Here is a 72,089-nt window from a genome sequence, read left to right on the forward strand (position 1 = left end):
GTGGATAAGAAGGATGGCAAAGTGAACAAAGGTATATTGGATATACATGTTATTGATGTGTACTTTACTAGTGTTTATAGCAACCCCTCGGTATTTGATACTAGCTCAGTTGCTAAAGAGTAGTAACTCGAAACGGGAGTTGCAGAATAAACAGAGACTAGTAAAAGGCGAGGTGACGATGTGTTGGAAGTAGTTCCAAGATTGATATGATCATCATCGCACACTCCCTATACTTTCGGGATTAGTATTGAAACTAAATAAGTGTTATTTGGTGTTTGCGTTGAGCATGAATATGATTTGATCATGTTTGTTGCAATACGTTTATTCATTTAAATTAGAGAATAATTGTTGTTCTGTTTACATGAATAAAACCTTCTATGGTCATACAGCCAATAAAATGGTTTGTTGGATCTCGATCGTAGTGATACACATATTCATAATAATGAAGCCAAAAGATGCAAAGTTAATAATGATAGTGCAACTTATTTGTGGCACTGCCGTTTAAGTCATATTGGTGTAAAGCGCATGAAGAAACTCCATACTGATGGGATTTTGGAATCACTAGATTATGAATCACTTGATGCTTGCGAACCGTGCCTCATGGGCAAGATGACTAAAACGCCGTTCTCCGGAACTATGGAGAGAGCAACAGATTTGTTGGAAATCATACATACAGATGTATGTGGTCCGATGAATATTGAGGCTCGTAGCAGGTATCATTATTTTCTGACCTTCATAGATGATTTGAGCAGATATGGGTATATCTACTTAATGAAACAGAAGTCTGAAACATTTGAAAAAGGTTCATATAATTTCAGAGTGAAGTGGAAAATCATCATAACAAGAAAATAAAGTTTCTACGATCTGATCGTGGAGAAGAGTATTTGAGTTACGAGTTTGGCCTTCAGTTAAAACAATGTGAAATAGTTTCACTACTCACGCCACCTGAAACACCACAGCGTAATGGTGTGTCCGGACGTCATAACCGTACTTTATTAGATATGGTGCGATCTATGATGTTTCTTACCAATCTACCACTATCATTTTGGGGTTATGCATTAGAGACAGCTGCATTCACGTTTAAAAGGGCACCATCTAAATCCATTGAGATGACACCTTATGAACTGTGGTTTGGAAAGAAACCAAAGTTGTCGTTTCTTAAAGTTTGGGGTTGCGATGCTTATGTGAAAAAGTACCATCCTGATAAGCTCAAACCCAAATCGGAGAAATGTGTCTTCATAGGATACCCAAAGGAAACTGTTGGGTACACCTTCTATCACAGATCCGAAGGAAAAACTTTTGTTGCTAAATTCGGAATTTTTCTGGAGAATGAGTTTCTCTCGAAAGAAGTGAGTGGGAGGAAAGTAGAACTTGATGAGGTAACTGTACCTGCTCCCTTATTGGAAAGTAGTTCATCACAGAAACCGGTTTCTGCGACGCCTACACAAATTAGTGAGGAAGTTAATGATGATGATCATGAAACTTCAGATCAAGTTATTACTGAACCTCGTAGGTCAACCAGAGTAAGATCCGCACCAGAGTGGTACGGTAATCCTGTTCTGGAGGTTATGTTACTAGACCATGACGAACCTACGAACTGTGAAGAAGCGATGGTGAGCCAGATTCCGCAAAATGGCTTGAGGCCATGAAATCTGAGATGAGATCCATGTTTGAGAACAAAGTATGGACTTTGATTGACTTGCCCAATGATCGGCAAGCCATTGAGATTAAATGGATCTTCAAGAGGAAGACGGACGCTGATAGTAGTGTTACTATCTACAAAGCTAGAATTGCCGCAAAAGGTTTTTGACAAGTTTAAAGTGTTGACTACAATGAGAGTTTCTCACTCGTATCTATGCTTAAGTCTGTCCGAATCATGTTAGCAATTGCCGCATTTTATGAAATCTGGCAAATGGATAAACAAAACTGCATTCCTTCATGGATTTATTAAAGAAGAGTTGTATATGATGCAACCAGAAGGTTTTGTCAATCCTAAAGGTGCTAACAAAATATGCAAGCTCCAGCGATCCATCTATGGACTGGTGCAAGCATCTCGGAGTTGGAATATACGCTTTGATAGGTTGATCAAAGGATATAGTTTTATACAGACTTGTGGTGAAGCCTGTATTTACAAGAAAGTGAGTGGGAGCACTACATCATTTCCGATAAGTATATGTGAATGACATATTGTTGATCGGAAATAATGTAGAATTATTCTGCAAAGCATAAAGGAGTGTTTGAAAGGAGTTTTTCAAAGAAAGACCTCGGTGAAGCTGCTTACATATTGAGCATCAAGATCTATAGAGATAGATCAAGACGCTTGATAAGTTTTTTCAATGAGTACATACCTTAACAAGATTTTGAAGTAGTTCAAAATGGAACAGTCAAAGAAAGAGTTTCTTGCCTGTGTTACAAAGGTGTGAAATTGAGTAAGACTCAAAGCCCGACCACGGCAGAAGATAGAAAAAGAATGAAAGTCATTCCCTATGCCTCAGCCATAGGTTCTATAAAGTATGCCATGCTGTGTACCAGATCTATTGTATACCCTACACTGATTTTGGCAAGGGAGTACAATAGTGATCTAGGAGTAGATCACTGGACAGCGGTCAACATTATCCTTACTGGAATAAGGATATGTTTCTCGATTATGGAAGTGACAAAAGGTTCGTCGTAAAGGGTTACGTCGATGCAAGTTTTGACACTAATCTAGATGACTCTAAGTCTCGGTCTAGATACATATTGAAAGTGGGAGCAATTAGCTAGAGTAGCTCCGTGCAGAGCATTGTAGATATAGAGTAGCTAATGAGTTTGTTGCGAGATGATGTATTACGGAACGAGTAAAGAGACTTGCCGGTAACGAGATTGAACTAGGTATTAAGATACCGACGATCGAATCTCGGGCAAGTAACATACCGATGACAAAGGGAACAACGTATGTTGTTATGCGGTTTGACCGATAAAGATCTTCGTAGAATATGTGGGAGCCAATATGGGCATCCAGGTCCCGCTATTGGTTATTGACCGGAGACGTGTCTCGGTCATGTCTACATAGTTCTCGAACCCGTAGGGTCCGCACGCTTAACGTTACGATGACAGTTTTATTATGAGTTTATGAGTTTTGATCTACCGAAGGAGTTCGGAGTCCCGGATAAGATCGGGGACATGACGAGGAGTCTCGAAATGGTCGAGATGTAAAGATCAATATATTGGACGACTATATTCGGACATCGGAAAGGTTCCGAGTGATTCGGGTATTTTTCGGAGTACCGGAGAGTTACGGGAATTCGTATTGGGCCTTAATGGGCCATACGGGAAAGGAGAGAAAGGCCCCAAAGGGTGGCCGCACCCCTCCCCATGGACTAGTCCGAATTGGACTAGGGAGGGGGGCGCCCCCTTCCTTCCTTCTCCTTCTCCCTTCCCTTCTCCTACTCCAACAAGGAAAGGAGGAGTCCTACTCCCGGTGGGAGTAGGACTCCCCCCCTTGGCACGCCCTCCTCCTAGGCCGGCCGCCTCCCCCCTTGCTCCTTTATATACGGGGGCAGGGGGGCACCCCATAGACACAACAATTGATCTATTGATCTCTTAGCTGTGTGCGGTGCCCCCCTCCACCATATTACACCTCGATAATATCGTAGCGGTGCTTAGGCGAAGCCCTGCGTCGGTAGAACATCATCATCGTCACCACGTCGTCGTGCTGACGAAACTCTCCCTCAACACTCGGCTGGATCGGAGTTCGAGAGACGTCATCGAGCTGAACGTGTGCTGAACTCGGAGGTGCCGTGCGTTCGGTACTTGATCGGTCGGATCGTGAAGACGTACGACTACATCAACCGCGTTGTGTTAACGCTTCCGCTTTCGGTCTACGAGGGTACGTGGACAACACTCTCCCCTCTCGTTGCTATGCATCACCATGATCTTGCGTGTGCGTAGGAAATTTTGAAAGTACTACGTTCCCCAACAGCTTTACATATTTGATCTGAAAAAGATCCCTCGTGTGACACGGAGAATCGCTAAAGATTCCAATAAGTCGTCAAGTGGTTGATCAGCTCTCGCCGCATCATGACAGTCAGTTTTCGGCTTTCTCTACTGAGGTACTTGACTAGATGAACCGGAAGCACAATTACAGTAGTTCTCCCTTTACTACCCTAGCCGTTGGAGCGGAACGTAGGGTAGCAAGCACAGGAGCCGGGCAACCCAACTATTGACCCAAGACAATGATTCGGAGCTGATGCATATAAGGCCAAACTTGCGACGCCAAAGTACGCTATAGAGCTGTTCGGACTTTTGTTGGCAACTCATTTGTTCCCATACCGAGCCCCTGGCAGGTTATGCCACGGTATATCTGTGAAACACCCATAGGAGCCATATTCATTGGCGAAACAGCACAGATGATTAATTCGGATACTGTTTACTGGGACCTGAGCGATATGCCAATGATTACTTTATATATATATATAAAGACCACAACCCCGGCTATTTGACATGCTCGGGGTCGGAGGCGGAGGAAGAGGCATAGTACAGGCTTGAAATAAAGAGTGTGGTCTACAAAAAGTTATTTTGGACCTCCTGTCGCACGTCTGCGCCGCCTGTCCTCGGCGAGGGGAATCCTTGATGGAAGTAGCCCCTTAGGTGAGTGTACGGATCCGAACTCCGATAAAGTCAGTTTTAGATGTTTGTCCTGTTCGTCACCTGTTTTTAAGAGATAGTGAAGGAAGAAATAAAAAGAAAATAGATAAAAAATGTTACGGGAATGCTTGCAGGCTTGTCCGTAGTGTGCTTCCGCCAATGCCCATGGTATCTTGAGTGCGTAGTGATGTATGCGCGGTACAAATTTTGCAGGTATACAAGGTGGGCGGCGGAAGCCGGACTGCTATTTCCGCTCCGGGAGTAGTCGATCCTCGGGTGGAAATTGCTTCTGACCCCCGGTATTTCGTTGGTGAACCTCTCTGTCATCCCCGTCGCCTGGCAGCCTCCTCCCCTTGTGTTCGGTGTTGAGCTTGCCGGCCTACTTAAAGACCCAGCAGTTTCTGTTGGTGTGATTAGCTGGTTTATCGGGGTGGCCGTGAATCTGGCAGGGTCGGTCCAATATCCTGTCTAGGTTGGATGGTTCGTCTCGGTTCGCCTTGAATGGCTTATTCCATTGACTGGGCTTGGGATTGCTGAATCCGGCGTTGACCGTTGTGTCACGTGATCTTTCATTATCATTGCGACTGTTGTATTTGCTTCGCCGTGGCTTGTCGTTGCCGTCTCGGATTTCGGAAGTGCCCGGGTCGTGGCGCTGTTGCTTCTACGAGCAAGCCAGCTGTCTTCTCCCGCGCAAAAGCGGGTCATTAGAGCAGTAAGGGCTGTCATGGATTTAGGTCCTTCTTGACCGAGGTGGCGTGCAGGCCATTCGTCCCGGACGCTGTTTCTGAAGGCCGCAAGGGCTTCCGCATCCGGACAGTCGACGATTTGGTTCTTTTCACTAAGAACCGAGTCCAGAGCTTCCTGGCTGACTCTCCGGGCTGCTGGACAATGTGACTTAGGTCATCGCCATCCAGTGGCCGGACATATGTTCCTTGGAAGTTGTCAAGGAAGGCTTCTTCCAAGTCCTCCCAGCTGCCTATGAAATTTTTAGGCAGGTTGTTTAACCAGTGCCGAGCTGGCCCTTTTAGCTTTAGTGGGAGGTATTTAATGGCGTGGAGGTCGTCTCCACGGGCCATATGGATGTGGAGAATAAAATCTTCTATCCATACCGCGGGATCGGTTGTTCCGTCGTATGATTCAATATTGACGGGTTTGAATCCCTTGGGGAATTCATGATCCATTACTTCATCAGTGAAGCAAAGAGGGTGTGCGGCGCCTCTATGTTGGGCCACACTGCGACGTAACTCCGAAGGAGTCCATTTGCGGGTTTCGGCTCGAGCGTGGCTAGGTTTGTCACGTCCGAATAGGTAGCCATCGTCGCGTGTCGAGGCATGCCCTCGCGATCCATAGATCGATCTTGTGTGTCCTGCTCTACTGTCCAAGCCCCGTCAAAGGTCGTCTGTACAACCACGAGCTGTGTTATTTTTGCCTTTACAGCGAGGTGGGTGGTCTGGTGTTCGGCTTGAGTTGCCCCTTTATCCGGACCGAGTTGTCGACGACCTGCCGGATTGTGTGATGATGGTACGGGCTCCAACGCCTCGTCATCGAACTGAGGTAAAAATCTATGCTTCGGGTAGCTTTTGGCTGGGCCACTAAGGTCGTCTTCTTCGGCGGCTAGGACTTCGGTCCATCTATCATTGAGCAGGTCTTGGTCAGCTTGAAGCTGCTGCTGCTTCTTTTTCAGGCTCCTTGCAGTAGCTATTAGCCTGCGCTTGAAGCGCTCCTGCTCAAGGGGTTCTTCGGGTACGTTGAAGTCTTCGTCGCCGAGGCTTACCTCATCTTCGGAGAGCGGAAGGTAGTTGTCGTCCTGCGAATTGTCGCTGGGCAGGGCCTGTTCATCGGGGCTGGCTTGCCCATTTTCTTGTTCCTCCTGTTCGGATCTTGCTCCAACAGGGTCTTCATTGTTTTCGGCGTTGTCCGAGTATTATTTTCTTCGGTGCCAGTGTTGTTGTCTTTTGAGCAACGTGACTTAGAAAAGCGTTTAGGGCGCCGGCACTTGGACTGTGTCTCAGGAGGTTTATTCTCAACTGGATCTTCTTTGTCATCGTCGCTAGCTTTTTTAGGTGTGTCAACCATGTACACATAGTACGAAGAGGTGGCCGTCCATCGTCCAGTGAATGGAGGGTCTTGGCCTTGCTCCTTGTCGGCATCGTCGTCCATACCGTCGATGTCTTCGGAGCCATAATCAAGTATGTCGGTTAAGTCCTCGACAGTGGCTATGAAGTGGGTGGCGGGTGGGAAGCAAAATTCTCCATCATAAGCCTCTAGCTCGAACTGGACATAGTTTGGCTGTGAGTCCCCCGCCAAGGATAGGTTCTTTAATGAATTTAGCACATCGCCCAAGGGCGAGTGTTGGAAGATGTCTGCGGCCCTGAACTCGAAGATTGATAACCGATCCAGCTCGGTGTCCGCAGGCGTACGTGGTTCGGAACTTATAGCCGGAAACGAGTCCAGAATTCCGTTGACGCAGGTATTGCAAGGTGTTGAGTCTGTGTGCGGCTCCAACGCCGCGGACTCTGTGGCCTCGGATGGCGCAATCTGCTCCGGATCTAAGGCCGTAGCAGTTACAAGAACCATCTCCTGAATGTGGTCCGATGACAGATTTAAGTCATGTTCATCGGAGCGAGGGAGAGTGATCGCCGCGGTCTCAAATCTGTTGAAGATCAAGTCTCCACGGATATCCGCGATGTAGTTCAAGCTTCCAAATATGACCTGGTGGCCAGGGGCATAGCTATCGATCTGCTCCAGATGGCCAAGCGAGTTGGCCCGCAGTACGAAGCCGCCGAATACGAAGATCTGTCCGAGGAGGAAGGTTTCTCCTTGGACAGCGTCACTATCGACGATCGAAGGAGCCATCGAACCTTTCGTCGATGGCACAGTTGAACTCTCAATGAAAGCACCAATGTCGGTGTCAAAACCGGCGAATCTCGGGTAGGGGGTCCCGAACTGTGCGTCTAAGGTCGATGGTAACAAGAGACAGGGGACACGATGTTTACCCAGGTTCGGGCCCTCTCTATGGAGGTAATACCCTACTTCCTGCTTGATTGATCTTGATGAATATGAGTATTACAAGAGTTGATCTACCACGAGATCGTAATGGCTAAACCCTAGAAGTCTAGCCTGTATGACTATGGTAATGAGTATATCCTTTCCGGACTAATCCCTCTGGTTTATATAGACACCAGGGGGTCTAGGGTTACATAGAGTCGGTTACATAGAAAGGAATCTTCATAGTTGATCGCCAAGCTTGCCTTCCATGCCAAGGAGAGTCCTATCCGGACATGGGTACAGTCTTCGACCTTCATCTCTTCACAGCCCATCAGTCCGGACCATGGATAACAGGCCGGACGCCTGAGGACCCCTTAGTCCAGGACTCCCTCACTAGGCGAGGCGTTTGGCCATCGCCTAGCGCCTAGGCGTGCCTAAGCGCCTCCTAGGCACTGCCTTTTGCAACAGTGCCCACCAACTACATCTTCGCATGCAAGGAAGTGCCTTGTTACGCGAAAATAAAAATGATTCCTCCCCTGACAGCTGGAACCCAGCAGCTATATCTTCACATGCAAGGAAGTGTGTCCTTATCCTTCCTGACAGCTGGGACCCACCCGGTCGAAGCGTATGTAGCGTTGTCTGTCTTGTTGCAAACGTGTGCGTACATATTGGTCGATCGGTCTCTCTGCAAAGATGAACCGTGGCCGAGTAAGTAGCGGCACGTGTCCTAATAGAGCCCTCGACGTAGCAGTTCAGGCAGTCCCGTCTAAACCGTGTACACGTACCTACAGCCACGTGACAAAAAATACTACCACATACGTACATACGGGTGGGGTCTCGAATGCGTACTCGCGCATACGTACGGCCAGGGCTCATGTACATGGAGAGGCAACAGACGGCAGCAATAGCGTCCTGTTCATCGGCAGCCAACCGGCTGGGTTGAAATGGAGAAACAGCGTCGTGTTCATCGGGAGGCGACGGAATGCGGCATGTTCATTGGGAGCCAACCATCCTGGACAGAATAGCCAAAACGGGGTCTGGCATGCCGCAAAATGGAGGAAACAACCTTTTGTTCGACGCGTACGGACGAAACGGGGTTCTGTTTATCGAAAGGAGTCTGGCATACCGCAAAACGAAGGAAACAGAGTTCTGTTCGAGCGCCTACGGTTGAAACGGGGTCATGTTGATCGGGCGGGGTCTGGCGTACCGCAAAACCGAGGAAACAGACTTTTGTTCGAGCGCCTATAGTCGAAACGGAGTCATGTTCATTCGGAGGGGTGTGGCATACCGCAAAACGGGACTCCATGGGCTACTATTCATCCACCATCTACTGCCTCACTACGACCTCCACGGGCTACTGTTTCATCCACCATCGACTTCCTCCAGCCTCCACCGGCTACTGTTCATCCAGCCTCCATGGGGTCCTGTTCATCCACCCCCAACCGGCTGGGGTGTAGCGACTGATCAGGGTCTTGTTCATCCAGCGGCAACCGCCTACTACCGGGGGTCCTGTTCATCCAACCCCCACTTGCTGGGGTGGGGCGTACGTACAAGCTGGCCGCAGCAACGAAAACTGTTCATCTGCAACCAACCAACCGACTGGACTCCCCGCACGTCTCGACTCGTTCTACATATCGCGCGTGCGGCAGCAAGGGGCACTGTTCATCCAGAGGCAACCCAACACACCGGCTAGCTACGTCTCGCACGGGGGCTTGATAGGCTTCAGTGAGCAGCGAGAAGGATCGATCGGGTTCAGTGAGCAGTGAAGGAATCACTTGGGTTCAGTTAGCAGCGAAGGAATCGATCAGCTTCAGTACATAGTGGGATCGATCGCTCGTGTTCAATACGTAGCTAGCTAGTGCAATCACTTGGGTTCAGTAAGCGAACATCTCACTCCAGTTCAGTTAGTGAGCGCCTCGCACACACACGCGTATGAGATAAATGCGCAAACCACACTACATCGCTCGGCCCCGGCCACCCACCGTAGCCGGGAACTCCCCGAAATTTTCCTCGCTCTCACTTCTATACCATGATTTTTTACGTCATGGATGGCCCAAAGAACGCCATGCAGGTGCTTCTCTGAACGGCCCATGATGAAAAGCCCATTTTCTGTCATGATTTTTTGTCATAGAAGTAGGAGCCCACCACATCTATGATGATACTTGTTTTGTCACAGTTTTTGTCATAGAAGTGTCATAACCATGAGAGAAAAAGTTTTCGTTCGGGCCATTATCGGTGTCAAAACCGGCAGATCTCGGGTAGGGGGTCCCGAACTGTGCATCCAAGGATCAAGGGTAACAGGAGGCAGGGGACACGATGTTTACCCAGGTTCGGGCCCTCTCAATGGAGCTAATACCTTACTTCCTGCTTGATTGACTTTGATGAGTATAGGGCTTACAAGAGTTGGTCTACCTCAAGATCGTAATGGCTAAACCCTAGATGTCTAGCCTGTATGATTATGATTGCCTATACGGACTAAACCCTCCAGTTTATATAGACACCGGAGGGGGCTAGGGTTATACAGAGTCGGTTTAAAGAGAAAGGAATCTTCCTATCTGAGTGCCAAGCTTGCTTTCCATGCCAAGGAGAGTCCCATCCGGACATGGGGGGAAGTATTCTATCTTGTATCTTCACGGCCCATTAGTCCGACCTATGTTGCATAGCCCGGACGCCCGAGGACCCCCTAATCCAGGACTCCCTCAGTAGCCCCCGAACCAGTCTTCAATGACGACGTGTCTGGCATGCAAATTGGCTTCGGCATTGCAAGGAGGGTTCCTCCTCCGAATACTTCAAAGCATCTGAACCAAAGGACTGTATTCGGCTTTAATATCTTCGGTCTTGGTAAGGCGAATTCTTCGAACAGCTCGGTTTTACATTAAATGTTATACCCTTCGGCTTCTATGCCATCATCGCCCCGGCTTCCACGCATCAAACGAATACGAAGGGTCCAAACGTTTTCATAGATACCACCCCGACGGCATACGAAAAGCATCTATTTAAGGAGATTAGATCTCATATGCCATTCCACACCAGGCGAAAATCCTTCGAACTCACCACAAGAAACCACGCAAGCATGGCCAGCGCCCCCAGTTCTACCTCCCGCTCCCACGGTCCTCAAAAAGGCGATTGGGAGAGCTGATCTGTATCCCATGCCCAGCTGACCAAGCTACAGGTGCAGGGATATCTCCCCCCTGCAGATCTAGTCCCCGTTCGAGCGGGATTAACTTCTTTTACTGGCGAAGCCCTGGCAAAAAATTTCCCTAATCCGTTAGAAGGGGAGTGAGTGTGCTTCGTTTCATTTCTATTAAGAGGTGTTGGATTTCCAATCCATCCTTTCCTCCGAGGTCTCCTGGAGTACTACGGCCTCCAACTGCACAATCTCACACTGGGCTCCATTCTGCACGTCGCAGGCTTCGTCGCTCTTTGCGAGCTGTTCCTAGGCTGCGAGGCCCATTTTGAGTTATGGAGGAAGCTTTTCTGCCTCGCCCCTCGCTCCCAAAAGGGATCCATATTCGAGGTGGGTGGTGCCGAAGTATGGCGCATAGCCGGGACAGGATACCTATCCGGCACTCCGAAGAAGGCATCCGAAGAGTGGCCCTCAGAGTGTTTTTATATTGAAGACTTCGTTCTCTCGGACCCAATCCGATGAGGCCTACCCGAATTTTCCAATGCTCCATTAAAAAAGCACCACAGCCGGCGCCCCCGGAGCCTCGAGGAGGAAGATAGTGCGGAGGTTAAGAAGTTAATGGACAAGATAAAAATACTCGCCCAATTCGGACCGTCCATAATTGAGGTCATGGCGATTTCCATAACGCGAGGTGTTCAGCCACTCCAATTCAGAGGACTCCCCATGTGGAACTACAACGGGGAGGATGACACATCTCGCTACGGGCGCAAGGGTCCAGACAACTTCGCCGCCCTGGCCGCCATGTTGGCCGATCTTTATAAAGGGGAGAAAGAAGAGTTCACTCGCCTTAAATGCCGAGAAAGCTTTTCCATGTACAATCCTCCCAGCTGGGTAAGCCTTTGCTACGTAACTTTACTCGATCTCCTTCCTGAGTCATACTTATTTGAACTTTAGTCCGACTATCTTGAACAGGAATGGAGGAAGGCTGTCGTGGGGATTTATAGCCCTGCTCCACAGCCAGAGGATCATATTCGGGACCTGGATCCCAGATTTGAGGAGGATCCGGATATATCTGTAGAGCTCAAGGAGGGGGTCTTTTATCAAGAGAGCTACGACGGCACAGAAGTGGCCATTACAGCCGATTACCCCAGCCTTCTCCCCTCCTCTCACGTAAGTACCCCGAAGACGTCTCCTCCAAAAAAGTTTTCTCACTGCGCTTCACCCACTGTACTGTCTCGTGCTTTAAAGGGGCAGCACTCGTCTCGCCACTCCACACCAGAGGCATCCCTTAAAAGGGCGGAGCCTGTGCGAGGTGGGTCTTCGAAGAGAAAGGCATAGGGCGACACTGCCAAGCCTTCATCAAAGAGGTATGGTTTTTAATATGCCCCATGGCAATCATACCGAATTGTAACGTTCCTTACTGCACCATATTTCAAGAAGAGCGTTCGCCGGACTGTATCCGGAGACCTTGCCAGACATGCATCCACCAATCCGACCCCGGGCCCTACCTCTAGGGCTAGAGTTGATATGGGTGCAATGCTGGATTGTCCTCTCTCCGAAGATTCAGATAATGTATCCGTCACCAACTCCGAAGTGGAGAGCGCAATGAACCATCGGCGCCGGAGGGCCGCTATGCGTGACCCCTACTTTACTGAAGAGGCATTCAATGCCTTCAGCTCGGCGGATGCATATATCTGATTTCCTCGGGCTGGGCTTGCTGGAGCCACTTACCAGCTTTCAAAGGATATGCGGGTAAGATCGTACTATGTAGATTTAATAATCATATATCAGTAGCCCCCGAGACTTGAAACAGTTGAAGCAACTGATTTTAAGGATTGTTGTATAATCAGGTACTCACGGAGAAGAACAACATGCTGTCTCAGGAGCTGGAAAAGTGTCGGACCCAGCTAACTGCTGTTACCGCCGAACTGGAGAAGTCCAAGGAGGCACCGACTGGTAATGTCCCCTTCTGTCCGGAAAATATAATTATGTGCCAGTAATGTTTATTCAAATAAACACCGTTGTATTTATGATGGCAGGATCTTCGGATCAGCTGGAAGAGAAACTTAAGGCCGCACAGGCGGATAAACAACATGTCGAAAGGCAAGAGGCCGCTGGTCAACGTGTATTAACACGGACCAGGGATGAGAAGAATAAGTTGCAGGACGCCAACACCCAGCTGGGCGAAGAGCTGAAAGACGTGCAAGCTCAACTGGCGGACGCCTTGAAGGAGATCCGAAAGCTGAGAGGAGGCATATTCAATATGCCTTTTGACTTACTTTCGTACAGTTCCCTAACGCGAGTCTTAACAAGTATATTTCTGTAGGTGTGCTGACTGGGCGGCCCGAAAAAGAGGTGTCCGGGTTTCAAGGCGACCTGCTACAAGAGCTGTCCAAGGTGCATGAGCAAGCTCGGAAGGCAATGAGAAACATCACTAAGGCTTTATGGCTAGCCGATTCTCCTCCAGGAAGTATGGGGGAACTCGTGAATTTATTCAAGGGAGCTTGGCGCCGCCTTGGGCTATGGAAGATATCAGCCTGCCGAGAAAGTGCTCGGGAAGCCTGGGCCATGGTGAAAACACGGTACACCGGACTTGATCCGAATCATATGGCATGGGTCGGACCTCGAGGATCCGATGGACAAGAAATTCCGGTCAGTCTGGTGTACGACCAAGTGAAGATGGCCGTCAAGTATTCACAACAGGATTGTAAACTAGACAGCCTGTTAGATGGTCTAGAGGAAGAAGAAGTTTTTGAGTCCAAGTAGCAATGTACTTTTATCGACAAACTTGTCTCCATCCGAATTTGTAAAACCATTGTCATGGCAGACTTTCTGCTTCGACCTCCGAAAACCCAAGATTTGGAGTGTTTCCGAATACTATACCATAGGTAAACACCAAAGTATGTTCGGAAACCAGGCAGTCCGGTCATAGTTGCTTGAATAGACAAATTGTATTCGGGGAGTTATGTTATATTACATTTGATTGTAAACATCTTCCAGAGAGAATAGTTCCATTAAGGGTTCCTTTCCGTGGGCCAGCTTGCGGGGTTTTTTGTGCATGCCGAAGCTGTGATGCTAAAGATCATAGTCAAAGTTATAGTCTGGGGTTTTTGTATTGCAACGAGGGCAGTTCATCTCTTGCTCGCCGACCAATTATTCCCTTAAGAGCGCTAGCTTTTGGCTTCACCCATCTGAGGTACACGTTAGGATAACTCGGCTGTAACAATCGCAGAGGTGCTCCCTTTATGCCCTAGTCGAACAAGCGGGAACGTAGGGCATAAGCACAGGAGCCAGGCAACCCAGCTTGGCAAAAACTTAAGTCATAAAGGTGCATATAATGGTGAAGAAAATACATATATGAGTAGACGACACATATATACGGTGAGCTTGGTGCTCAAAAAATAATAATAATAAGCTTCTTGTGAAAAGAAGCCCACATGTATTGTGGGGTATATGTATTTAAGGATGTATACCCCTCAAGTGTGCGGTTTATCCGAACATGAGACAGAGGTCGTATAAAAATGATAAAAAAATAAAATAATGAAAGGGAGAAAAGAAGGAACGAGGAAAAAAGGTATATGTGCGGACTTAGGCATAGAATTTTCGGAGCCTTGCATTTTTCCATGGGTTTGGCTCCAAGCGATTATCCGAAGCATTGCGAAGGAGATAGGCTCCTCCAGTGAGAACTCATCTATAATGAAGGGACCCTCCCATTTGGGCTTGAGCTTGTCCTTTTCCTTCTCTGGTAGGCATAGAATGAGTTCACCGACATTGTAAGTCTTTGCCCGTACTTCTCTGCTTTGATATCGCCGAGCCTGCTGTTGGTAGAATGCAGAACGGGCCTTCGCGACATCGCGCTCCTCCTCCAGGCCGTCCAAGTCGTCCTGCTGATCGAGCTCGGCTTCTCTCTCTTCGTACATGCACACTCGAGGTGAGTCGTGAATAATGTCGCAAGGCAAGACCGCCTCCGAGCCGTATACCATGAAAAAAGTGTATTGTAACATCCCAAAATTCTAAATTTTGGAATGTTATAATAAATAGATAGTTATGATTGATTGCTTGATTGTGATGAGTGAAATTGAGTGAAATTTGAAACTTTTGAAAGTTAAATGAGACGGAATAAAAGGACTTTCCCAAACTTTCATTTTTGCATTTCTGATCTCCATGAATTCAAATTATTTCCATCAAAAACCCTTGAGTGAAGATGATATGACTTCTTCCATTTAAATAAATGAAAAGGGTTTTTGAAAATATTTGAATTCCATTTGGAACTATTTCAAATTCAGAAATTTTAAGCAACTCAATGATTTTCATGAGAGAAGATAAAATGACTTCTTCAAACATATGAAATATGAGTTGGAAGTTTAAAAGGAACAAATTTAAAGTCCTTTTGAAATTATTTTCAATTTGGAGTTATTTGGATTTTTATTCAAATTATTTTTCTCCAAAAATAAAATATACAGAAATTAGGGTAAAATGATTCCCTACAATAGAAAATTGGACAGAAATAATTTTGAATTCATTTTGGTATTTTAAAAATGATTTTTATGAGGTTTTATTGCAACAGTAGCACTCTTTGCTTTATTTAAATTTGTGTGGATTTTATTTGACTTTACAAAAATGTTCATGCTGTAGAAAATCTTTTTCTGAAAATTTTGATATATTATATGCCTATATTATGTTTTGCTTTTATTTCTTTTGTTTTATTTTCCTTGTCTATCTGTTAAAAAAAAGAACAAATCTTCCGGGCCGCCGAACAGGGCCGAGGCCGAGCCCAGCTGGCCCGTCCGCCTCGCCACCGAGCTCGGGACGGAGTCCCGAGCGCTGCCGCGACCGCCGCCACCTCGACGTCCGTGCACCGCCCGGAGTCCTCCGCCGCCTTACCCCCTCCTCCAAGGCCACCTCCTCCCTTCCCTACTATAAAGCCGCCGCCCCGGGCCCTGCCTCCCCTCCTCACATCGCGTCGCCGCCGCACTCGCCAACTGCCGTCACCGCCGCCGCTATTAGTCGTCGCCCCACGCCGCGGCAACCACCGCCGCCGAGCAGCGCCGCCGCCGCCCCGCCCGATCCGCTGCAGCCCGCCTCACCGCCCGGAGCCCCGCCGCCGCGGTAAACCCTAGCCCGATCTCGTCCGTCGGATCGAGATCCGACGGCCACTTCTTTATTTATTTTTTGTTTCGTCTATTTTACGAACGTTCGTTCGTTTAGACGCTCCAGCGAACAGTTTTCGTTCATTAGCTTTCCGTAGCGAGCGTTCGCTCGTTAGACTCTTCGTTTTTATTTTATTTTCTGCCAGGGACCCGTTTGTGAATAAATTATTTGCAGAATCGCCCCTGATCTTCAAAACCCCGTAACTTTTTACTCGTTTGTCTAAATCCAATGAAACCAATGCCCACTTTTTCGTTACGATCCCCTCTAGCCAGATAAACAACTTAAACAAGTTTTTTGAAAGTTTAAAATCTGAATTCAAGCAATTTAGTATTTGAACTTCGTTTGATCGTAACTTGAGTTTTATAACTCCGATTTAGTTGATTCTTTTTGCAAATTGAAGCACTTGACCTAAACTTTCCGATAAGGCCAAATTCACATAATTTTGGTACTGTTAGAATTTTTTTTATGTTGCAGGAGTTATTTGCTTGGTTTTGATGTTTTCCAAATTGTCTTCTTCATTCTTTCCGATCTTTTGAGTGATTGCTTATGTGTGGTTACTACTGCTTGCTTACGATAGATTGACCGGAGTGAGACGAGTGGAACTATCAAGAGTTATGAGTGTGAATCATCTTCATCAACAGTACGAGGCAAGTTCACACTTTGATCATATCCCTTTATTACCTAGTTTTTATGCATTAGTTTCAACCCTCAAACATTGCATGAGTAGATTGTTAACATGTGGGTTTTGGGAAGTAGTTGATGAGGTAGGAACCTATTGTCCTGCATTCAAAACTTGGGAATTACTACTACATTACGCTTATACTGATATGCTATGCTCGTAGACGTGGATTGGTTTGAGAGAATTCATGAAAGATGTGAGAGATTATTGTTAACTAAGGTTCAACTTAAGGTGGCTACTTTAATACACATCTGCGTGGATTGCTAGGGGCACCCTGGGGATATACCAGTGGACTTGCCCGGACACCTGGGGATATACCAGTGTTGTCCTAGGAGATCTCGGGGTTATACCGTGTGATCCTCCTATGGTCCGCCACCCAGGCTCAAAGGGATCATAAGATTATTCATGCTAGAAACTTCCGTGTGCAGCCACAAGCTATTATGGGCTCTAGCATAGTTGAGTATGTTGCATGACCTCTTCCAGTGGTAGGCTAGCAGATGTAGGGATTTAGGTTGGTACTGTCTACCCGGGGTTAGAGTTAATGCTTCTGAAAGACTGTGTCTCGGTCATCTGTTTCTCAAACACCATGAAGTGCGAGAAATCCAACAGAGGAGATCGAGTCTTGTGGGGAAAAGTGTGCAAACCTCTGCAGAGTGTACAAACTAATCATGATTAGCCGTGTCCCCGGTTATGGACATTTTGAGTATCTGGTTCTTGGATTATCATATTGATCTCATCACTCTATATAATTAATTTGTCGGGTTGTTAATTACTTTTAATTGGGATTGAGAGGGGAATTTACCTTCCCAATGTTTTCAACAAACTTTGTAGTTAAATAAAACATATTCCTTTGTAGTAGGGAAAAATTGGCTTTTCGCAAAAACATTATAACCATAGAGCTTTTCCACCAGCCAAATATGCATGTAGTGATAGTTATTATTCATCATTATCCTATGGTATGAATTTGCAAGTACATTCAATGTACTGACCCTTTGTGGTTGCAATGTCTCATGTTGCAGGAATCTTATGACGAGTAAGTGATACGTTAGGGTTACGATTTCTACACTCAACTTTGTCGTTGGTGTTGATGGGAATCCACAACCTTGTTGTTACTTCCGCTATTTGGATTGAGGTAATAGCATTTAAGTTACTTTATACATGTGATTTACCTCTGGTATAAATCCTTGAGTACTGTGTGTGTCAGCATACCGATTCAGGGATGACACTTAAGCACAGAGACTTGACCGTCTGAGGTCGGGTCGCTACAAGATGGTATCAGAGCACATGTTGACTGTAGGACGTACCCCTAGAAACTGGAAAGCCCATAGGAAAAGATTTTTTCTCTACAATTATTTTTCAAAAGGATATTTTACCTCTCTTCTCTTCTGAGCTTATTCAAATATTCCCTTTTAGTGAGACTATACCCCTTTCCCCTTTTGACCACGGAAAGATACGACTGATGAGACCACTCCAAGAAGGACAAGATATCGGACAACTAAGACCACTTCGGAATGAAGAGGATTTTACCGTGCATTATAATAATGGAAACTACAACGGTTGAAGACTCCGAAGACTAGGAGAATTTGAAGGCTCTGAAGAATTCCTAGATTTGTATGACCTAGGAAGGCTACCCTTATGGAACTTGGCAAACTATGGAAGCTGTCAATACCCGAGATCAAGGTGTATCGGAGAAAGACTGGAAGATGGAGCATTAGAACTCAAAGTTTTGTCAAGAAAGCCCTAAGGCAGGAGATATCAACTATGGAATGATAGCTCATGGAAATGACAAGAGCAGAAACATGGATATTCATGATGTTATCGCCCGCTTATGCTATTGTCACCGTGCTGAGTTAAGCATGCATTTCTTCGGAAGGATTGGATGGTAGAAGGCTGATGGAGCACCTATCAGCAAGAGATGAAGTTTTAACCTTAGCTGGTGTATCTCTAGGATCTGGAGTATTACATCAAGAATTTGATGGACCTTTAGGAAGCCGTATTTGACAAGGAAGTATTTCGTGAAGAACTTAGGACCCAGAAGTTGAAAATAGCCAAGCTGGAGGAGCAAAACCTCGAGATACCGGAGATTCGTCAGGAACTTAAGGACAGTAGGACCATGGTTCATGCCAAGGATGTTGAAACCCAGAAGTTTGGAGCGCAACTGCAAAATATTAAAGGACGTCACGAGAGACTTCGCGTCAACAGAGATGATCTGGCAAAAGAACTTGAGAAGGTCAACCACGATCGGAAGAAGCCACCAGAGATATGAACAAGTCTTGAAGAGTTTGGTGACCTTGAAGATTTATTGACCTTTAGAAGACCAAACCCCTGTTATATACCTACGTTAGATGCGACGATTGTGAGCTGTCATTTGATTGATGTTTTTCCGATAGCCACAAATAAAATCTGTCTTTTCAAAAACCATTGTTTGCATTGTGTGTATCCCTCTCTCTCTCTTATCTCACCCCAAAACCCATGGACCCAATAGAGGGTGAATGAAGGTGAGCTTGTATTTTCTGGATCGATGAGTCAATTGGAGACAGACCGATGGATTTAGAACATGGAGGATCACATGAAGAATAACACTATAGCCGGAAAGGATATGACCCAGTATGCTCTTCAGTGCTTTGAAAGAGGTGCTGCTACTAGGTGGAGGATGTACCAAACCATCAATGGATGGCAAGGAGTAACCACTTGGAAGGAATTTAAGTTGACTTTGCTAAAGTCTCGGTTTGTGTCCCAGAAATTGAAGCCTTATGGAAATGATATGAAGAAACCCTGTGCATGCAAGCTTTGTGGAGAAATAGGACACAACCATAAATAACACAAGGATGAATGCCCTAATTGTGAAGGAAGTCATCCAACTGAAGAATGCCCAACTAGGCAGACCACTTGTTTCTTGTGTGAAGGGACTACCCACTACCCTGCTCAGTGTCACATTTACCCCATGGTACAAAGAACCATCCAGCAAAAAAAGCAATGAAAGGAGCCCTCATGGAAATTTTAGAAGAACCTTTGATGAAGGAAGAGGTGGAGGACACACCCGAAGAAGAACCAATTAAACCTTGCACCAAGTCATGCTATTCATGTGGAGAAGAAGGACACATCTCCTAGAATTGTATGAATGGGGATCTAGTACAATTCCCGACAGAGGAAGTAGAGTATGACCCACAGGAAATAGAAGCCCTCATTGGCACGGAAAAGTACAGGAAGAGAAGTAGATTGGATTCCAGGAAGGACCTGAGTCATATCACCTGTTACAGGTGCAAGGAGTCAGGGCACTACCTCAACAGTTGCCCAAAAAAAAGAAGCCGAGGACCCAAGGAGGCTATATAATCACAAGGAAACCTCGAGACTTGTCAGAAGTAATATGTTTCCATTGTGATGAAGCAGGGCACTTTGCCAGAGATTGTCCCAAGGAGAAGGAGACTGATGATAAATAGTTGAGTCGCAACGAGAAGTATAGTAGTAGTAGTGAGAACATTTTCCTTTATATTGAGGCGATGAGTTGAGGCATATAATGGAAAAGCAAGAGATTGTAATCATTGGAGAATCAATAAAGCTAGCATCGTCGGTACTGATTTGGATTTTATGAAGAAAGATTTTGACCATTTTCGAGGATATGGGAAATATGGTCTATGGAAGAATTGGAGCATTTTAAGGGTGGTAGTACCCTGTGAGGACCCTTGACCTCTCGAAAGGATAATGATACTCCGCGGAGTGGATCACGGATAAAATAAGTACAAGTTTTGTCTCGATATGTGGGGTATCCCAAGGATATGAAGGGATGAAGTACTATTGGATGTAAAGGAGGTATACTGTTGGTAATATGGAGCAATGGTGACTCCATGATGAGTTTTAGTAATCACGTCTTAGTTTGGTGCCAATAGAAGGAAGAGAGATAGTACAATTGGATGGATTTAAGAATGCTAGGAAATAGGATGTTGGATTAGGGATCAGTTGCCCCGATGATGAGTTCAAGGTTTACAAGTGATGAGATGGGCCATAACCCGCAGGCTCCAGGACCTGCCAAGAAGCAAGCACACTCTTGCTGAAGGAAAAACCCTAGAAGAAGTTACGATTTTATCTACAGACGATCTTATAGGAGTTTACGTAAAACCTGAGAGTTGTGAAGAAACGATAGACTGTTTGTCTGGCTTGCAGAATCAATGGATTGTCCGAACTTGGTTCATTGAAAAGAGAAATTCTGCAATGCTTGTGAGGATGACCGAGTGTTAGAATGCGAGATCCGCTAAACCATATACAAGATAATGATTTGGGTGCGGGATGGATTGATCACCATTCCGACTTACACTTATTATTCGCCTTGCTATATGGGATGGTAAATCTGAGTGACTTACCTATAGTAGAGTGATGACGATCAAAACCTTGTTTAAGCCTTAGAATGGTATGACAATTTTCCCCCCTTGTACAAGGCAGCTCTTGCCAATCGTAGGTCATACGGTGAGGTTCAACCCAGACCCATTCCTGCAGGAGATACCATAAATTGATGACCACCATGAGATATCGATAGTTGAGTAGTATTGGCGCCAGACCCATCAGCTAAGAAGACCCAGTCTCGGAATAGCCCTACCAAGATGAAAGGACATAAGTATTGAGGAAAAGGTTATGCCACAACCGGAAGAGCCCAGGGAAGGAATTTTCCCGAGAATCTGAGAAGACCGACACTGTCAAGAATAAGGATGGATTATAAGAGTTTTGATGGAACCGTAACCATGCTTCTAAGGGTGGTAGCACCCAGACCCCCTGTGACGATCGATGGACTTTGAGAAGACCCCAAAACCTAACCTATTTCTTTCTAGCCTCTCCGAATCTCGAGGACGAGATTCATTTTAAGGGTGGTAGGTTTGTAACATCCCAAAATTCTAAATTTTGGAATGTTATAATAAATAGATAGTTATGATTGATTGCTTGATTGCGATGAGTGAAATTGAGTGAAATTTGAAACTTTTGAAAGTTAAATGAGAGGGAATAACAGGACTTTCCCAAACTTTCATTTTTGCATTTCTGATCTCCATGAATTCAAATTCTTTTCATCAGAAAACCCTTGAGTGAAGATGATATGACTTCTTCCATTTAAATAAATGAAAAAGGTTTTTGAAAATATTTGAATTCCATTTGGAACTATTTCAAATTCAGAAAGTTTAAGCAACTCAATGATTTTCATGAGAGAAGATAAAATGACTTCTTCAAACATATGAAATATGAGTTGGAAGTTTAAAAGGAACAAATTTAAAGTCCTTTTGAAATTATTTTCAATTTGGAGTTATTTGGATTTTTCTTCAAATTATTTTTCTCCAAAAATAAAATATACAGAAATTAGGGTAAAATGATTCCCTACAATAGAAAATTGGAGAGAAATAAATTTGAATTCATTTTGGTATTTTTAAAATGATTTTTATGAGGTTTTATTGCAACAGTAGCACTCTTTGCTTTATTTAAATTTGTGTGGATTTTATTTGACTTTACAAAAATGTTCATGTTGTAGAAAATCTTTTCTGAAAATTTTGATATATTATATGCCTATATTATGTTTTGCTTTTATTTCTTTTGTTTTATTTTCCTTGTCTATCTGTTTAAAAAAAATCTTCCGGGCCGCCGAACCGGGCCGAGGCCTAGCCCAGCCGGCCCGTTCGCCTCGCCACTGAGCTCGGGACGGAGTCCCGAGCACTGCCGCGACCGCCGCCGCCTCGACGTCCGTGCGCCGCCTGTAGTCCTCCGCCGCCTTACCCCTCCTCCAAGGCCACCTCCTCCCCTCCCCTACTATAAAGCCGCCGCCCGGGCCCCGCCTCCCCTCCTCCCATCACGCCGCCACCGCACTCGCCAACTGTCGTCGCCGCCGCCGTTGTTAGTCGCCGCCCCACGCCGCAGCAGCCACCGCCGCCGAGCCGCGCCACCGTTGCCGCCCCGCCCGATCTGATGCAGCCCAGAGCCCCGCCGCCGCCGGAGTCCGCCGCCGCCACCGCGGTAAACCCTAGCCCGATCCCGTCCGTCGGATCGAGATCCGACGGCCACTTCTTTATTTATTTTTTGTTTCGTCTATTTTACGAACGTTCGTTTGTTTAGACGCTCCAGCGAACAATTTTCGTTCATTAGATTTCCGTAGCGAGCGTTCGCTCGTTAGACTCTTCGTTTTTATTATATTTTCTGCCAGGGACCCGTTTGTGAATAAATTATTTGCAGAATAGCCCTTGATCTTCAAAACCCCGTAACTTTTTACTCGTTTGTCTAAATCCAACGAAACCAACGCCCACTTTTTCGTTACGATCCCCTCTATCCAGATAAACAACTTAAACATGTTTTTTGAAAGTTTAAAATCTGAATTCAAACAATTTAGTATTTGAACTTCGTTTGATCGTAACTTGAGTTTTATAACTCCGATTTAGTTGATTCTTTTTGCAAATTGAAGCTCTTGACCTAACTTTCTGATAAGGCTAAATTCACATAATTTTGGTACTATTAGAAAAAAAATTATGTTGCAAGAGTTATTTGCTTGGTTTTGATGTTTTCCGAATTGTCTTCTTCGTTCTTTCCTATCTTTTGAGTGATTGCTTATGTGTGGTTACTATTGCTTGCTTACGATAGATTGACCGGAGTGAGACGAGTAGAACTATCAGGAGTTATGAGTGCGAATCATCTTCATCAACAGTACAAGGCAAGTTCACACTTTGATCATATCCCTTTATTACCCAGTTTTTATGCATTAGTTTCAACCCTCAAACATTGCAATGAGTAGGATTGTTAACATGTGGGTTTTGGGAAGTAGTTGATGAGGTAGGAACCTATTATACTGCATTCAAACCTTGGGAGTTACTACTACATTACGCTTATACTGATATGCTATGCTCGTAGACGTGGATTGGTTTGAGAGAATTCATGAAAGATGTGAGAGATTATTGTTAACTAAGGTTCAACTTAAGGTGGCTACTTTAATACACATTTGCGTGGATTGCTAGGGGCACCCTGGGGATATACCAGTGGACTTGCCCGGACACCTGGGGATATAACAGTGTTGTCCTAGGAGATCCCGGGGTTATACCGTGTGATCCTCCTATGGTCCGCCACACAGGCTCAAAGGGATCATCAGATTATTCATGCTAGAAACTTCCGTGTGCAGCCACAAGCTATTATGGGCTCTAGCATAGTTGAGTATGTTGCATGACCTCTTCTAGTGGTAGGCTAGCAGATGTAGGGGATGTAGGTTGGTACTGTCTACCCGGGGTTAGAGTTAATGCTTCTGAAAGACTGTGTCTCAGTCATCCGTTTCTCAAACACCATGAAGTGCGAGAAATCCAACGGAGGAGATCGAGTCTTGTCGGGAAAAGTGCGCAAACCTCTGCAAAGTGCGCAAACCTCTGCAAAGTGTACAAACTAATCATGATTAGCCGTGTCCCCGGTTATGGACATCTTGAGTATCTGGTTCTTGGATTATCATATTGATCTCATCACTCTATATAATTAATTTGTCGGGTTGTTAATTACTTTTAATTGGGATTGAGAGGGGGATTTACCTTCCCAATGTTTTCAACAAACTTTGTAGTTAAATAAAATATATTCCTTTGGAGTAGGGAAAAATTGGCTTTTCGCAAAAACATTATAACGATAGAGCTTTTCCACCAGCCAAATATGCATGTAGTGATAGTTATTATTCATCATTATCCTATGGTGTGAATTTGCCAGTACATTCAATGTACTGACCCTTTGTGGCTGCAACGTCTCATGTTGCAGGAATCTTACGACGAGTAAGTGATACGTTAGGGTTACGATTTCTACACTCAACTTTGTCGTTGGTGTTGATGGGAATCCACAACCTTGTTGTTACTTCCGCTATTTGGATTGAGGTAATAGTATTTACGTTACTTTATACATGTGATTTACCTCATTTATAAATTCTCGTGTACTGTGTGTGTCAGCATACCGATCAAGGATGACACTTAAGCACAGAGACTTAACCGTCTGAGGTCGGGTCGCTACATGTATACCCGGTCGTGCGATTGGGCGTGGTCCGCAGCCCCCAAAGTACGGAATCGAGTTCCTCAACCCAGTGCTTGTCTGATTCTTGTAGAGATCGCACTAGTCTAGGTTTGATGCCGCTCGTTATCATGTCGTTAGCCTGTTCGACCTGACCATTTGTCTGACGGTGATATACGGAGGCGTAATCGAGCTTGATGCCCAAATTGGTGCACCAAGTTTTCACCTCATCGGCTGTAAAGTTAGAGCCGTTGTCAGTAATAATACTGTGCGGGACACTAAAACGGTGTACTACACCGGATATAAAGTCTATCACCGGTCCGGCAACAGCCGTTTTAACTGGTTTGGCTTCTATCCACTTAGTGAACTTGTCGACCATAACCAATAAGTATTTCTTTTTGTGGCTTCCCCCTTTAAGAGGTCCGACCATGTCGAGCCCCCAGACCGCAAAGGGCCAAGTAATGGGGATTGTTCGTAGGGCCGTGGGCGGCATATGGCTTTGATTAGCGAAAAGCTGGCATCCAACGCAGCACTATACGAGGTCCTGTGCATCTGCCCGGGCTGTGGGCCAAAACAAACCCGTATGGAAGGCCTTACTTACAAGGGCCCGAGCTGTGGCATGATGGCCACCAAGACCAACGTGTATTTGTGCCAAGAGCTGCCGTCCCTCTTCTTCGGAGATACATCTTTGAAGGACTCCAGTGGTACTTTTCTTGTACAGTTCTCCTTCATGAACTTTGTAGGCCTTCGAGCATCGAATGATGCGACGGGCCTCAGTCTGATCCTCGGGGAGCTCATTCCTGGTAAGGTAGGCAAGGAAAGGTTTGGTCCACGGGACAATTACAACCATGATTTCATGGGTCGATGGTGTTATTTCAATGCCCGAGCCCCCGATGATATCGGAACTGTGTTCGGAATCTGGGGGTATGATCGGCTCCGGACCAGTGTTGCCGCTCTCATCCTGCCACACCACGGATGGCTTGAAGAGCCTTTCCACAAAGGTGTTAGGTGGGACGGGGTCGCGTTTAGCGCCCATGCAAGCAAGGATGCCTGTGGCTTGATTACTCTCTCGAGCCACGTGATGAAACTCGAGCCCCTCAAACTGGGCTGATATTTTGAGTACGGCGTTGCGGTAAGCCGCCATCTTCGGATCTTTTGCATCGAATTCACCGTTTATTTGGGATATTGCGAGGTTTGAATCCCCGCGCACCTCAAGGCGTTGTATGCCCATGGATACAGCCATCCGGAGATCATGCAATAGGGCCTCGTATTCGGCTACATTGTTAGAGTCTGTGTACAGTATTTGGAGCACATAATGGATTGTGTCTCCTATGGGGGATGTCAAGACGACACCAGCCCCAAGTCCGTCTAGCATTTTAGAGCCATCGAAGTGCATCACCCAGTTGGAATACGTGTCGTACTCTTTAGGGAGTTCGGCCTCTGTCCATTCGGCGACGAAGTCGGCCAACACCTGAGATTTAATGGCTCGGCGTGGTTTGTACATTATTTCAAATGGTAAGAGCTCAATGGCCCATTTGGCAATCCGGCCGGTGGCGTCTCAGTTGTTTATAATATCATTGAGTGGTACTTTTGAAGCCACCGTGATCGAGCACTCTTGGAAGTAGTGCCGCAGCTTGCGGGATGCCATAAAGACCGCATATGATATCTTCTGATAATGCGGGTATTGGGATTTGCATGGTGTAAGAACCGTCGATACGTAGTATACTGGTTTTTGGAGTGGGAATTTATGCCCCTCTTCTTCTCGTTCGACGACGAGCACCGTACTCACCACCTGGTGGGTTGCAGATATGTAGAGCAACATCGGTTCGCTGATGTTTGGTGCGGCCAGGATTGGGTTGCTCGCTAGCAAAGTTTTTATTTCCTCCAGTCCGGCCGTTGCAGCGTCCGTCCACGCGAAGTGGCGGTGCGTGGGAGCAGGCGATACAATGGCAATACTTTTTCTCCTAATCTGGAGATAAAATGCCTCAAAGCTGCTATGCACCCGACTAGTTTTTGGACCTGTTTGAGGTCAGTTGGTGTTGATTGTGATAGGGCCTGGATTTTGGCTGGGTTTGCTTCAATTCCTCTATTGGATACAATGAACCCGAGCAGTTTGCCGGCAGGAACGCCGAAAATGCACTTTTCCAGATTGAGACGTATATCATATGTTCGGAGGTTGTCGAATGTAAGGCATAAGTCGTCCACCAGTGATTCAACGTGCTTGGTTTTGATGACTACATCATCTACATATGCCTCCACAGTCTTGCCGATTTGCTTTTCCAGGCACGTTTGAATCATGCGTTGGTAAGTGGCGCCGGCGTTCTTGAGCCCGAAAGGCATGGTGTTGAAGCAGAAAGGCCCATACTGGGTGATGAATGCCGTTGCGGCCTGGTCGGATTCCTTCATCTTAATTTGATGGTATCCGGAGTATGCGTCGAGGAAACACAGTGAATCATGTCCCGCGGTTGCATCAATAATCTGGTCGATGCGAGGTTGTGGGAAGGGGTCCTTAGGGCAGACCTTATTAAGGTCTTTGAAATCGACACACAGGCGCCATGATTTATCCTTCTTCGGTACCATGACCAAATTTGCTAGCCAGTCCGGATGTTTGATCTCTCTGATAAACCCGGCTTCGAGTAGCTTGGCTAGCTCCTCCCCCATAGCCTGTCGTTTGGGTTCAGAAAATCAACATTTGCTTGACTGGCTTGTATCCCTTCAGTATATTGAGACTATGTTCGGCCCCCGCGTGGGATTCCTGGCATATCGGAAGGGTGCCATGCAAAGATGTCCCAATTCTCGCGCAGGAATGCGAGTAATGCGGCATCGACCGTCGGATCCAGCTGTGCCCCAATGGAAGTTGTCTTCTTGGGGTCCGTCAGGTGGACTTGAAATTTGACTATTTCATCTGCTGGTTTGGAGGAAGTTGACTTAGGTCTCTTATCGAGTATTACGTCGTCCCTATCCACTTTGGAACGCAAGGTTGTTAATTCTTCGGCCGCGAGGGCCTCCGATAGTGCCTCGAGGGCCAGTGAAGTGGTTTTGTTTTCGGCGCGGAGTGCTATGTCCGGATCACTGGTGATAGTGATGACTCTGTTGGGCCCGGCATTTTGAGCTTCATATACCCGTAATGGGGTATAGCTTGAAAGTGTGTTAATGTGTCTCGCCCCAGCAAGGCGTGATACCCGCTGCTGAAAGGTGCCACATGGAAGAGTAACTCCTCGGACCTATAGTTTTCCGGCGTGCCAAATACCACATTGAGTTTGATTTTCCCCGAGCATCTTGCTTCCCAACTGGGTATAATGCCTCGAAAGGTTGTATTACTCTGCTCAATGCGACTCATGTCCATTTGCATTTTATTGAGCGTGTCCTCATAGATGAGGTTCAGTCCGCTGCCACCGTCCATTAACACTTTAGTGAGCCGAAAGCCGTCCACGATTGGGTTTAGGACCAAAGTTGCTGGTGCCCGGACTGAGCGGGTCCTTGGTTCATCATCAACATTGAAAGTAATCGCCATATCATTCCAAGGGTTTATTGTTGCTCTTTGGTAGACTTCGGCGAGGTCGCGGAGCGCCCTTTTGCGCCGATTATTTGATGAGAAGGTCTCAAAGACTGAATACTTTGAGATCATTGCCCTCCGAAGAGTGCTTCTTTGGGGTAGTGTTGGTGAGGATACCCTCGCCGCTCTTGGCCACTTGCCGAAGTATCCAGCATGCCCGCAGGTTGTGCGTTGGTTCGGCATTCGGCGTCATGTGTATTTGACAAGGCCTATCGAGTCATTCCTCGAAGATAGTTCTATGTCCCGTAAAGGGCTTAATTTTCTTGTCCATGGGCTGATGATCAGGTGCCCCGCGAGGGTGCATCCTTTTTGCCCGTCCTGGAGATGGCTTAAAGGCCTGCGGTTCCCAGCGGGCTGTCTGATTTTTCCAAGCGCTTTCCATTGCGCAGTACTTCTGCACTATGTGTGCCAACTCTGCAAAGTGCAGTATGTGACGGCGGTTGAGGTCATTAAGGATTCCCTCATCCGTACAGTTGTTGCGAAATACTGAGATCGTGTCGTCGCCGCAACAATCTTTAATCTTGTTTTTAACAAGTAGGAATCTAGCCCAAAAGTGATGGACTGTTTCCTGAGGTTGCTGTCGTATATATGTTAAATCGCATATGTCCGGGGGACCGGAATTGCTTGGAGAGTATTGCTTGTGGTTGGCGGCTGGGATTAAATCTAACCCGTGGCCCACTGTGGAATCCGGGTTTTGAAGAATTTCTGAGGTTAATGGCCCAGGATCCGGAGTGTCTTGAGAGTTTTTAGGCTCGAAGCCTGGTTCTATGTTCGGAGGACGGATAGTTTCTCGAAGATGGGCGTCCGGCTCGTAGAGCTCGGAGATCCGAACATAGTTTGTTTTTAGAGTATGAGGAGTGGTATCCTCAACTTGCTCTTCCACAACGGTCACCGGGTGGGTGACCGGTGGGGATATGATTTCTCTCTGGTCGGGTTTAAGCCCAATGAGATCATAATCTGCTGAGACCCCCAGGGCGGCGATGCGATCTAGCAGTTCGTTTAAAGACGAAACATCTGTTGGATCCATCTTATCGACGCTTTCGGGGTTGATGCGGAGATGATTTTTGGCAATCCGGGGGACCGCCTCAGGCTTTATGGTCGGGCGGGCGGGCGCCTATGGTGAAATTGTCGATCTAGAGGATCTGCCCAGGAACTAGGGCTTTTCCAGAGGTTATTTTGTCGTTGATGACAAGGCGAGCCATTGATCCTTCTATCGACAACACGGAGGAACTCTCAATGAAAGCACCAACGTCGGTGTCAAAACCAGCAGATCTCGGGTAGGGGGTCCCGAATTGTGCGTCTAAGGATCGAGGGTAACAGGAGGCAGGGGACACGATGTTTACCCAGGTTCGGACCCTCTCAATGGAGGTAATACCCTACTTCCTGCTTGATTGACTTTGATGAGTATAGGGGTTACAAGAGTTGATCTACCTCGAGATCGTAATGGCTAAACCCTAGATGTCTAGCCTGTATGATTATGATTGCCTCTACGGACTAAACCCTCCGGTTTATATAGACACCGGAGGGGGCTAGGGTTATACAGAGTCGGTTTAAAGAGAAAGGAATCTTCCTATCCGAGTGCCAAGCTTGCTTTTCCACGCCAAGGAGAGTCCCATCCGGACACGGGGGAAAGTCTTCTATCTTGTATCTTCGCGGCCCATTAGTCCGTCCTATGTTGCATAGCCCGGACGCCCGAGGACCCCCTAATCCAGGACTCCCTCAGCCAGAATGTCACAGATGTGTCTTTTTTGTAGTGTTGGTTACTCCGAGTGATTGATTGACAAGTATCAACTAGAGCAACCCATCCTCCGAAGAACCTAAGAGAATCCTAAGTGAGGAAACATCCAAGCCAAAGTGATTGAGCATCACTTAAGAGATTGTCCTGTGTGATCTGACTCATGTTACCTTTCAAGACTTTGATCTTCCAGAGGGTTAGGTGTAATGTTCTGAGCACCCAAGAGGAATTTGTTGAGTGCCATAGAACGAGTCTGTGAAGGTTTTGGAAGTCTACCTTGAAGACTTACACGTGTGATTGGGCGAGGTCTAAGTGATCTTAGCTCAAGGGGAATAAGGTGAAGACGAAGTGTTTCCTGAGTTAAATCTCAACCCTCCCTAACCAGACGTACAGTTGTCACAACAACTGGAACTGGTCAAACAAATCCATTGTCTTCATCGAGCAATCCAGTCTATTTCTGCAGCTCTTTAATTTCCACATCTGTGTTGGCGAACTTTTCTCCCTCCTCTTGAAGGCTTTGTCTGAAGAATTTCTCAATTTCATCAATTCATGACATGTTTTTTTGTCTTCGGTCTAGCTATGCTTAGCTTAAATATCTTCGTATTTGCATGCATTGTATGATTAGTTACTTCCTATGCATGTTCTATTTCGTCATGATGACTTAGTTGCTACTCTGATTTGCATGCATATTGTAGTTCCACTTCTCTTTAGATTCCTCATGCTGTTATCCTTCAAAGAACTCGTTATTTTGTAAATTTTGATAAAAAAAACTCCCTTTCACCCCCTCAGGTCGATATCACGCACTTTCAACTGGCTAATATATGTGGGCCACTGCTCCATAGAGCTATCTAGACCATTCGTGGTTGTTTGGGCCTGTATTCTGTACCTGGCCAGTGAATGATTGCCAAACCGTGAATGTACACCAAAAGTGTCACAAACAAGTTTGTGTGTCTCCCATCACTACTTATGTACCCCGGTGTCCCACGCATTATCAATTTTATCATTTGTTTATCTCTCACTTGGTCAGATTGGAATATTTATCTCATATGTACACGTGATAGGAAGTCTGAACTTGTGTGAATAAATATCCTTTTTTATTATACTCCCCAAAAGTGAAAAGCATAAGTTTTGAATCACATGTTCTGGTTTGCAATGGCCCCATGGTGCACTACTAGCAATGTTGCTTTGTGCAATTTAGTTTGCAAGTGATTATAGATGAAGCGCTTGTTTGATGGCAAGAAAAGTGCACAATTTAAGTAAATCAGCTCTCACTGGCACAAATTGTGTAAGTCATACCATCATTATATAACTAGCCGATATGAGGTGTAAAGAGAGGATCTAAAAAACACCTTTTGTGCGAAAATTATTGCTCATTATATATGTCATAGAAATTCACATTGTTATATTTCCTTTTATTCTACTCAATCATTTCATGTGTTATGTTAGAGAAAAACCCCGCAAAAAATGTTGGAACTAAAATTTTATCAACAACAACAACAAAGTCTTTAGTCCCAAACAAGTTGGGATAGGCTAGAGGTGAAACCCATAAGATCTCGGGACCAACTCATGGTTCCGACACATGGATAGGAGGCTTCCACGCACACCTGTACAAGGCTAGTTCTTTGGCGATACTCCAATCCTCCAGATCTCTCTTACAGACTCCTTCCATGTCAAATTCGGTCCACCCTGACCTCTCTTGACATGCACGCTTTAGTCGTCCGCTATGCACTGGAGCTTCTGGAGGCCTGCGCTGAATATGCCCAAACCATCTCAGACGATGTTGGACAAGCTTCTCTTCAGTTGGTGCTACTCCAACTCTATCTCGTATATCATCATTCCGAACTTGATCCTTCCTCTTGTGGCCACACATCCATCTCAACATGTGTATCTCCGCCACCCCTAACTGTTGAATATGCCGTCTTTTAGTCGGCTAACACTCAGCGCCATACAACATTGCGGGTCAAACTGTCGTCCTATAGAACTTGCCTTTTAGCTTTTGTGGTACTCTCTTGTCATAGAGAATGCCAAACGCTTGGCATCACTTCATCCATTCGGCTTTGATTCGATGGTTCACATCTTCATCAATACCCCCATCCTTCTGCAACATTGACCTCAATTATTTAAAGATGTCCTTTTGAGGCACTACCTGCGACTAACCTCCTCCTCCTCATGCCTAGTAGTAATGAAACTGCACCTCATGTACTCGGTTTTAGTTCTACTAAGCCTAAAAGCTTTCGATTTCAAGGTTTGTCTCCATAACTCTAACTTCCTATTGACCCTCGTCTGACTATCATCAACTAGCACCACATCATCCGCAAAGAGCATACACCATGGGATATCTCCTTGTATATCCCTTGTGACCTCATCTATCATCAAAGCAAAAAAGAGATAAGGGCTCAAAGCTGACCCCCGATGCAGTCCTATCTTACTCCGGAACTCATCAGTGTCGCCATCACTTGTTCGAATACTTATCACAACATTATCGTACATGTCCTTGATGAGGGTAATGTACGTTGCTAGAACTAAAATTTTATCCTTTGTGAAAAATCGTCACTTGTTGTATGTCTATTGAAGAAAGAAAATGTTATCTTTTTTTTATTAACTAACCAATATGAGGTGCAAAGAGGGGATCTAATTTTTTTTGTATGAAACTATATCTCATTATATATGTGTAAGAAAACTCATTTTATTATACATTTATTCTACTCAAACATTTTATGTGTTATGTTAGAAAAAAATCCCGCAATACTTTGTGGAAGAATTGCCGCTTGTTGTATATGTCTATTGAAGAAGGAAAATGTTATCCTTTAAAAAATGTCGCTTGTTTTCTTTGTCTGAAAGAATTCATGAAATCAACTTTGAGCATTTAAGGCTTTGATGGATAATTATATTTTAGATAAATTTATTTATTATAGGTCATTTGACTATAGCAGCGACTTCGTGGATTGGTTGGCACGGAAGAGTTGGCATGTTAGCAGCGACATCATATAAATTTAGTTAAGCATTATTGGTTATCATATTATTATGTTTCATCATTGTCCTTAGTTTACTCAAATTTATTTTCTTTGTTTATGTTTTCAAATATTTTATATAATATCTTTATCATTATTATAAAAAGTAGACAGCCACAACAACGTGCACCATTGTAATCTAGTGAGTTCCTCTTAAAACCAGGGACCATGAGGTTAACCATTTGAGTCTTCTATCCCTCTTCCCGGAGATTCTCAAACCCGTCCTTCCAATATCTAATTGTCTCATCAAATGTTGTCATTCTTTCCATCGTACACTTGTCATATGATTCTTTTTTCAACAATTCCAACTCACGGACGATAGCTTGCCATGATGCCGGCGAACAACACGGAAAAACAGTGTCCAAAAGTGGCCATTGGGGCAGTAAAAATAATCATTTTTTTATGTTCACAAGATAAGTGTATACAATGCTTTTAAATATTTCAGCCCCAAACTCATCAAAATACAAATAGAGATAAGCAAGAAAGACAAACCCAAATGTAAATAGTACTCTCATTTCTTTTTGTCTTTCTGTGATATACATTCATGTTGGAATTGTCTTTTTATCTCTCTGTAGATGTAGAAACTTCGCAGAAAGCAGAAACCCTTGTTTTCTCAAAAAAAAAAAAAGCAGAAACCCTTGCAAACCCACGCGCATATAAAGCGGCGGCGGTGGCGGCGGACCAGCCCTACCCGATACGAACCAACCCCAGATTTTCCCCGGGCGCCGCAGCCGCATTTCGTCGAGCACAGGACGCGCATGGCGATGGCCGCGCCCCACGTCTCGCACTCGCAGCCACCCGCAGGGCGCGCCGCTTTATTCGCTCACCCCACCACCGCGCAGAACTCCTCCCCTCTCCGCCTCCCTCTCGGCCGCGCCGCCGTCCGGCCCGTCCGCCTCTACGCCGTCTCCACCGATGCCGCCCCTGCCACCGCCGCCGCCGCGATGGACGCCGTGGCCGACTGGGGGCTCACCCCGCTCGCGGAGGCCGACCCGGAGGTGTACGACCTCATCGAGCGCGAGAAGCGGCGCCAGCGCACGGGCATCGAGCTAATCGCGTCCGAGAACTTCACCTCGCTCGCCGTCATGGAGGCGCTCGGCTCCCCGCTCACCAACAAGTACTCCGAGGGCATGCCCGGGGCGCGCTACTACGGCGGGAACGAGGTCATCGACGAGGTCGAGGAGCTCTGCCGCGCCCGCGCCCTCAAGGCGTTCCACCTCGACCCCGCTTCCTGGGGCGTCAACGTGCAGCCCTACTCCGGCTCCCCCGCCAACTTCGCCGCCTACACTGGGCTGCTCCAACCCCACGAGCGCATCATGGGGCTCGATTTGCCGTCCGGAGGACACCTCACTCATGGGTACTACACGGCCGGGGGCAAGAAGATTTCGGCCACCTCCATCTACTTTTCGAGCTTGCCCTACAAGGTGAGCTCCGACACCGGGTACGTCGACTATGATAGGCTGGAGGAGAAGGCCATGGATTTCCGCCCCAAGCTCATTATCTGTGGCGGGAGCGCGTACCCACGGGACTGGGATTATGCCAGGCTTAGGGCCATCGCGGACAAGTGCGGGGCCATGTTGCTGTGTGACATGGCTCATATCAGCGGTCTCGTTGCCGCTCAGGTATCAACTTTTCTGTATTTCTGTGCCTTTAGATGATTAGATTATGTATTGTATCTGTTGCAAGTCTAATAGTTTATTGATTAAAACAGGTTTTAGTATGCTATCGATTTAAATGTAAGTTGCCGTTATTTATTGCAACAATTGAGACCAAGCCTGATCAATTGTTGCAACAATGGATGCTCCCCGCTGTATAATCATGTTCATGGAGGGTCCTGTCACTGAAAATAACATTGACCTTCCATGAAATTGTTTCGCTAATTTTGCTTACAGCCTCTCACTACTGAAACACAGTATTTTGTTGAGTCTATTGTGATAATAGTTATCATCAACATACAGTAAGGTAGTCGATTTCTGCATTCTCTAACAAGAGATGCTGTTTGCTGTCATTCTCTTGGTGTTTAAGGCCACATGAATTTCACTGGGTTTTGGCAGGAACTTTACTTTGAACTAAGCAATTTGCAAAGGCTTCCTGTGGAACTCCCATATTCCAAACTTCCGTTTAATTATTATTTTCACCTCATTGATATTATTTTGTTTTTTTCTCTTACAGGAGGCTACGAATCCGTTTGAGTATTCTGATGTGGTTACCACCACCACCCACAAGAGTCTCCGAGGGCCAAGGTCTGGTATGATATTCTACAGGAAGGGCCCGAAGCCTCCCAAAAAAGGCCAGCCCGAGGGTGCTCTTTACGATTACGAGGACAAGATCAACTTTGCAGTGTTTCCATCACTCCAGGGCGGCCCTCACAACCACCAGATTGCTGCCCTGGCAGTTGGCCTGAAGCAGGCAATGTCACCTGGATTCAAGGCATATATTCAGCAGGTCAAGGCCAATGCTGTTGCCCTTGGAAACCATCTGATGAGTAAGGGCTACAAGATGGTTACTGACGGAACAGAGAACCACCTTGTTCTCTGGGATCTTCGCCCTCTTGGCTTGTCTGGTATGCAGAACAATTTAATTTGGCATCTGTTTATATGGTCGTATTCAGTGCTAACTTGCTCTAAAATTGGTTTTCTGAATTTATAGGTAACAAAGTTGAGAAAGTATGTGATCTGAGCAGCATTACACTCAACAAAAATGCCGTCTTTGGTGACAGCAGTGCACTGGCACCTGGTGGTGTGCGAATTGGTTAGTATCTCTTCCCAAATACGGTTTTGTTACTCTCTGTCCCCACATGCTTTGGAGGTTGTTAATGGTTACTGGCAAGAAAATAGGTCGGAAGGCACTCAAATTAATCATCTACTATAGTCATTCGCACCGGCCTGTGAGAGCATGTGAAGTATGAGGTGGCCCGACACATTAGTGTGTTGTGGATTTGTTAATAATTTTCTTTCTTGTGGAATATTATTGCTTTTGCCCATGTATAAGGGTATTCCCGTTTCATCTATGAAGGATCTTGCCTAGTCTAAATTGACTCCCATTGTTATTAGTGCAAGCTGAAAATTTTAATTTTTCCAAGGACCTTTCTCTGAGTCTGAATCATCATTCGTCCACCACTTACTTAGCAAATACAGAAAAATATCCAGCTCACTAGATGCACTATTGTCATTCTCCCAATGTTCAACATCTTGTGTAAATTTATGAACTGGAATCTGTTATGACTTTTATCCCAGTTTTTTGTTCTTTTTTCCTTTGTTGGTTTTGAAAGGCAACAAAGTACAATGCTTGTGTTCAAGTTCTTAACCTTGCACTTGGAAGGTTCATGTCATCATTCTCTAATATTTGTCCTGAAAAAGCTTTCATTTAATTTGTGGCTGTGCAAGAATACAACACCATGTTATTGTTAGGAGTTACGGTGTAATTACAGTGGAATGTATATGTCATCACTCTCTAATACATGTCTTGAAAAGGCTTGTCAGTTTTGTTTTGTGATTGCGGAAGAATACAACAACACGTGAACTACTATATCTTGCAGCATAACGTACTTAGACCGCTGTTTGCCTGATCCACATACCTGACATTTTAATCATTTCCTTACTTTAGAGTTTCTCTTGCATGTTTAACCTTCATAAGATCTTTTTCATTTTAGATATGCATCACTAATCTATCCCTTTTTGAACAATTGAGAAAAAAGAAACATGCGGCACAGATGAACTCGCTATCCAGCTTTTTCTATGAGTAAACTGTTTTTTTTTATATTGAGAAAACTGGATATACCAGCTAAGTTCATTATATCTGAATGTCGGTTCTAGGTACACCTGCCATGACCTCGAGAGGTTTGGTCGAGAAGGACTTTGTGAAGATTGCTGAGTACCTTCATCAGGCTGTAGTCATCTGCTTGAATGTCCAGAAGCAGCGAGGTAAGCGTTACAATGATTTCATCGTTGACTTGGAGAAGAACGAGGACATCGCGGAGCTCAGGGCAGAGGTCGAGAAGTTTGCCATTGCATTTGAGATGCCTGGCTTCCGGGTGTCAGACATGAAATACAAGGATTAGGCTGTGGTACCATGCAGATCGTTTTCTTGTAGCAGCAAATTGGTGCCCTTAAGGGGCTGATTGCTGTGCTCTATTCGTGATGTATGATTATGGTTGAGAATGATATGACTCATGAATAATCATTGAAGGCATGCCATAACATGGAGATGGTATTTCCTAGCCTCAGTTTTCTGAGCGATTTGTGTGACCTCGTTGGCAGTTTGTTTATGTGGTTTTTGATGTTTAAGGATTTCTATTGTCAGTGAGGCCCCCTGGCGGAAGCCTTGCTTGGTGCCCCACTTGTTATACGCGGGAGGGCACAAAGTTAAGATATGGTATTCTTTTACCAAAACTTCAAAGTATTGCAGTACTTCAGTTTACCGTTCTTGTTTTTATCATCGTGTTTCTCGTAGTGAGATCTTCAATGGTATGCTTGGTGTATTTTCTGAATTTCTTTTGTATTGCTCTTATTGCTATCGTTGTACTTTCATGGCCCATTTGTCTTGTAGATGTACTGCCATAGGCGTATATTATTTTTGTGCTTGCTCTAGTTGTTTCTTTAATGCCGTGTGTGTATCAGGGGTATTGTCCTATTCGTAGTTGTTTTTTACTGCTACTAGCAAAAAGGCCTGTGCGTTACAACGGGAGAAAAAAAAATCCACTCATATTTCTAACTGGGTTAGTTGGACAAACTGTGATCGAACCCTTCCATCAGTAATTTTATTTTTCTTCGGTGCGTCGCCATGGGTTTCCTCTGTTGGACCAAAACGGATGGCAAATATGAAATTAATTGAAGCGGGACTAAACCAAGAATATCACCTCCCTTTAATAGTGGAAAGGGCTTAAAAACAACCGACTGATTTAGAGACTGCGTAAACCGCCTCCTGCTTCGTACACGTGTCCAAGCGAACAATTCCACCAGCGTAGCCTTATCTCTTCCCTTGAAGTTTTCCTCCACTGGTTGCGGCGTCCGTTGCAGCTTTTCAGCGCTCTCTCTCTCTCAGGGCGTCATCGGTGTTGCATTGTAGCAGCATGTAGTGGGCAACGCAGCACACGGTGGTCGCCGATGGCGAGCGCCGCTCACTGCCGGTGCTGCAACGCAGCATGCAGGGGGCCGGCGGCGAGCTACTCACTAATGCAATGCAGCACGCGGTGGTCGCCGGTGGCGGGCGCCACTCGTTGCCAGTACTGCAACGCAGCATGCAGGGGGCGGCGGCGAGCGGCTCACTGCTGCAACGTAGCACGCGGTGGTCGCCGTCGGTGAGCGCGGCTCGCTGCTGGTGCTGCACCGCAGCATGCAGGGGAAGGCCGACGGTGAGAGCTGCTCACTTCTGCAAAGCAGCCAAGAGGAAGGCCGGGGGCGAGAGCTGCTAACTGCTGCAATGCAGCACGCGGTGGTGGCCGGAGCGGGCGTCGCTCACTGCCGGTGTTGCAACGCAGCATGCAAGGGGAGGCCGGCGGCGAGTGCTGCTCACTGCTGCAACACATCACACGGTGGTTGCCGGAGGCGGGGGTCGCTGACCGTCTGTACCGAGGGGTGGCAGCAACTGCTGGAGCAGTTGCGAGGGGCGGCGGCGGCTTCGTTGGCAATTGCTACAAGACGGCCACGCAAATGCAGTGAGATGAAGGCTACAAGTGCGGTTGGCATGCTGGGAGCAGTGCGGCGTGATCGCCATGAGACATGGGTGCTGTTCCTCTCCTCGCACGCAAGTTGACATTTTTGCTGCGGGGCTAGAGCAAAGGTACCAGGTGATGAATAGGAAGATCCAACGGTGCACCATCTGCAATCGGATGGCTAGCGAGGCGGTTGAACCTTTCCCAGGATCAACCGGTTTATTCGTAGCAGCGCCCTTTAATAGTAGGTATCTCTACTCCTAATGTTTCAGTTGGTAGTCTCCGTTCCGGGTTTATTTTCGTCCCACCACTTTCGTCCGGTTTTTTTTCGTCGGTTTTTTCGTCCCCTTCTCACACCCGAACTGCCCGGCCCGCTAAAAAAAAATCCCTCGTCCGATCCCCAACCTCCCCCATCCCATCGCCGCTGCTGCCTACCCCTCCTCCTACCGGTGCGCCACCACTCCCGCCTCCTTCCGGCGCGCCGTCATCCCCGCCTCCTACCGGCGCGCCGCCGGACCCTCCTTCTTCCATGGAGCGCCGCCACCCCGCTGCCTCCTACCGGCGCGCCGTCGGACCCTCCTTCTTCCCTGGAGCGCCGCCACCCCGCTGCCCTCGCCATCTCCCACCATGGGGTAACCCTAGATGGCGCCGGCCCGCCGCCGCCGACGTCGCTCCTTCTCCCTCGGCCCTCAGCCACCAAACGGCCGCTGCATCACGCCGATTAGGTCCTACCCCAGGACAGCCACGGGTGTCGTCATCTCCAGAAGCCTGCCCCCAAATCGTTGCCACCTGCGCCTCCGATTCATCCAACGTCGGTCATCTCCCTCTTCGTCCTCCACGGGTGTTGCTCTGCCTCGGTCTATAATTAACGTCCATGCCCCAACGCCTTCTCGCCGTTCCTCCCCTGAGCGCGCCCCGCGGCTAACCCTAGGGACCGAGTCAGGCTTGCCGGCGTGGCCGCGTCGTGTGCTGTTGGCACCCCACTCCACCTGCTCTGCTGCGCCCCGGTCTCCAACAGCCATTCTGAGGAACCCATCTCGCCGCCACCATCGTCTGCTATCCTCCAACAAGTGTGCTGCGGTACGCCGATGTCCTCCCATCGGCAAGCTCCGCCCCTGCCGGCATCGTCCACCCACACCATGTCCTTCTCTTTGCCAAGCAGCGTTAAGGTATACACAAAACCCCACCTCTCTCTTTCTCTCCATGCCCTCTGTTTCTTTTTGATCTGATGTGTATTGAGGTTCAGTTTTCACCATGTTGATCTGATGCTGAGACGTGCTAGCTACAACAGAAGCAGCTAGACACTTTGGTTTTGCAGTTCCAAAACTACACAAAAGTTGGAGAGAACGTGTACCATTACCATCAGTGGTCGGGGAATAGAACATGAATCAGACAATTCGTTCTTTGTACAATCAGAGTTTAGAGGGCAGTATACTGCATCACAATTTTGGTTCTTTTGTTGTTGCTTGTATAAATGATCACCTACATTGTAGGGGCTTCTCCCTATACTGGGCTTTAGAATGTGTCGCAACTAAAAGTCAAGGAATTTTTTCAGTCGAATAAAATTTAGTAACTAGCCTTTTCATATTGATCTTTATCTGCAGCGTGATGGGTGTGGACAAAAACATGTGGTGTTACCTTACAGTATGTACTTTATCTTCCTTTATGCCGCATACATAATGGAATTAGAAAGTATATTTTTAGTATATTAAAACTAGCCTGTCCCTTCCTTTTAGTGTACTGAATTAGTTCTTATAATCTAATCAAGTGTACACTTATCTGTTGTCTGTACTATAGCGGTGATTATCAGAAGTCCAAGACCACACTGTAGGCAGGAAAAAGGAATGTTCTTGGTAAGCTATAGTATTCCATTCTTAATTTACTCACTTCAATGCATAGTTTTGTTAGTTCTTCCATTAGTTTCTATTGAAGTATGCTCAATGGGATAGGGTTTAGAAAGTTATATGCATAATGGGAGATTACTTGATTTGCTAATCCTTATCTGGTTAGCGATTCCTCACAAACTCAAGCGATAATATGCACATGTTTCTTCGTGTCGTACTTTGATTTATGCGTGCTGATTGAGAGATTCTTGGTCTTCAATTTTTATGTACAACTCAAGTGACCAAATTGTATTAGATTCTTTTCCCTCACAAACTGCAGTCTTGGTGCCTTCCTGTTGAAAAAAAAGAAATGGGGGCATGGGGCACATTATGCGGTCAGAACCTAGCTGTTACTATACAACCATGAACATAATTCTGGGAGGTAGCACGTGGTCGTTCTTAGTAACAGTATGTTGGAATTGTAGGATATAGCTCTCATTTTGTTTGGTGTTGGAATAGTAGGTTGCTCGCGGGTGACTTCTCAGGTGTCACGGCGCTTGCATTGTAGATTAGTAGAGGGAATATTGAGACGACGAGGAGAGGCGACTTAACTGCAGTCCGCACAACACCATGAACCAGGTAGTACTAACTTGCCACTGCCACATTTTCCCACTCATTTCTTTCTTATGCATACAATTTCCATTTTAAATATTTTATTTAGTTTTTCTCTACTTATGTTGCATCTTATGTAATGCATATGAAAGTTTAATACATTGACAAGTGTGAACTATGATTCTCTGTAGAATGTGAACTTCTGGACTCCTCTCATAATTATCAACATTTTCATATGTTGTAACCTCTTATGGGCTGATATTTTGCAAACACCATAGAACTTGATAGGATAAAGATTTATCACTCGAGTTCAATCTTCGTGAAATACCCCCTCTGTCTGAAAATATTACGTCTTATATTTTGAGACAGTGGGAGTATATGATATGTGAGAATGACAAAAGAGTCGAACTGACACTACATGTCCTTGAGAAAATTGAGAACCTCTACTTGCCAATTGCTAAATAAATCTCTAAAACACTTCCTTCATCATTCGGTACATGTTCCCTGTAGTAGATTGGATGGAGAAAACATTGCTTTGGCTTTTGTTAGTGATATGAAACTTCAATGCATTATCACTTTTCAGAGGTGAAGCAACTTTCGGTATTTTGTGACAGCACAATCTGTTCTTCTATTTCCTAATCTTGGTTGTTCACTTGCTTTTATTCACAGGGTAAAGAGGTCAATCTCTTCCGATACACAATTGTTGAGGTATGTATCAATGTCCAAAGGTTAAAAAAGAACCAGGTTACACCATATGGTTTAGGTTGCTCACCTTGGTTGCTGACCAGGTGTTCAAAAATCTTAGTGAGAGAGGACATTGACGGTGCGAGAATGGAACATAACGAGTTTTTTTGTGTGTGTGTGTGTGCATTACCGAAACGTTGCACGACATGTGAGTCTACATCTAACTTCCTTTCAGTTTTCTATTGGAAATAATTATTTAGAAATTTTCACTTGGACACTTATCCTCTCTTTGTTTATCGTTTCATAGGACTAAGAAAAAGTTCATCCGTGTGTAACTACCAGGTTCTTGAAGTCCGCCCTCTCATTGATTGGAACGGGGTGAGAGTTGTGGAATTTTTGCTGTGACCACCTGGACTAAGATGACAGGGCTGACAAAGATGAAGCCAAGGTAAGCCGTGCCTCTGGTATTCTTGCTTAACATGTGAAATCCATAAGACAATTCTTTCGAGTTGCGACCTGCATTGTGGTGTCTCCGTTCATCAATTTCTGAGCACCAGCTCCAATGAAATTAGGTGTTCATCCAGCCATACTCCTAGGTGGCTTTCTTTGGCCTGCTTCTTATTGTGTATTTAGTGGTTATGCACAAGCCTCATCATCTGATATTTCTGCAGTAATTACTGAAAACAATTTGAGGACAAAGCTTTGATTGTTGTTGTAGTTGAAGATTCAGAGTTGCTAGGCAGGCACAGTTAACAGGGATAAGAAACTATAGAAGATTTATCAAATCAGACATGGGCTTGGTTATGCAATGATTCATTGGGATCTGAGGTAATCAGACCATACACCCAAACTTAAATTTTACTTGCTTTTAAATGTTTAGGAGGCAGATGATGTTTGATATGCTAGACTGAAGTACGCACCTTTTAAGAGTATATCACTGATACTCCAGTCACCAATAAAAATGGAAGTGCTGAAATTAGTTTGTAAGGAAACAAACTAAATAGTGAGTCCCAGCAAACCTACTGCCTAGATTACACGAGCTCATTTTAGCTCTAAGAGTTCTTTTTTTTTATCTCTTTTACATTCTGGTAAACATGTGGGTGAATAACAGTTAGAAATTGTTCTATATGTACACGGGAATTCTAATAGAACTGATGCTTGAAGGAATAAAAACGTCTATAATATTTGTAAGCCGGGCACTAGAAAAGCTCACTCCTCACACCAGATCACCATCGCCGACGTATCTACTTTTCCGAAAGAGAGTCCACATGTTTACTCATGTTCTCAGTTTTTTGTTGTTTCGGGGAAGGTTTGTTAGAAGCCAATCTCTTCAGCAAGCCCTGGAGAAAGATAGCTAGATATAGTGGTACTTGCTAGCGTTTTAATGGACACCTCCTTTTGGCCTTTTTTAGTTTCTTGAATTAGCTAAGAGACTTCAATGAGTGAGTATGTTTTGGTCCCTCCCTTTTTCTGTGTCTTTTGGAGTTTTGCATTGTGGTGAGAGGAGGATAGAGATACCCCAATTGCCATGGGGACCAGAGATCAGCTGAGGTCACATAGTTTGTCTCGGCATTACAATGTGAGGTAAAGGAAGGAAATAAAGCGATGTTAGAATATTACAATCATATATCCGAACATATTTTATGCAGTTGACCAATGGTGTTGTTTCATCGATTTTTACTTCTCTAGAACCACCTGATTTATTGGCACAATGCCTCGGAACAAGCACAGAAGCAAACCAAATCAAACTGTAGCTGCATCTACAAAAAAAATCATTTCGCTCTTGATGTGGCGAGCTTTATCAAGTTCAATTACGCAGTACACATCAGGCAAATCTGCAACCTCACAAACCACGAATGATGCAGCAAAAGCTCGTAATCCAAAATTGATTGAGATTTCTTATTTTGGTTGGTTAGTTGCATCAGTGACAAATCTCTAGAGATGTTGCATATTTTTGGACAATTGTTGGAAAATACCTTTATGTTATACCTTTCCGCTAAAATTTGTATTATTTTGCAAAGTAGGCTCTGCGCTAGGTGGGGTTGTCATCCTCCATTATTTATGGCCATGACAAATGACAATATCAGGATGCTATTCAACTTTGACTTTTGTCGACATGTGTTTTGATGCTACTTCAATTCTTTAGCGCATCGCGATGAGGCTGATACTGTTGGTTGTACACTGAAGGTTGAAAATGTTAACTGTTTTGAATAGAGTATTTCAATATATTGGCACAGATTAGCAACAATACTTACTATGGTAATTACAATGCCATAAAATTTCTGAATTATTAGAATATTTTGCACTATTACACATTATTTAATAATCGGTGCAATCTAATGTTAATCCACCTAAATTTGATAATAGCTAAAATTTCTAACATGCCTCACGTCTTCATGTTTCTAGCTTCAAATTCTTAAAAACAAATTGTTCTACAACTCTCTATCTTGCTAGAATGGACTTGTTACCCATATATGTGTATCTACCTGAGAGCAAACTTTACATACTTAAAAAATGTACCTTTTGTGGTTAGAATCTAACTGCGTTTTTTGTTTATAACGATAGATAATTTCTGCCTGGAGCAGAAGGTTATAGGGGTGGCCCAGATATCATGGAGAGGCGCCGTGCTCGGTCCAGTAGGAGCTTCGGGTCAACACTGGGGCTGCGTGGTGGGCATGAACCATGGCGACTGCCTTCCGGCTTTATTCTGTTGGCTCGTACATTTGCCGCTGGCTATTCTTACAGAATCATGAATTAGACTTAGGAGAATTGGCAAGTCATCACATGAATTTTTTTAAACTATGAGGTGCTACAGGTAAACATGATGAATTCACACTTTTAAACTGCCTGGTGATTTTTTAAATCTCCAGGCAATCAGAACATATGCATTTTCTTTGTTTCTCGCTTCATGTTTTGTCATGGACTACATGAGTTTCATGTATACCAGAATGTTTTCAAACCTGTGATTAACAAGTTCTTTTCCACTTCTAAATTACAAATATCTTATTGATGCTACCATATTGTAGAGTGTACTTGATGGTGATATTTTTTTACCTCTTAAATGTTGAAATTTAGTTAATATTCCTATATGTTGAAAGTAGTAATAGTCCTTAGTTTTCATAGTGGTTCATGATCTTGGTGGTGCCTTTTTTTCTTTGTTCTACTAACAAAAAAGGACGCATCCTATGTGAAATATTTGTGGTTTCGGAAATAAATTATGTTGTAAATCATCATTAACATGGCATGTGATTGCATCTTGCACTACTTTCAGCCAGCGAGTTGTCTAAACAATAGATGTTCTGATCACTAGCATGATTTTGGATTGAATCTAAAATTTGTTTCAGTTTGTAAGCTAATCTAAAATAGGTAAAAGGCATATTAGGAGAGAAAACATTGTTTGTGCAACTTTACTCTCTTCAGGTCGCCGTTTTGTAAAGTAGTTCTGCCATCTTAGGACATGTGAGGAAATGCATATTTGGCCATTATTCAAACGAACATTTAGACCTCAATGTCCTATCTCGTTTCTTACAGTTCCTCATTATGCTAGCTCACATATTAAGGGGGAAAGGAAGTGGTGTAGATATACAATTTAATCTCTACTATTAAAGGGGAGTAAATTTAGTTTCATTAGTCCCATCCCTCTCTCCCTCGTACGTAGATTTTTTTTACAAATAAATGTTTCGATCGCAGGTTTTGTCATCCTTGAACCGGTCTGCCCTCAAACAAACCCCTTAGATGCAGCCAACACCTTGTAGCCCACACATTACTCTCTTCAGGTCGCCGTTTTGGACCGTGTAGCGCTGTCGCCCGAGAGCCACACGACTCCCATATCGCCCCTCTAGGAGAGCCATATTAGGGTGGATCTGGGCCCATGCCCGACGAAGAGGGGGTGGCGGAGGGAAGGACTGCTGGTGGTGGGAGTCATTTCGTGGCGACGACTGGTGAAGCGTGGAAAAGGTTAGGGAGGTGGACCATTAGGGGAATGACAGTGACACCGCCGCTGCTTTCTCTCCTTCTCGAGACACCATCATTGTGAGCAAAGGAGGCCGTGTTGCTATCTCTGTTTTGTCACGGAATGTAAGCAACATCACAAATTTTGCTATTCATCTCATGTTGAAATTGACAAAAGTTATTTTAGAAGAAAATATGTGAAAGGATGGCATGATATATATCATTTCGTATATTATGTCAGCAAAAGCACATTGTGGTGTTTGCCCTCGGCTACGATGATGTGCATTTCTTGGCACCGAGAATAAGCTTGGGACACTGTGGATGGGTGAAGAGGGAGTGGGCGATACCGTGAAGCGAAGGGGAGATGGCGGTGAGAGGAAGGTACATGTTGAATGCCATGGCGCCGAGGGGAGGCAGCAATGAGAAGTTTTGGAGGGGAGAGGTTTTGGAGGGGAGAGATGACGGCGGCGATGCCCGTGGCAAGGAGAGCAAGCGGATGGAATGCGGTGTGAGTGTGAGCGTTGTGTCATACTATGAGAGAGTGAATTGTATTTTCCAAGACGAGAAGAAAAGGTGTGTGTTTGCTTTTTGAGGGAAAGCAATTATTTGCTATAAAAGTCATTTTTGAAAAATAATTACCAACAAATGATTTACAGTTGAGCATACAGTTTATCAAAATTGGGTTGCGAATCACTCTACAAAGTATCATGATGCCACTAACTCCGACTAAAAATGGTCACTTGCTTGCATCCAGGACCAATGAATATATATTGTCTTAATATTTCAATATGTGTATATATGTTCACTTTTGTGGATTGGAGATAAAAATTGATGGCTTATTCTTTTAATATGTATACTTCTATATATTTTTATTTGTGCAACATATGAGAGAGATGGAGATGCATTATGTCATCGTTCAAAAAGAATCCATTGACAAGGTATCGAGACGATGTCGTTGGAAGGGACCAAAAATTCACTGAGTTTTATACAAAAATATAAGTATGTATAAGCAATCAAAACAAAAATTAGATGGCCCGTGGCAACGCACGGGCATTGTACTAGTAGATATAGATTTACAGTGTATTTGATGTTGCATTGCCTAATTTTTTCTTTTTACTGCCTTGTGGTTCACATGTGTAGTTTTGTAATTGTATTTTTTTTTGGACACTAAGTTTTTCTATCCTCTTTCGTATCCTACCTTGGCATGGTTTTAACCGAATATTTAGATACAAAAGGAAGGAAATCATTCCATTTGTTTCATTATCATGCTTTCTGTTATTCGAAATGGTGAAGACTTTATGGCTCCTTTTGTAAGGTTACTAGTTATTGTTTCGTTGAATTTGCTTTTTTGTTGGGCTCGCTATTCGACTTTGATAGTTACTAGAAGAAAAAGGCATGGGAAGATGGTGTCATGTCCAATTAATTCAGATGTAAACTAAGAAAAAAAACATGTACCATTTGAAATCTGTTTTTTGTTCGATCTGAGATACATTTATCAATTTCTATAATTTTGAAATTTTGATACAAATCAATGTACAATGAGTAAACAATATAGATTCAGCACTCGCAATATATGTTTTGCTCAAGCTCATCTTCGTGATGACAAACCATGAGATATCTATCTCCATGATATTATCAAAAAATCGGCCTAACAAACAGACGCTCATTACACCACATAATATCAAATGGGTTTGCCTAGAATCATTGTTGTCCTCCATGAATTGAACAAAAGATGCACTTTTGCGAAAGATAAACAATAGTTAATATAGATTTCAATTATCCTAAGCATTTAGAAGCAAAACAATATACACCTTCCATGATCCAAAGGTGGTAGGATTACGTTTTCTTTGGATGGACAATGACCCACGATCTTTTGAGATGATGGTCTAACTTCATTTTTGACAGACTGAGCCAAAGGCATTTAAGAAAAAATACAAGTAGAGAAAATTTTCACTAATACTAGCACATATGTCCGTGCGTTGCAACCGGGGAGATAATTGACGTGTCCACTGAAATATTCGTCAGCACGGCCCAACAACATCTGAATTGTGCCCGACCACGGCAGAGAGGCGCACATTAAGGTCTAGCAGAAATTCATATCAGTAGTACGTTAAGAAGTATGGTACATATACAATACTTTTGGTACAATTTTTATATGAAGATTCTGATCTCAATAAAAGGATTCTATTAAATGTGTTTTAGGCCATCTCTGCATACGCTTGACGATTAATAAAAAAATATTGTCTACGTCTGAGCGAAACGACCGTAGTTCGTTTCATCGCTCTTATTTCTGTTGCACATAACGGTCGCACACTGTGCAACATCGCATATATGCATGCCCCTCCCACGTCCTCGGTATTAATTCTTTTTATTATTGCATTTCATGCATGTCACGCCCATGGTATTAATACCAATTCCTTTGTGTTATTCTCTCCTTCATATATTTTTTTAAATTTCCCGTTTTTCTTTTATCCACTGATCACACCCTTTATTCTCTTCTTTCTGTATTACTCATATATGACCATTGAAGCCGATCATTCATACTCTCTCCGATCCACATAAGCCCTCGTAACATATTTCATATATATAAAGATGATATAAAAGTTATATTGTGTGTTAGCATTTCCCAAAATACACAATGGCAGTAAATTAGGTTACTTAAGTTTATGCCCTGTTGAAATAATAGCACGGATTAAAATAAGCACGGTTGAAAACTTATTTTGATCACAATGGCAGTTTTCAACCGTGCTTATTTCTATATGTAATTTGATCAAAATATGCAATTCTATATGTAAATTAGGAACAAATAATAGCACGGTTGAAAACTTATTTTGATCAAATTACATATAGAAATTATTTTAATCCGAGTTACAGCTGTAAAGTTATAGCATAATCATGTTTAACATATTCTGTATAAATAATAAAAGCCAGGGACCTAACGGGTTGAAAACAAAGTGAACTGGGCCTACTGCAGCTGAACGCGGAATACTAACCGGCGCCAAGGCACGCGAGATAGTGGCTACTGCAGTTGGGCCAAAGCCTAACGGATAAAGGGCACTTAATGTTGGAGCACGGTTACTTAAAGAAAAATAAAATCAGAGACTTTTTTTGTAAAACATATGACGACGGACGGGCAGAAAAGCTCCGTACATTATTAGTAGGTTTAGATAGGCTTCCAATTGGCCATTATTTTTCTAATGCACATATAAGTAGGAAACAAATGTGTCAATACAAACCGAGATGGCCAGAATATTAGTAGAGATGCAAGAATCACTAATTAACATCTCTTTGCAAATACTATTGTTCTGAAGATGATGCTTTAGCATCATTAATGCTACACTAGTGAGACATGTTGATCATTGTGTCAATATAAAAACAGTGAAGAGTTGTGCGAACATATAGCAAGCAAACTGTGATGTCAACCACATGTAGTTTAAATGTATGTGGAGTCCCATTAGTCAACTCTTAGTATAAGCGGGAAATATCTTAGCCTATATAAGTATCTGACAATAACCATCAATAACAAATGTATTTAACATGGATCATAATTCAATATAAAAAGAAAACACGATTTGAAGGTTAAGCCATAGATCCTACCAAAACAATTCCACATGAATGGCAGGTGTTCTACATGATTTGAAGAACAAAAAGATAAGGAACTAACATAAACTTAATTCAGGCCAAAATGCAATATTGACTACACTCAGTTTGTAAGAAAAACATAGTCAATAAAAGCAGGCTTACTTGTGATTGAATAGTTGTAGTACAATGCCTAACAAATCCACTTGCAGAAATTTGTTCATCGCCCCTCGTGGTCTTGATGATAAGAGTACATGAGGAAAGTACACTCTGAAAGCTGCCATTATACTGACACGATAGGTTTTCCTCCAACAACTTCAGGTGAATATCCAATAGTACACTGGACCTGAATTTCCGGCAACTAATCTGAAGGTAGTCCCCATGTGAGAACATGTGGGTATTATGGTGATAATTCAATTGAATTTTGAGACCAAACATATTTTTGTTAGTGAAGTGTCATTCTAAATTACGATAGCTTAAAGATTTTTCATGTGTACGAAAGGATTACATAAATCATAACATGTTATTCACAATTAGTTGCTAAAAACTACAACTTGACGTTGGACATTATAATACTACATAATGGTAGGTCTGTTTAAACAAATTCGACACTAATAAAAATGACAAAATGCATCAGAATTACAATTAATAGGTTGCTTGCATTTTTTTAAAACTTGGCAGTGGTTGACCAATCTTAGTGTATTTTCACATCATGAATACGACGGGCTGCAGGCAGGAGAGAGAACATGTATCTCTATGGAAGAAAAAACATTACACACAAATATCTTAGCAATGTATGAAAATCATGGCTTCAAAGACATCAACATATCTTCAGTGCATTGAACATGGACTGAAAATGGCAATACAACTAAGTATCATAAAGAAAATTGTGCTACATAAACATCTTGTACTATAATTTAAAAGGACACATTCTTAGGTAAAGAAAACAATGCACTTAGTGATCACCATCTAGAAATAACGCACAATTATAGTTTCACTAACTAAATGAAAATTAATAACATTGTGGACCTGCATTAGCATGATCCAAGACATGTCAGATTCTATAAGGTGAAAAGATAATAGTCTGGTTTGTCCAGCACACCGATGCCTTTATGCAGTCGTGGGAGATAGCTGAGGTGATCACCATAGCAAGGTCTAGCATGGTGTCAGCAAGGGCAAGAGGCCATGCTCACTACAACCATGCGAGTAGGAGAATTAAGCACAGAAAAGTATGTATGTATCCGATATTAGGTAATTTGTGGGTGTGCTCTCAGTGCCCCCTTGATTAAACATTTGCAACTGAAGATAAAAGCACAAACGATGTGGGGAGTTATGAGTCACCTATTTCTTTCTTGAATGAGATGGCCGAATTGTTCTTTGAGGACGTCAAGTTTCACGTCCTTGATTGACAATAAATACGAAGATAGGAAATGTCAGCTTGATATATGATGGGACAAGTTAAACAAAATTTGCTTGTGAGTTGTGACGAACCTTTGCGTTTGACTGCTCGATTTGTTGTTGGGATGCTGCTAACAGCTTATGCACTTCTTCTTAGTCAAAAATATTCTAAACATGTCAGTAATAAATCACTTATAAGTGAACTGGTAGACAACGAGGCCTAATGCTCGATAGCTCCATGGAGGTGCTATTGTGACTTACAACATAGTTTGTCATGTCCAATTTGACACCAAGTAGTTCCCTTATAAACATCATGTGTCATGGTTCCATGGCTGCCGGTCTTGATCTTAGCAAGCATATCGATGAACAAAAGGGGGAAATATGAACATCACCTTTGAGGCACTTCATTGCACATTGGCTAGTGAATTCATATTATTTATAGTAGAAAAATAGAAATTTATTATTTAGTGGGATACAAGCATAGTATCTTTATAATATGAACATCACCTTTGAGGTACTTCATTGCACTTGCTTGATGACATGGACCAAAGAAAGGCTAACTTACTGGAGATCCAACTGCTCGAGCAGTGGGAGCAAATGCTTGAGGCCCAAAACAAAATGATCCAGGTTCAAATAGGTATTCGTCCGACCTTCCAAAACATACTACTGTTTTATACAACCCTACCTAGTCACATTCATGCTAGAGTGAGCTTTCATGTTATTTTTCAGTCACTCACATAAGAAAATCCAGTACCAGCGGAAGTAGAGGCGGCATGAACCATCAGTAGAACAACTCCGCTCATCCAACCCTAAAGATTATGTAGAAATATGTAGGTTGCGAGAGCTCGCTCGGAGCCGAGAGGAGATTTCACCGGATTTTTATTATTAGAGTTAGGGTTTGTGGCGGGGAGGGGGGGGGCTAAAATGTCACGGAAGAAACCCTTGTCCCTAAGGGCCTAGATGGGTAGCTCGGGGCCATGTCAAAAGAGTGGTGTGAAAGGGTGGGTGATCAGGGAGGCTCAATGCAATCGACTCCTATGGTGAAAAAATATGGGAAAATTACATGTGGGTTGTTGTATTTTTCTAGATAAAAGGGTTTTTTAGCCCCCCCCGCCCCCGCCCCATTATATTAATGAAACCAGAGAGAACACAAACAGGCATGCCCAGCATGTTCAGCGAAAAGGAGGTTCAAAAGATAAACTACAGATGAACAGACATAGAACGCTGCATCAAATCTCTATTCCCTACAAGTTTATTACAGACATAGGACCTAGATGAGTATTTAACAAAAAAACTACCACAATTCGTGAAACCGTGCCTACAAACTACCACTTTACAAATTTGTGCGGAAAACAACCATTTTCTCATTAATCCTTGACTAAAAACTATAATGTCTGAAAAGTGTCCGATTTGGCTCTTTTAAATGCATTTCTGACTAGTTGGGCCCACACATAAGCGGGCTAAAAATGCAACCGGGTCCCTAGTTTTTCTTTTTAAAAAAAGCAATCCAGTCCCTCACCCTGTCCGCCGGCACCGCCGCCTCGTTCTCCTCCCCCTCCACCTGCCGGACCTCCACCTGCGGCTCCATGTCCTGGTCCTCCGCCTCCTTCTCCTCCTCGTCGTCGGCCTCCTCCTTCCGCGGCCGTTTGCCGCCGGCGGACGAGAACGGCTGCTGCTGCGGCGAGTCCTCGTCGTTGTCGAGGCCCCGCGGCGGGTGGTCGTCGAGGAGCACGTCGGGGGCCTTGCTGTCGCCGTCGGTGACCCCCGGCGGGTTCGGGTCCTCCAGCTCGTCGTGCAGCCATGGCGGAGGCGGCGCGTCGGGGGCCTTGTTGTCGCCGCCGGTGACCCCCGGCGGTTTCGGGTCCTCCAGCTCGTCGTGCAGCCATGGCGGAGGCGCGGAGGAGGGGGCCGCGGGCGCGGCGGTGGGTGGAGGCCGGCGGCGGGATGCTGGTGCTGGACGGCGGGCTGGCCACGGATGTGTAATGTTCGCCGGCCGCCGGCCGTGGCAGCGGCCAGCCGTGGCTGTGGCCAGCCATGGCCGCACAGGTGGGTGGAGGCCGGCGGACAGGGTGAGGGACTGTATTGCTTTTTTGAAAAAAAACTAGGGACCTGATTGCATCTTTAGCCCACTTGTGTGTGGGCCCAACTAGTCAGAAATGCGTTTAAAAGAGCCAAATCGGACACTTTTCAGACATGATAGTTTTTAGTCAAGGATTAATGAGAAAATGATAGTTTTCTGCACAAATTTGTAAAGTGATAGTTTGTAGGCACGGTTTCATAAATTGTGGTAGTTTTTTGTTAAATACTCGACCTAGATTGGTCATTCGGAGTTGGCGTGGCCCTGAACATTTCATGAACATCTTTGATTCATTTTATATAAGGCGTGGCGAGAAGGCTCTTCAGACTTGAGAGACGACTCTGCAGTCTGACGAAAATCCTTGGCCTATCCCTGAAGAAAAAGAAAACAGAAACCGTTCCTGAGCGTGAAAGTTGACAAATTAGCTCTCCACCTCCACCGTCCTCTTGTGACATGAATCTACGAGTCCTCCAAGCACCGGAAACAAGAGAGGTAATTAAGTAAACCACAGCACTCCAGTGGATTAGTTGCTAAAACTATGCAGTAAAAATGACGTGTGGGCGCGTGGAGTGGAGGAGACATGAAACCGCGCAGCTCGGCAAGCCCATGCCATGGATTTACTACTACTCCTACTAGCTAATCCGTTTACTTAATTACTCCAGTTTATCTACTACTAGGAGTAGTGGTAATTAGTAGACATATCATAGCATGTTGTGTGCATACTATAAGCGGGCAGGCGACAAGAGCGAGGCGAAAGTGAGACGCTCAGGGCTGCCGTTTTCGCACTGGATGATGCTACGGCGGACAAACTGATGAGGAGCTTCTGATTGTGCTAGGAAAGGCTATAGCACAGCATGCCCACAGCTCCCTGACGATTAACGGCCGCCTGAAGAAGCGAGGTCACGCAGACGCAAACGAACGATGGTACCGATGCGAATCGCTGGTCAACTATCCTCGTACGCATCAAGCAAAAAACGCTGGGCGGATGCCACTTTTCTTTTCTTGATTGAAGGGTCTGGATGATTGGGTGGGCAAGTGGCAAGTTGCAGCCGCTGGCTGCATCGACAAATCATCCGAGCCACCGCCACCGAAAGCTATGCTGTATACATGTGGTGTCTCGCACACTCGGCTTGTACCCGGTCGCGTCGTAGAGGCACCTACTATGTGCGCGATATTTTGGGGTCCCTACCCGGTAGATACTTACAATGTTGCGTATACTAAATTCTTGCATCCAATACATTTGCATTAAGAGCACGACCGAGACGATCGAGTGCGTGCGTACGCACGCACGTATGTATGTCACGGGCCCGCGTGCAGGAGTAGAGTACGCTACGTACCAGCCGGATCTCGTTGCGTACGTGCGTAATGTGCTGTGTACCTAGCTGTAGCCGGTATGCGCAGTACGGCCTGTGCTCATGCGCGCGCGAGTGCCCACGGGCCGACCGAATTGCCCGGCCAGCGGCGACTGCGGTCTGCGAACCGTACGAAACTACGAACGATGACGATCCGGTTCAAGGTCAAGCCGCGTCGCCGCTCGCTCCATCGGTTTCGGCTTGACTAGCCGCGTAAAACCGGAGGAAATTGCCTTCCGATTACTTGCATGCATGGACCACAATCCAAAAATACAGTGGAAAATCTGCTCGCGCGCGGATGCCGGGGGCATATGCTCCACATCGATCATGTCGCTGCTGCACTTGCAACTGCACGCGTAATTCAGCAGCGGTCGGTGGCAGCAGCAGCAGCAGTAGTCCAAGACTGGTTTTTCTCTGGTAATCTCAAGCAACTGCGCGCGTAATGCTAGATGCTGCAGTGGCGCTCACTCTGGCGCTACTTACTGACGACACGCGTGCCATCACACCGGTGAACGGTGATGGATGATCATACGGATGCATGCCGTGTGGTAATCTTGTACGCTTTGATTGGCCAAGTTACTACTCAAGACCGAAATTTCTAACGCCTGACGTGGTACGTGACCTCACGCGATCGGTACGTCCAGCATCGAATCGAAGGGGAACTACCCCTACGGTGCGCACCTCGATCCACTCAATAAAGGGAAAGAGATGGAATCTTACCCTCGGGCTTATCACCCAGCCGGCCAGCGCCTCTCAGGTCAACGATTTCATGGTGATTGAGGCCCGGGAATGCACGTTTTGACTATTGCCGCAAAGCCCGCTCATCCAAACAACTAGTACCCACATCCTTCCTCCCGCGTCCGCGAGCAGGTGCTTTAGCTGAGAAAGTGCGCCGGACGTGGAGCCGGTAGAGCATCTTTACACTCGGACTTCCAAATTCGGTCCTCAAAATATCCGCGGACGTGTCCGAATGTGATCCGAACAGCAAATCTGACGGCCCTTTGAAAGTCCACTCTTATATCCATGCAAACCATGCACGTTGATCATCTACCACAAATTTATCACAATTCAACAATATAATAAATCAAAATAAATTGCAATTCAACGATTCAAACATGTCAAAATCCTTGAACACCCTTGCCTTGACTCTTTCCAGCTAAACATCCAGTTGCCGTCCCCCGACTCTACTTTTTCCGAGTGGTGCCTAGAGCAAAGATTGAGGCTCACAGGCAGAGTGCGACGAGGATTTGACTCCTTTGTCATTGGGACAGCGTGGGTTTTGTGAAAACAGCGGAACGCAAGGGTGTTCAACAGACCGCACGATGAGAGGACGCCACTTCAGCTAGTGACGTTAATTTGTTTAGAGATCAAGGATTGGTCTAGCGCAGGACTTGGTGTAGGAGGTTTAGACCTATTTGTGAGGGAACCGGATCCTCTAACATTGAGCAAGTTGCAACCTCGCCTTCTCGAACTCCATTGTTCCAAAAGCCTCGCCTTCTAGAGCTCCGATTTGACACACGCCTCTTTCTCCCCTAAGTTTGTCTTCTCCTTCCCAATTTGTGACTTGTTCTTCATCCTCTTTCAGTCCCAATTCATCCTCTCTTTTTGCGCATTCAACATGAGTTTCTGCCTCTCCTCTTTCTTCTCCTCCCTTGTGGAAAAATGCCCGTTTATGTGACGAACATTTTACTCGTTGCGGCGTCACGGGCGTCCCATCCCTTCTCCCACTTATTTCCCATCACTTGGCGGTTCTTCCTTTGCATGGTGGCTCGTCCATCCTCCTCTACAACTCCTTCCTCTCCGTCATCGAATCCAACGGATTGTTGGGAGCTTGAGGCAACATTTTTCTTCAACCTCTAGTTGTCGTTCAAGATGTTGCCACTTTGGTTTGCTATTCAATTTCATCCAACAATGGGCTAAACCAAATGGATTCTTCTTGGTTTGTTGGTACAAAGTGGCCGCCAACACCATCTATCAAACAATAATTACTCCTAAGAATACAACAAACAAAACTAGCAATGCAAATGATGACAAAATAAAGCAATTCAACTCCACACAATTGACCCCACTTTGATTCGGCCAAGCACGGAAGAGCATATGATAAACTTGATCATGTTGTCTTGGATGATGGACCATATATGTTGGAGAGAGGCCACATTGCGGGTGGTATGGATAGGCTTCAGCTCCACACATTCCTTGTGTCCATGGTAGTGTTTGTGGATCTTTTCTCAATATTTGTTCCCTTTTACTATGTGTCACACATAGGGTCCATTCTTGTGGCCAACCAAGAATCAACCAACAAAACAAAATCGTGGGTTGTGAATGCCGAACCTCTTGCCTTGAGTATTGATGTTTGCTTGAACTACGTCGGTATTTCCCAAAGAGGATGGGATGATGCAGCACAACAACGGTAGGTATTTCCCTCAGAGATGAGACCAAGGTTATCGAACCAGTAGGAGAACCAAGCAACACTACGTAAACAACATCTGCACACAAATAACAAATACTCGCAACCCGACGAGTTAAAGGGGTTGTCAATCCCTTTGGGTAACGGTGCCAGAAATTGGTATGTGGACGGGAGAAAGTTGTAATAGATTGAATAAATAGATCGCAAATGAGATAAAGTGCAGCAAGGTATTTTTGTATTTTTGATTTAATAGATCTGAAAATATAAGCAAATAAGAATAGACCGCAAAGGCAAATATAATAAAGAAGAGACCCGGGGGCCGTAGATTTCACTAGTGGCTTCTTTCGAGAAAAATAGCAAACGGTGGGTAAACGAATTACTGTTGGGCAATTGATAGAACTTCAAATAGTCATGACGATATCCAGACAATGATCATTATATAGGCATCACGTCCAAGATTAATAGACCGACTCTTGCCTGCATCTATTATTATTACTCCACACATCGATCGCTATCCAGCATGCATCTAGTGTATTAAGTTCATGGAAAACGGAGTAATGCAATAAGAACGATGACATGATGTAGACAAGATCTATTTATGTAGACATAGACCCCATCTTGTTATCCTTAATAGCAACGATACATACGTGTCGGTTCCCCTTCTGTCACTGGGATCAAGCACCGTAAGATCGAACCCATTACAAAGCACCTCTTCCCATTGCAAGATAAATAGATCAAGTTGGCCAAATAAAACCCAAATGTCGGAGAAGAAATACGAGGCTATAAGCAATCATGCATATAAGAGATCAAAGAAGACTCAAATAACTTTCATGGATAAAAACATAGATCTGATCATAAACTCAAAGTTCATCGAATCCCAACAAACACACCGCAAAAAGAGTTACATCATATGGATCTCCAAGAGACCATTGCATTGAGAATCAAAGGAGAGGGAGGAAGCCATCTAGCTACTAACTACGGACCCGTAGGTCTACAAAGAACTACTCACGCATCATCGGTGAGGCACCAATGGGCATGATGAACCCCTCCGTGACGGTGTCTAGATTGGATCTGGTGGTTTTGGAACTTGCGGTGGCTGGAATTGATTTTCGTTGATTCCCCTAGGGTTCATCACATATTCTTTTCTTTGTAGCATGGACATGACATGTTCATCAACAACCAATGGGCATGATAAAAACAGAATTTTTGATGTGGAATGCTGCCTAACATGTTCATCACATATTCTTTTCTTTGTAGCATGGACATTTTGACTTTTATATGGTTCAAAGCAATAGTCTAGTTTTGACATGATAATTTCAATACTCAAGCATATCAACGAGCAACCATGTCTTTCAAAATATCAACGCCAAAATAAGTTATCCCTAGCCCATTATGCTCAATCATTGATCCATTCATGAAACACACTCGCATATTAGCTACACCCAATGCTCAAGTACGATCATATTTCCCCTTAGTTGGTGCTTTGTAAGAGAAGATGGAGACTCAAGTAAAAATAAAAATTGCATAAAGTAAAAGAAAGACCCTTCGCGGAGGAAGTAGGGATTTGTAGAGGTGCCAGAGCTGAAAGCGAAAAAGATAGATAAAAACATTTTGGGAGGCATGCTTTTCCTGTCAACGAGAACGATGAGTAGTTCCCAATACTTTCCATGCTAGATATATCATAGGCGGTTCCCAAACAGAAATTAAAGTTTATTCCTTTTTCAACCATACTTTCACTTTCCATGGCTAGCCGTATCCACGAGTGCCTTCCATACCAACACTCTCCAAGGAATTTATTATTTGACAGCATAAAGTAAATTCATTTTTTATTTCGGGACTGGGCATCCCTAATACCTTTGCCTTACTCTCGTGTAATGACAAGTGAATAAACACTCATCGTGAGAATAACATATCTAGCATGGAAATATATTAGCCACCCCCTACCATTTCATGAGCGCTACGAGCACACAAAAGAGAAATTTATTTTGAAAAAATTAGAGATGGCACATACAAATTTGCTTAAAACGGCAAAAGAATACCGCATATAGGTAGATATGGTGGACTCATGTGGCAAAACTGGTTTAAAGTATTTTGGATGCACAAGTAGAGATCATACTTAGTGCAAAATGAAGGCTAGCAAATAGATTGAGAAGCGACCAACCAAGAAACGAAAAATCTCATAAGCGAGCATTAAGCGTAATTAACACCGAATAATGCACCACAAGTAGGATGTAATTTCATTGCATAGCTAATAACTTTCATGCTTGCATAGGGAATCACAAACCTTAACACCAATATTCTTACTAAAGCACAATTACTCATCAACTAACTCACATATCATATCATCATATCTCAAAACTATTACAAGGAATCAAGTTTATTTTGTCCAATGATCTTCATGAAAGTTTATTGGGATAATTAGATTTATGCCCCTAGTTGTGTCCCACTCGGTTGTTTCACCCCTAATTTCCAAAAGTCACTGCTTCTGTCCAAGTCACTTCGCTCCTCTTATGCTTTTGCCCTTTGAGCGTTTGATCGTCAGTTTGAAAACTTCATAACTAATTCATACTAAATCAAAAAAATGCAAATAAGATACCAAAATGTTTGGAAAAACATCACCTATATGTCATGTCATTTGCATTCATGAAAAAAAATGTTTGAAAGTGCCCATCCGAGTTTTAGCTCTTATGCTTCCACCATGAATAGTAAAATCTAAAAAAAATTCAGAAAATTCAAAACAAAATTTGGTGACAAAGAATGACAAATGTTTTAAGTGTTTGCCAAGTTTCATCAGGGAATGACATTCGTGGGTGCCCCAGCAAAAAAAACAATCATCACTCTAAAACAGATTATTTTTTTGCCACGACTTCCACGAATGTCGTTCCCTGATGAAACTTGGCAGGCACTTAGAACATTTGTCGTTCTTTCCCACCATATTTTTTTTTGAATTTTTTTGAATTTTTTTAGATTTTACTATTCATGGTGGTCTCAAAAGAGCTAAAACTTGGATGTGCATTTTGCAACACTTTTTCATGAATGCAAATGACACTGACATATAGGTGATGTTTTTCTGAACATTTTGGTATCTTATTTGCATTTCTCTGATTTAGTATGAATTAGTTATGAAGTTTTCAAACTGATGGTCAAACGGTCAAAGGGCAAAAGCATACGGGGAGCAAAGTGACTTGGACAGAACCGGTGAATTTTGGAAATTAGGGGTAAAACAGATGAGTGGGACACAACTAGGGGCATAAATCTAATTATCCCAAGTTTATTATATCCTTCTTGGCTATCTATCACTTTGGAACTAATTTTCATGTGTTGCTTTTGAGAAGCTCAAACAAATATAAGTGAAGATCAAGAGCATAATATTTCTTTCTCTCAAATTAATTTAAGTGAAGCAAGAGAGAATTTCTTAAAAAAATTACTAACTCTCAAATCAATCTAAGTGAAGCATGAGAGCATTTCTTCATAAATAACAAAGCACACCATGCTAAAAAAGATATAAGTGAAGCACTAGAGCAATTCCATAGCTCATAAAGATTTAAGTGAAGCATAGAGAGGAATTCTAACAAGTCATGGCATAATTTTGGCTCTCTCAAATAGGTGTGTCCAGCAAGGATTCAAGACTTAAACAAAAAGTAAAAAAAGCAAAGACTCATATCATACAAGACACTTCAAGCAAAACTCATAGTATGTGACGAATAAAAATATAGTTCCGAGTAAAATACCGATGGTCGTTAGAAGAAAGAGGGGATGCCACTCGGGCATCCCCAAGCTTAGTTGCTTGCTTATCTTTGGATAATAGCTTGGGATGCCATGGCTATCCCCAAGCTTAGGCTCTTCTTACTCCTTATTCCTTCATCCATCGTAAAATCACCCAAACCTTGAAAACTTCAATCACACAAAACTGAACAAACCTTCGTGAGATCCGTTAGTATAAGAAAGAAAATCACTACTATAAGCATTGTAGAAAACCCATTCATATTTTATTTTTGCATTATATGTACTATATTCCAACTTTTCTATGGCAAAAACTCTTCAAAGAAAACCATAGAATCATCAAAACAAGCACACAACGCAAAGAAAACAGAATCTGTCAAAAACAGAACAGTCTGTGGCAATCTGGATATTTCGAATACTTCTGTAACTCCAAAAATTCAGAAACTTAGGACCACGTGAGAAATTTGTATATTAATCTACTGCAAAAAGATTTGGCATTTTATCACGCTTCTGTGATTTTTAATAATTCTGTGACTGGCGCGCAAAGTTTTTGTTTTTCAGCAAGATCAAATCAACTATCACCCAACATAATTCTAAAGGCTTTTCTTGGCACAAACACTAATTAAAACACAAAAAACAATCATAACAGTAGCATAATTGTAAAGCAAAAGACAAAAAATAAATTTTATTCATTGGGTTGCCTCCCAACAAGCGATAGTTTTACGCCCCTAGCTAGGCATAAAGCAAGGATCTACGTTTTGTTATCCTTCTCCTTAATTTTCTTAGAGGTATTTTTGTCAAGATGTTTTGCAAAGACAACATAAAATATATTATCCATGGAAACCTTAGCACTATCAAGTTGCTTATCATCATAACCCCTTTGATTTCCGGCAACAATCCAAGAATAATGTCCATTAACATTATTAAAAACTTGTTGGATTATATCTAAAATAGGGACTTCCTTCTTAAGATTGTCATCAAAGATTTGATTATCCCCAAGCAAATGTCTTAATGCATAATCACTATTATAAAGAATTTCATCTATCACCGGTTTTTTTACGATTCATACCATAAAAATCAAAGATTTCCCTAGCTTCCCGTATTATGTAGTCAAACTCATTCATAAGAACAAGAGGGGCCAACTTTTTAACCTTGGGGTTCTTTATAACGGGCAACTCAAAAAACAATCTTTGCAAGGTAGGGTGAGTGCGGATAAATTCACTTTCAAGTTTCAGAACTAGTGCTGAAATAGCTTCCGCATAAGATTTAGTACTCTTAAGTATAGGAACATCATCAAGACTTAAATTTCCAACACAGTGAAAAATTCTTGGATACGTTCTTTTCCTATAACGTTCCCTTGCCCCAAAACAAAAGTTTTAGCATCCAGATTGCCGGATCGTCCAATTTTAGGATTTAGGCCATCATCTGTTTCTGCCATACGGAAATCACTCATGATTGCAAGCAAAGATAGATCTGACGAGAAAACGACGGACGAAAAGGGGGCGAATAAAACGACAAATTTTTGTGAAGTGGGGGAGAGGAAAACGAGAGGCAAATGGCAAATAATGTAAATTGCGAGGAGATGGATTTGTGATTAGGAACCTGGTAGATGTTGATGATGTCTCCCCGACAACGGCGCCAGAAATTCCATTTGATGTTTGCTTGAACTACATCGGTATTTCCCCAAAGAGGAAGGGATGATGCAGCACAACAACGGTAGGTATTTACCTCAGTGATGAGACCAAGGTTATTGAACCAGTAGGAGAACCAAGCAACACTACGTAAACAACACCTGCACACAAATAACAATACTCGCAACCCGACGTGTTAAAGGGGTTGTCAATCCCTTTGGGGTAACGGTGCCAGAAATTGGTACGTGGACGGGAGAAAGTTGCAATAGATTGAATAAATAGATCGCAAATGAGATAAAGTGCAGCAAGGTATTTTTGTATTTTTGGTTTAATAGATCTGAAAATATAAGCAAATAAAAATAGATCGCAAAGGCAAATATAATAAAGAAGAGACCCGGGGGCCGTAGATTTCACTAGTGGCTTCTCTCGAGAAAAATAGCAAACGATGGGTAAACGAATTACTGTTGGGCCATTGATAGAACTTCAAATAGTCATGACGATATCCAGGCAATGATCATTATATAGGCATCACGTCCAAGATTAGTAGACCGACTCCTGCCTGCATCTACTACTATTACTCCACACATCATAAACCGCTATCCAACATGCATATAGTGTATTAAGTTTATGGAAAAACGGAGTAATGCAATAAGAACGATAAAATGATGTAGACAAGATCTATTTATGTAGAAATAGACCCCATCTTGTTATCCTTAATAGCAACGATACATACGTGTCGGTTCCCCTTCTATCACTGGGATCAAGCATCGTAAGATCGAACCCATTACAAAGCACCTCTCCCCATTGCAAGATAAATAGATCAAGCTGGCCAAACAAAACCCAAATATCGGAGAAGAAATACGAGGCTATAAGCAATCATGCATATAAGAGATCAAACAAGACTCAAATAACTTTCATGGATAAAAACATAGATTTGATCGTAAACTCAAAGTTCATCGGATCCCAACAAACACACTGCAAAAAGAGTTACATGATAACCCACAAGTATAGGGGATCAATTGTAACCTCTTTCGATAAGTAAGAGTGTTGAACCCAACGAGGAGCTAAAGGTAGAGCAAATATTCCCTCAAGTTCTATCGACCACTGATACAACTCTACGCACGCTTGACGTTCGCTTTACCTAGAACAAGTATGAAACTGAAAGTACTTTGTAGGTGTGATAGGATAGGTTTGCAAGATAATAAAGAGCATGTAAATAAAATCTAGGGGCTGTTTAGATAAAGACACAACTAAGTTAGTTTTAGTAGAGAGCTTTTGTCAACAAGAAAGTTATTTGTCCCTAGGCAATCGATAACAAGTACCGGTAATCACTCTTGTAATTTTATATGAGGGAGAGGCATGAGCTAACATACTTTCTCTACTTGGATCATATGCACTTATGATTGGACCCCTAGCAAGCATCTGCAACTACTAAAGATCATTAAGGTCGTGAAACCCAACCATAGCATTAAGTATCAAGTCCTCTTTACTCCCATACGCCATAACCCACCTATCCGCGTTTGGGATGCTGTCATCCCCCGCAACACTGACAATAAGTAAGCCATGAACATATTGCAACACCCTACAGCGGGGGCCCCTCATGTTTGCGCGAGACAGAGGGAACCGTAGGACAGCACCCATAAATAAAATATACAATCATACCAACCAAGATCACGATTAACCCATAGGACAAAACGGATCTACTCAAACATCATAGGATAACCATAGATCATTGGGAAATAATATATGGAGTTGAGCACCATGTTTAAGTGGAGATTACAGCGGGGAGAAGGGGTGTTACACCGCTGCATAGAGGGGGAGAAAGTTGGTGTTGACGGTAGCAAGATTGTTGATGTAGATCGCCATTCCAATCGTTGCCCCGGCGGCACTCCGGCACCACCGGGAGAGAGGGGGAGAGAGCCCCCTCCTTCTTCTTTTTCCTTGGCCTCCCACCTAGAGGGAAGGAGGGTTCCCCCTCTAGTCCCTGGCCTCCATGGCCGCGGAGGGGCAGGAGCCCCTCCGAGATTGTATCTCCCTCTCTGTTCTCTTCTGTTTCGCGCTCCCTAGATCTGGCCGAAAACCGTTTCTTATATTCCCGGAGATCCGTAACTCCGATTGCGCTGAGATTTTAACATGATTTTTTTCTGGATATAAGCTTCCTTGCGCCCAAAGTAGAGCCCCAACCAACGTACAAGGTGAGCACAACTCACCATGCCACGCCTGGCTTCGGGACCGCGCCCTAGTGGGTTGTGCCCACCTCGGGCCTCCGTTTGCGGTGATTCCAACTCCCAAAAATCACATATATTCCAAAAATAATTCTCTGTGAAATTTTATTGCATTTGGACTTCATTTGATATGGATACTCCGCGATACAAAAAACATGCAGAAAACAGGAACTGGCACTGGGCACGGATCAATAGGTTAGTTCAATAAATCATATAAAAAGTTGCCAAAAGTATGTAAAAGTTGTATAATATTGGCATGAAATAATCAAAAATTATAGATACGATGGAGACGTATCAGCATCCCCAAGCTTAATTCCTGCTCGTCCCCGAGTAGGTAAATGATAAAAAAGAATATTTTTGATGTGGAATGCTACCTAACATAAACTTGATCATATATCTAATCATGGCATGAATATTAAGACATAAGTGATTCAAAGCAATGGTCTACAATTTGACATAAAGACATCAATACTCAGGCATCCCAACAAACAATCATGTCTTTTAAAATATCAACGATAAAGAAAGTTATTCCTACAAAATCATATAGTCTTGTCATGCTCTGTCTTCTTAACACAAAGTATTTATCATGCACAACCCCGATGACAAGCCAAGCAATTGGTTCATTTAACGCGCTTCAGCTTTTTCAACCCTCACGCAATACATGAGCGCAAGCCATGGATATAGCACTGCGGGTGGAATAGAGTATGTTGATAGGAGTAAATATAGAGAAGACAAAAAAGTAAGAAAGTCTCACATCGACGCGGCTAACCAACGGGCTATGGAGATGCCCATCAATCGATATCAACATGAGGAGTAGGGATTGCCATGCAACGAATGCACTAAGAGCTATAAGTGTATGAAATCTCAATATGAAACTAAGTGGGTGTGCATCTAATCCTATAATGAATAATTCCCACTAGTATATAAAAGTGACAACACAGGAGACTCTCCATATGAAAAACATGGTGCTACTTTGAAGCACAAGTGTGGTAAAGGATACTAAAAATGCCCCTTCTCTCTTTGTTTATTTTTTTCTTTTTTTTCTTTTTTTCTTTTTCTTTTTTTCCTTTTTTTCCCTTTTATATTTTTTCTCTCATTGTCCGAAGTCTCATCTCGACTTGTGGGGGAATCATAGTCTCCATCATCCTTTCCTCACTGGGGCACTGCTCTAAAAATGAATACTGATGATCACCACACTTCTATTTACTTATAAGTCAAAAGAAATAAAAATTACAACCCGATACCTATGACAAAATATGACTCTATATGAATGCCTCTGGCATGTACCAGGATGTGCAATGATCTAGCGTAACATGTATGAAAAATGATGAATGGTGGCTGAGCCACAACTACTATGTCAGCTATATGATCATGCAAAGCAATATGACAATGAATGCTCAAGTCATCAAACGGAAGCGGTGGAAGTTGCATGGCAATATATCTCGGAATGGCCATGGAAAAGCCATAATAGGTTGGTATGGTGGCTGTTTTGAGGAAGATATAATAAGGCTTATGTGTGATAGAGCGTATCATATCACGGGGTTTGGATGCACCTGCGAAGTTTGCACCACGTCTCGATGTGAGAAAGGGCAATGCACGGTACCGTAGAGGCTAGCAAATTGCGAAAGAGGTAAGAGTGCGTATATTCCATGGACTCACATTAGTCATAAAGAACTCATATACTTATTGCAAAAGTTTATTAGCCCTCGAAGCAAAGTACTACTACGCATGCCCTTAGGGGGATAGATTGGTAGGAAAAGACCATCGCTCATCCCTGACTGCCACTCATAAGGAAGACAATCAATAATAAATCATGCTCCAACATCATAGCATAACGAGAGACTATACGTGCATGCTTCGGGAATCACAAACCTTAACACCAATATTCTTACTGACCACAACCGTTTACTAGTACCTCCGACATATTATCATCTCTATATCGCAAAACTATTGCAAGGAATCAAACATATCATATTCAGTGATCCATAAGTTTTATGTAGGATTTTATGACTAACCATGCAATTGACCAATTCCTGTTGACTCTTTAAATAGATATAAGTGAAGCATGAGAGTTTAATTCTTTCCACAAAATACCATGCTCAAACAAATATAAGTGAAGCAAAAGAGCATTCTACAAACAACGGTTTTCCATGTGAAGAGAAACAGGCAATCCAAACTTCAAAAGATATAAGTGAAGCACCTGAAGCATTCTATAAAGGCCATACTCAAAAGATATAAGTGAAGTGTAATGAGCATTCTATAAATCAACCATGGACTATCTCATACCAGCATGGTGCATAAAAGAAAAAGGGAAAAACTAAATGCAAAAGACGCTCCAAGATTTGCACATATCACGTGAACGAAACGAAACCAAAAACATACCGATACTTGTTGAAGAAAGATGGGATGCCTTCCGGGGCATACCCAAGCTTAGACGCTTGAGTCTCCTTGAATATTTACTTGGGGTGCCTTGGGCATCCCCAAGCTTGAGCTCTTGCCTCTCCTCCTTCTCCTCATATCGAGACCTCCTCGATCTTTGATCACTTCATCCACACAAAATTCAACGGAAAGCTCGGTAAGATCCGTTAGTATAATAAAGCAAATCACTACTCTAAGTACTGTTGCAAACCAATTCATATTTTGTTTTTGCATTTTAGCTACTGTAATATAACTTTTTCATGGCTTAATCCACAGGTGGAATCGATAGTTTCATCAAAACAAGCAAAACAATGCATCAAAAAACGAATCTGTCTTAAACACGACAATCTGTAGTAATCTGAACATTCACCATACTTCTGGTACTCCAAAAATTCTGAATTTTTTTGGAAAAATAAAAATTTTGTATAGAAAGACAGTGCAAAAAGTTTCAGAACCGTTTGACGTTCCAGTAAAAAATGTAAAATTGCGCACTACAGCCAAAGTTTCTGTTTTGCACCGCACAAACCAACAAGCAATTTAAACATCCTAAAGGCAAATCTTGGCACATTATTTTTATAATACAATGGAATTGTACAAGGGGATAATTATTTTTGTTGAAAAGTTTATGTAATTCAAGATTCACAAAGTTTCCATGGGCATGAACAAAGTTCAAGGCATGCTCCCGCTTCCACGGTGCTCGTCTATCTCACTTTCACTTTTATTTTTGTGAAGTTTTAAGTTCCCCTCTATATTTTTTTGTTCTTAAACTTTATAAAAGCACTCAACAGAAATAAATAACTCTCTAAAACTTTCGGGTTGTCTCCCTGGCAGCGCTTTCTTTAAAGCCATTAAGCTAGGCATAAAGTGCTCAAGTAATGGATCCACCCGGATCCCAAGGTATATCAAAGCCAATTTTAATTAACAATGATTTGACATTTAGTAATGAGCACAAAGAAATATATATCATGCAATGACGAAGTCTAACTCTCTTCCTATGCATCGGCATGTCATACAAGAACAATTCATGCACGTCAAGTAAAGGCCAATACATAGCATAAGAAGTTTCTTGCAATTCTTTCGTGTTGGAAACATAGAGAGGTGGAGATATAGTTCCTCTCTCATAATAATTGCAAGTAAGAGCAGAAAGCACATGCATATTATATTCATCAAAATCATCATGTGCAACGGTAAAAGGCAACCCATCAATATAATCCTTAACAAGAGCAAACTTCTCCGATATAGTGTAGTTGGGAGAATTCAAAAAGATAATAGGACTATAATGTGTGGGTGCAATAGCAACAATTTCATTCTTAATATAAGGAACTATAGCAAGTTCATCTCCATAAGCATAATTCATATTGGCATCTTGGCCACAAGCATAGCAAGCATCAAGTTCATCAAAAAGGGATATTTCAAATGATGCTGGTACACGTCGGTGCTATACAAACGGTTTTTAACCCCTTTCCGCGATGGCGTTCGGAACCGTCACCTAGTGAGTGTGGGCGATAGGGGGGTCCTTCCCACACGACCCAGAAACCGTCGGGGATATGCCCTCCTGGCACACACGCTCGGCAAAATGAGGTCGTATGCGACCGGCGAGCACTCAAATACAGAAATACGTACAGTAGTGCTCAAAAATACAATTATACAGGCGAAATCATTTTTGGTCGTAAGTACATCCCACACAGTCAGTCACCGCTAAACGTTTCTGTTCGTATATACATCCCACACAGTCACTCCAAGGAAAACGTTCGCGCTAGGTGGCGTAACGCAAACAGTTTTTAAGAGAATGTCGTGTGTGATTGTTCATTGATCCAACACGATTTATTCCTAGAAACTGTGTGTGTTGCCTGAGGTCATCGCCCACGGTTTTTTCTCAATAACCGTTTGCAATAGGAAAACCCAATTAGCAAGCTAATTGGCCAATTAGCGGGCTAATTGCCCTATTATTAATAATCCATTTACTAATCTAATTGACATTCATATTAAGCACATAATATATTCCATTTCCATATTAAGGAAGGAGGATTTCATAATTGAAATACATCAGAGTACAACATGATATAGCTTCAGCACTCAGCTACCCCATTACACAACTGCACCAGCAGCAAGTTTCACATGCAACATTTAGAACCTTTCGAAATTGGCATCAGAGACGGTACATAGAGAGATGCATCTCATCTGGAAAACTGCTTAAGCGGAAGGCGAATATTGAGCCTTCATTGATGTTGAAGGTCTTTGCAACTTTAGGCCAGTGCCTGTGGATGATTGACCGTCCATCCTTCGACCTCTTCAGGAACACTTCAATATTGAACCGTGGGTGTTGTATGAAAACTTTCCTCGCCTCCTGACCACAGAGGTGGTTTGAGAGGTAATCATCAGTGAACCCTGAAAACAAGGATGTGCATAAATATCTTCTCTTTATTGGAAATGGGGCAAAGGAATAAAAAAAGGCAAGGTATAATAGTTAGTACCATCTTGTAAACCTCAGTGCTTCCCATTGTTTCCCTGCAACACATATAAGGTAGTTAGTCATCAGGTTAAGTAAGGGTTTGCATGCTATCAGTAAAATATGTTGATGATAAATAAGCACATTGCAGATTCATCAGATTAATTCAAGCCACATGGAAACCCCATTTATCCAAACCAAGCATGATTAAGAACTAGGAAATATAGCACTTGTATATGTTTCTCATGTATTAAGTGTAGCCAAATTCGATTTATTCCTCACATGGTATACAATAACAGAATGCAGCCACAATAGTTGAACATTGCATTGCAGAATTGAACCAAGCAGTTAACTAAACACCACAACAAATGAACCAAACATTAACTAAGCACCACATTGCACAATATAACATACTCCTAATAGAAGATCCGACAGTTAACCAAACCAAGCATGCTTAACAACTTGGAAATATAGCAATTGTATTTGTTTCTCATGCATTTAGTACAGCCAAATTCGATTTATTTCTCACATGGTATACAATAACAGAATGCAGCCACAACAATTGAACATCGCATTGCAGAATTGAACCAAAGAGTTAACTAAACACCATAATGAACCAAACGTTAACTGAGCACCACATTGCACAATATAACATACTCGTAATAGAATATCAGACAGTTAACCAAACCAAGCATGCTTAACAACTTGGAAATATTGCACCCTGAAGAATTGAACATCACATTTGCAGAATTGAACCAAGCAGTTAACTAAACACCACATTGCACGACATATAGAACATATACACTATAGCAGAAGATTGCATGGTAAAAGTAGATAGCACAATTCACTAGAATTTGTTAAGGAAAGGCAGTAGCTAGCACACCGAACATGGGTCCTTATAGTGAGCTAATAAGACAAGCTACTCCTCATTGTCGGAGATATCGATGACGATTGGCTCCTTGGACATGGAAGAGGGTGATGCCTCCACATCGTGGGTGCCCTCGTTGTAGTGGTGAGTTGCCTGAGCCGCTCCGGGCACCAACCTGCTGGCTCTCGAGATGAGGTAAGCACGTGCACGCTGAGAAAACACCTCGCAGTCATCGTCGAAGGAACCGACGGTGGCCTCGAGAAAACGCCACGAACTATCATTTAAAGCAGCCAACCGCGTTGCGGCGTCGGCGCGCGAGGCGTCAACGGTGGCCTCGACGGCGAGGTGCTCCTCCAAGATCTGGGGGTTGGCACGAATGGCAGCCATCGCGACCTCATCCGCGCGTGCGGCCGCGATTTGCTTCTCCGCTGCCAAATGCTCCTTGAGATCCGGGCTATACTGTGTGCACCATGAATTAGGTCGGCGCTTATTTGGTGGAGGGGTCGGTGATTTGGGTGGAAGGTGTCGCGCTCGCGCCGACGGTCGGGGCATGTGGGATGTGGAAGGAGGAGGAGGATGGGGGTCGGGTGTGGATTACCTGCCTGGATAGGCGAAGCCGAGCAGCGTGAAGGAGGGTCGCCGGCGAGGAGGCGGCGCTGCAAGCAAGGAGTGAAGGTTTCAACTTGGAAAGGAAGGCGGAAGCAGGGGAAATGTGGCTTTTGGTAAGGGGGAGGGGCGGGGAGGTAGATATTTCCGCGGAAGCCGAAAATTTGGAATCGCTTCAGCGAAAAAACTGGCACGCAAAGTGTCATCAAACACGGTCCCTTTTCAGAGCGGGCTGTGGATTGTAGCCGTCGCACCTTCTCGCGTAAATCGTATGCGTACTATACTCTGACGGTGCTCCAAGATATTTTGTGCTGCATCTCACACGGTTGGTTATAATAAACTGTGTGGGATCTACTTGATTTGTCGTCTTGATTTGAATTACATAATGGGGTCACAGCGGCCATGGACGGTGTTTGAATTGCTAGACCTTTTATCTGCAGTGAACATGCAACTATATGTGTGTCATAAAAGAACTGGAATTATTCAGGATTCGTTTGGACATTTTTATGCATTAAGTGAGTTTTCAATGCATTTATGTGTATAATTCAAATTTGAACTACATGCACATGCTCCAGTGCATATAAATTGGTTGAAAAATCAAATATGTGTCCTTGGGTGCATGCTTAGGTCCCATGCAAGAAATGGGAATGAATTTCAAACACCAGGGCACCGTTGATTGCCGGCAAAACGTTGAGATACCTGGTTTTTAAATTCTAGTAAATCCAAAACTCGTCGGAAATTCATGAAACTTGGTATGGTATCATGGACCGGCATCAACATGCCATGGTAAAAAAATTGTCCCATTTGGGGCAGGTTTGGGTATAAGCTTCTCACAACAAGCATGATGGTTTCGATAGGGAACGTCCCACCTTTGGAGACGAAACGATATCCATTGCCTCTTATTGCTTTCAAATTTTTTCTCGTGTCAACATAGAATAACAGGAGTGTTGTGTCAATTTTTGTGATTTTTTGAGGTTCGTTTGGACATTTTTATGCATTAAGTGAGTTTTCAATGCATTTATGTGCATAATTCAAATTTGAACTACATGCACATGCTCCAGTGCATATAAATTGGTTGAAAAATCAAATATGTGTCCTTGGGTGCATGCTTAGGTCCCATGCAAGAAATGGGAATGAATTTCAAACACCAGGGCCTCGTTGATTGCCGGCAAAACATTGAGATACCTGGTTTTTAAATTCTAGTAAATCCAAAACTCGTCTGAAATTCATGAAACTTGGCATGCTATCATGGAGCGTCATCAACATGTCGTGGTAAAAAATTTGTCCCAGTTGGAACAGGTTTGGCTATAAGCTTCTCACAAACCAGAGCTTGTCACAACAAGCATGATGGTTTCGATAGGGAGCGTCCCACCTCTGGGGACGAAACAATATCCATTGCCTCTTATTGCTTTCAATTTTTTTCTCGTGTCAACATAGAACAACAGGAGTGTTGTGTCATTTTTTTTATTTTTCGGGGTTTGTTTAGACATTTTTATGCATTAACTGAGTTTTCAATGCATTTATGTGCATAATTCAAATTTGAACTACATGCACATGCTCCAGTGCATATAAATTGGTTGAAAAATCAAATCTATGTCCTTGAGTGCATGCTTAGGTCCCATGCAAGAAATGGGAATGAATTTCAAACACCAGGGCACCGTTGATTGCCGGCAAAACATTGAGATACCTGGTTTTTAAATTCTAGTAAATCTAAAACTCGTGTGAAATTCATGAAACTTGGCATGCTATCATGGAACGGCATCAACATGCC

The 72,089-nt window shown here is 43.8% G+C and overlaps 1 protein-coding gene across 1 annotated transcript; it reads left to right on the forward strand.

The window, feature by feature from the left end:
• Positions 1-33,535: 33,535 nt before the first annotated feature.
• Positions 33,536-37,096, forward strand: LOC109766710 (serine hydroxymethyltransferase 4). Its single transcript, XM_020325490.4, has 4 exons — positions 33,536-34,484; positions 35,035-35,425; positions 35,512-35,613; positions 36,678-37,096. Exons 1-4 carry the CDS (start codon positions 33,621-33,623, stop codon positions 36,920-36,922), a joined length of 1,602 nt encoding a protein of 533 aa, XP_020181079.1. The 5' UTR covers positions 33,536-33,620; the 3' UTR covers positions 36,923-37,096.
• Positions 37,097-72,089: the final 34,993 nt, after the last annotated feature.

Source organism: Aegilops tauschii, chromosome 1 (genome assembly GCF_002575655.3).
Source record: "Aegilops tauschii subsp. strangulata cultivar AL8/78 chromosome 1, Aet v6.0, whole genome shotgun sequence".
In the NCBI taxonomy this organism is placed as follows: domain Eukaryota; kingdom Viridiplantae; phylum Streptophyta; class Magnoliopsida; order Poales; family Poaceae; genus Aegilops; species Aegilops tauschii.

What these genes read in the sequence shown, in the direction of transcription:
- LOC109766710 (XM_020325490.4), top strand. Translation starts at nt 33,621, where the DNA reads ATGGCGATGGCCGCGCCCCACGTCTCGCACTCGCAGCCACCCGCAGGG. An exon ending in TCGCCCTCTTGGCTTGTCTG is followed by an intron (nt 35,426 to 35,511) that starts GTATGCAGAACA and finishes CTGAATTTATAG; the next exon opens with GTAACAAAGTTGAGAAAGTA. An exon ending in ACCTGGTGGTGTGCGAATTG is followed by an intron (nt 35,614 to 36,677) that starts GTTAGTATCTCT and finishes TGTCGGTTCTAG; the next exon opens with GTACACCTGCCATGACCTCG.